We start from the raw sequence: 69,033 nt of genomic DNA, 5'->3' as shown, positions 1-69,033 counted from the left end.
GATTTTTTTTTCAATTGTACACAAAAACATCAAAACATTCCCTAATTAAAGAATCTCCCTTGAATCAAAACTTCAATCATCGTCTGTGATTTTACCATCATTAAGTCTCCGATACAATGCCGCCTCCTTCTGGCAGACTTCCTCAGCCTTGGCCAGGTTGTATTTCCCAGCTTTTCGGCGGAAAAAGTGAAGAAGGCGACATCCCCAGAACTTTGGTCTCCTGCCTCTTCTCTCCCTATCTCATCGGCAGCAGCACCAGGCGTCTCATCGTGAGGATGAGGATGGCGTTCCGGCCTGACGGGGAGTATTTGAGCAGCACACAGGGGTCGGGTTCGTGTGCACGCTCCCCTTTAAACGCTTTCTTTAGTTTTGAAAACAGTCCCATTACAACAGGTTGTTTTTTTCCACTCAGCGAAACACTACACTAAAACTTCAACCAACAAAATGAGTTCTAAAATTCGAATCCTTTAAATAGTAGGGCGACACGTTCTAAAAGTTCGGTGACGTCACTAAAGTCACGCGCTGATTTTTTCTTTTTTTAAATAATAAATATATAATATTATATAATAATAATAAATATTATATAATAATAAAATAATACCACTACTAACAAAGAATATACATTCAGATTTGCCTGGAGTTAACAAAAAAAAAAAAAAAAAAAAAAACCATAAAACAATGAGTGTACATCTTAAGACACAAAGGATGAATACAGTTTTATGCACAGATTATAGTTTCCATATATTTGTCCAAATAAATTTTAACTGAGGTTTAGAGCCAGTAAACTTTTGTTTATGAATATGAAATTTAGCTAACAGAAACCACAAATGAATTCTCTAATATTTCCCTGTATTTTCTTTTGAGTAGTCATATGTTCCAAAGAAAGCATCTCTTAAACAAAAATAAAAGTCACTCACAAAATAAGATTGGATGAATGCTAAAAAATGTGATGAAAATGTTTCTGTGTAGGTGCACAGCCAAAACAAACGAATGAAGTCTTCTTCAGATGAATCACAAAAACTGCGCTTCACTTCAATATCGGACTTATATTTCTTAAGAAAGATCTAAGTAGGGTAACATTTGTGAATCAGCTTAAATGTTATTTCCTTTATTTTATTGGTAAGCAGATATTTATGAGGCAGAGTGCATACTTTCTCCCAAGGTGTATTCTCCACTTTAATTTTCCAGTATGGAATTACATAAGGGATTGTTGCTATCTCTTTCTGGAAGAGAGCTCAGATTTTCTAGTTATATTTTTGTTGGTCTACAGAGAAGCACACTTTCCCGATCATCGTGTCAGTTAAAGACAGAGAGTTAGCGCATGGCCAGGGGGACGTGGTACCTATAGCAACAGAAAGGATACACCAGAAGGAATGGCATTGAAAACTACAGCATATTCATTGGCAGACACAGGAATATTATATTTCCGTAAGAAATCGGAATAGTTATAAAGTCTGCCTTGTGAGTTAAAGAGGTGTCCAACTTAAAAGAGAAAGTTATTTTATGTCGTTTCAAGCGTTAACTCTCCTTTAGAGTTAACTAAGCCACACCCCAGTTTACGTACAAAACGTCTTGATTGAACCGACCACATGCGGACAGACGCCATTTTACCTCTGTGCGAAGTGTGGTGGTAAGTCTGATATTTTAACTTCTTAATACATATTAATGAGAGAAATCATACAAGTTAATTCAAGTATTTATCATTTTTAACCAGAGAGGCTTATCTTGTTCGATCAAAAATAACTTTATTAATGATTAACTATCATTACACAGCCAGCGAGCTCTAACGTGATTTTTGTGACTTACCATATCATTCCACTGTACAAGTTAAATTATGTAAAACCTTTATTATGATTCGATTCGTGTTTCGTGGCGTCTCGCATATGGCTATTGCTTTTAAATTTACTGTAACGTTAGTCATAAGCGCGTTCAGGAATATTATTTCGATGCACATCCTCGGCTAATTCTACCACTGAAATTGATTATCATCAGACTAAAAAAAAAAAAAAAAATACAATTTTAATTCAAGATTCCGCTTGGATTCCCTTCACCGTGCTTCTGTGAGACTAGGCCTTTAAGCACAAATTATGTTAATAAAAGGCTGTCCTCGTTATGTAACGTTCTTCATGGAAGGAAGGGTTTGCAGGCTTGCACGCTACGTCCATGTGCAGCCCAATTTAAAAATAATAAAAAAATATAATAAATAGAATTATTGTAAAAATAATTCCACCATGGCTGTGTAATTGTAGTAATTATTTGTAGATTAATATTTTAGGTCTCTAGTAATTGTTTGTAGACTAATATTTTAGGGCTCTGTATCCTGAAGTAAATTTCAGTTTGTTTTTCTGTTTCAGTTCTAAGCAAATTACTTTCTTTCGACTTACAAAACAGAAGTATGGTTTGGGAATTATCACCTTGTTTCTGTCACTCGGAGATCCCCAAGGAGGAGTGGATATGTAAGTCATTATCTGTGATCAGAACTTGCACTATTGTTCTTTTGTCTTTTTTTTTTTTTTTTTTTTTTTTTTTTTATGTTTTACTAAGATGTTGTCATTTTCAAGGGAGGTAAAGTTTTGAATTTTTTTCTGAATTTCATTTTGTCAGGGACATTTTTATGATGGCCAAAAACACTGGATTCTTGTCGTGGCGCCTCAAGACCGTACAAAGGGGACAAAACCTGCAGATAAGGATGATCCAAAAACAGGAAAGGGAGGCCCTCTGCTTGACAGACAGCTGTGCTACTATGAAGATCAGCTGGATAATGACCAAAGTCTAGAGGCCATCTCTTTGATGAATCATACAAGTGAAAGTGAGGTCATCATGCAGAAGATGAGGGCAACGCTTGAATACAGACAGCGCCTTGTCCATGATCCAGAGAGGTCCACCACTGTTCTTTCAGTTTTCCTTGATTTCTGGATACTAAAGGATTGGTATGAACTTTCTTCTTTACATATTTAAAGCGAAACAATATGCTATATATTGAATGTTCTGTGGTCATTTCTTGACATGTTTTCTTCTGCTGTAGATTCTTCAAGACTTCACGCTCCTCTTTGGGTCTGAAACTGCTTCCAGACTTTTGGAAAGGTGGCCAACAGCTTTCAAAGCAATCATCTTCCAATCTGAACAGAGAAGGCAGTGAAGCCCAGGATTCTCCAGGTAGAGTTGTACAGAAGTAACTTTACTTTTAGTAAGGCTTTGCAGTTAAAATATACCAGACTTGTTGTATTGTAAACATTTAACATGTGTTCTGTGTTTTTCAGAATGGGACAGTGACATATCTTCCTTCCTTCCTTCCTTCCTTCTACTCCTGCATCTTTTATGACCCCAGGCTTCAGGAAGAAAGAAAACCCAAAAGATCAGTATCTCTCAGGCTGTTGACCAAGATGGCGCCGCGAATGGCAGCCTCAGTGCTTAGCTCTCAAGTGCTCGTATTGTTTTTGTTAGTTTTTCCTGTTTTTGTTTATCAAACCCCATCGTTTTTACCAGGAGGAACTGCTGAACATTCGCAGACCACTCCACAAAACATTTCACGGTTTTGATTATTCCGACGTTTTGTTGAACATCGTAGTTCAGCCGCAGCGACGGGAAAGCGGGCCGTCGCGCTTGTGAAACTCAGACAACGCGGACTCGACGCGCCGTTGCCCAGCTTTCACCTGGCGAACCTCCGCTCTCTACCCAACAAAATGGACAAACTTCTTCTGCTTACCCAGACTAATAGGGATTTGAATAGAACTCTGCTGCTCTGTGTTTCACGGAAACCTGGCTAAACGCTGCGATTCCAGACAACGCATTAAGTCTGCCGGGCTTTCAGCTGTTTAGAGCGGATCGCGTCGCCGAATTAACGGGAAATCGCGCGACGGAACGTGCTTTACATCAAGGAAAGGTAGTGTACAGATGTAACTGTGTTAAAGAAGATGTGCTGCGCCGATGTAGAAGCGCTCTTCATTAACTGCAAGCCTTTCTACTCGCCGCGGGAGTTTTGCTCGTTTATTCTGGTGTGTGTTTACATCCCTCCGCAAGCGCACGTGAGCCTGGCTTTACAAAAACTCGTCGATCTGATCACAGAGACTGGGCAACAACACCCGGACTCTGTTTGAATCCTTCTCGGGGACTTTAAAAAAGCCAACCTCTCACGCGAACTGCCAAAATTCAGACAGCACGTTACCTGTCCAACCAGCTAAACCTGTACTTGGGACTGTAAAAAGATGGACTAACGAAGCAGAGTGGGATTTACAAACCTGCTTCTCTCTCACTGATTGGACTGTCTTTGAAGCTGCTGCCACAGATCTGGACGAGCTCACAGAAACGGTAACATCATATATCAGTTTCTGTGAGGACATACTGTATGCATTCCTACCAGGACTTATTTAACATACAACAATGACAAACCATGGTTCACTGCTCAACTCAGTCAGCTCCGTCAAGCCAAAGAAGATGCTCATGGGATTGGGGACAGAGCCTTGTATAAGCAGGCCAAGTACACACTAGAGAAGGAGATCAGAGCGGCGAAGAGGAATTATTTGGAAAAGCTTCTCGCACTCAGTTCTCCTCTAGTGACACCGCTTCTGTGTGGAGAGGTCTGAAAGACATCACCAATTACAAGGCACCATCCCCCAGCACTGTGGCAAATCAACAACTGGCAGACGACCTGAACGAAGTTCTACTGCAGGTTTGAAAAGGAACCATTCTCACCTCCTGTAATCTCCCTCTCCCCCACACCTGCCCTTCAACTCAGCTAAGATGACGTGTGCCAGGTCTTCAGGAAGAGCAAAAGAAGGCAGGCACCAGGCCCAGACGGTGTGACTCCAGCCTGTCTGAAAACCTGTGCTGACCAACTGGCCCCCATCTTCACTCAGATCTTCAACAGATCATTGGAGCTGTGTGTAGTACCTTCATGCTTCAAACGCTCCACCATCATCCCCATCCCAAAGAAACCCAAAATTAATGGACTTAATGATTTCAGACCCGTGGCTCTGACGTCTGTGGTCATGAAATCATTTGGAAAAACTGGTTTTGGGTTATCTGAAGGACTTTACAGGACCCTTACTGGACCCCCTGCAGTTTGCCTACAGAGCAAACAGGTCAGTGGACGTACTTGGCAATAAAGTGATTCTGATTCTGATCTTGTGGTATTTCACAAAGTTGGTAACTGCACTGGTGACACTTGGTGACGAGGGCTATATACAGTATACTTCAAATTGATCAGGTAAACTCTGAAATGGATCAATTGATAAATGATCTCAAGCTAAACTTAAATTAATAGCCTGCATATACTTTTCTTCCCGGATTGTCTCCTGTTCTTTACTATGTTCAATTTATTTATATATATATTTATGATGATAAATATTGCTGTAGCTATGTCGTTATTGATCTTTTTTTTTTTTTTTTTTCCCACCTCATTCAGGCATGCCGGAGTATACAGGAACACCTTGAGATGGAAGAGAATCGTCAGCCATACATTCTTGCCTCAGGGAGCAGCAAAGAAATCATCAGCAAGTTCTTCATTGTGGTGGATAAAAAGGTCATCCCTTGTCAGGCATCTTCACTAGCCGCAATTGATGAACTCTTCCAAGGTCCATTTTGTTTTCAGCGTCAGTTATGATTTTGAATGAGGAATGTATTTGTTGGCATCATGTATGGAATCAGAGTTTGTCAAACATCTCCATGCCTTCAATGTTGTTGCACAAGAGAACAGTCTTGTACTCAAAAAAACTGAAGAGTTGTATTTCTACAAGCCATTTGATTTACAAATGTCCTATGGCAACGACAGTCTATTGTACATAGTTTTGGACTGTTATATTTAAGGCACTGACTTGATGGCTTAATGTTTTGTGGTGGAATAAAGTTTTAAAGGGAGTTAAATAGTGATGTTTATTTCAGTAAATGTATTATTTTCTGATAGTGTAATGGATAGAGACCATTAACAAGAGGAGAAAAAAAAAAGGCAACATCCTTTAGTGTTTCATTTTGTTACTAAAAGGTGTACTATCAGCACCAGGATGGTGTAATCTATGACTCGATAAGGTTGAGGAGACCGTAGTTTCCATTTTTCCATAGTGTTAGTCCAACACCGGAAGAGTGTCGAATTTTGACACTCCCAGTGTTTGCTACAAAGCTGCACTCAACTCTACAACAGTGTTGTTATTTTCATTGCTGTTAATATTTTACTCTCTCGGTGTTCATTGTAACACTGTGTTGGTGTTGTAAGAAGCAACACTTTTAAAAGTGTTGAGTTAACACTTTGTGGGTGGTTCCTTATGTACACTTTGAAAGTGTTGAACACTATTGGTGTTGATTTCCGGATTTCAAAATTTACTGTGCAAAATATTCAGATTCCATAAATAATATCGGTGTGGAGAAAACGCTTGTATATGAGGGGCAAGAACATCCGTTTATGAAAATGAGAAAGTTTGATAGGGATCTTTGAAACATTACAATTGCAAAGCAGTAGAAAATTCAGGCCACCAACTTTAGAGAAAATATAGTCGGGGATAATATTCCAGAGTGAAGAGGGACCTTTGAGAAACATTTTGTTGTTTAATGTAGTAAAGTCCCACTTACCCCTGTTTTGCTGGATTCATTAATACTGATTTCCTAACATAATGTGTTTTATTTTTCCAAACCAAGTTGTTTAACATGCTATCAACCCTTTTTAATGTTCCTTCCTTCCCCTGCGAAGATCTGAACTGGAGTTTTCTCATCGCGCCAACCGACAGGTAAGCTCTTTTAAGTAATGTAATGAAACACAATTTGAATATTTTGTGTGACTGAATGTGCTAATGTGACTGCATGTGTTGTATTTTGATGCAGTTGGTGTATGTAGTTTTGTTGGTTTATTTGGGAAATGCCGATTATTTTTATTGGTGTTATGGGTTTATATGCTATATTAGAAAATAAGCTAAATTACCTTGTAATTTACAATTGTAAATTGGTTACCTTGTATGACCAATTCTGATTAGAAAAACAGAGGTGACCATGCAACCTATTGCAACAGAATTTCACAGAATACTTAACATTTCACACTTTAATCTGTGTAATACTCTCTCACATTTTACAGACTATGCTGGTTAAGGTGAAACTTGGAGATGCTGTGTTTTGTAAGATCAAGACTATTGCTGTGAAAGATGACAATGTACTGTTATGTGGAATACTGATGGAAACCCTCTGTTTTGAGAACCATTTCCATGCATTTACAGTCAGACTGCATCCAGACAGAGTTTTAAAAGTAGTGAATGTTAATGAGCTGTTCTTTTCAGGTGAAATATGGCACAACAGATTCTGTACTGCATATAGTGCCCTATTATCATTTTATGCAGATGTGATGTTTTTTAAGATGTCATGTATGTGTTGAAGCCTGACAGTGTTTTAATAAATGTTTAGTTAATGAAGCAGTTTTCTTTTCTTTTTTTTTTCTATTAAGAAAACGATGTAAGCGCTGACTTTGTCAATATTTCACTCTCTGGTTAAAGTGCACTGTAGTTAATTTTTAACTACTTAATGAATGGGATATCTTGTAGTGTTAAATTGCAGTAACACTACTAAGTGTTGAGCAGTGTTAATTTTTTACTCCAATCGCAGTTAATTTTACTCTGAAAATCGGACACTTTTAAGGGTCATTTTATCACCAAATCTGAGTGGGACCAAATACACTCGGGTCCAGTGTTGAATTTAACTCTTAAAGAGTTGTTTTAACACCAAAATCTCTTATTGATGAGGCTCTTTGCAACCATGAGTTAAACTTCTTTTGAGTTTTCGCTATTAAAGTGTCAATTGAATTTACTTCCTGTTATTTTATCTTCATTAATTAGAATTCCTAAGTATGTAACTTGATCTTTCACTGGGATGTTGCGATAGAGCCCCCATTTTGTTGCTGTTCAGTACTGCTTCTACTTGCTTCGCTATCCTTGCGTATTGTATTCGTTCTGATGTTTGTCACTTGCCAGCGTGAGTATTGTTTTTTGGTTCCCTTCCCCCCCCACACTGTAAATCATCAAGCGTTATGTGTTATGATGGACAGGTAAGGACGTCACGTGTATATAGTTCCTGTTTATTTCAGTTCAGTTTGTCCGATCTCGTTATATTCAGTTTGTTTGTAGAAGATTAAAACTGTTAATGTCACATTCTCGTCGAGTGCTCCTTCCTTGAAACACACCGTGACACAGGTCTATTAATGGGGAAAAAACTTTGGATGTAGTCAAGCTGTAAAAACTGTGCTCATTTATGGCTGGGACGTGGTGCTTCTGTTAATCGTGGTAATGTCACTACTGAGCAGCAACTACATGACATTTTGATGTGATGTTTTCTGTGTTTCTATTCAATTTTTGTCATTTTTATTATGCCTACATTTAATCATGTTTGGCTCCTGTTCCAAAGATGCAGCACTGGTGATTTAACTGTGACCTTAAGCAGGGATTTCATATACGGAAAGAAAACCTTTGGAATCACCTGAATTACCAATATAAATATATAAAACTCTTTGAGCATTTCAAAATAAATATATAGTTGGCATCACAAAGGAATACATACATTTTCAGCTTTATAATCAAGTCAGTTGTACTGAAATTTGTGGAAGTGGCTAATGTCGTAATGTGTGTACAATGTATGTGTTGTCAACCGACATGGCATACACAGTTTTGATTCAATTCAACTCCAATCCAAAATTCTGTCAAGCTAACATGGGATGTGTTTTTGTGTGAAGTGTACATGAGTTATGTCATTTTGACATTTCTGAATATTTCTGTACAGTCTACACTGATTGTTTGTGTCATGGATGACTGTAGTGCTGAATAAATGTATTTTCTTTTGATTTTATTCATTTTTATTTATTTTTTTGCATTTGGTAATATAACACATTGAATACATGTCTTAATACAACTACAAATATCTTAATACTTAACATCGAAATAAAACGATTATAATATCATACTTATATCTACTTGCTCTATTCTTATACTTCTATACATTTTTTTTTTTTTTTCAGATTTTTTTTTTTATTTTTTCAGGTTTTTTTTTTTAGAATATATTATACTTATGTAACTGTTACTATATCATACTTTATCTCAGATAATATTTTAAAACAATTGTCTTAACACATATTTATCTAACACAAATTCTAAATATAAATGATGCCACTTCAAGGTGCCAGGCACTTCTTACTCCACGACCTGAAACAAAAACATAAATCAGTGTTATTTTATCTTAATACATGACATTTGGAGCAAATATGAAAAAAAAACAACATTTAGCAAATTCTAATCTTGGTACCATAAACCAGTCATGGAGCTGCATATCCTCCAGAAGAAGTCTCTGCTGGGGATCCGGCTGCAGACAATCACAAATCATCTGGCAGCATTCTGGTCAAAAAGTTGAGAGATGATTATGAACTTGTATGTTCCACTTTTTTATATCACGTTTCTAAATAGCATACTTTCATATTTGGTCATCTTTGATGAAGATCTTACCTTTTGACAGATCAGTTTCGGACCACGTATTCTTGCTGATCTCTTGCAGGTCTTCGTCGTCTGGATAATAACCACACACCATGACGAACAGCAGGATCCCTAAAGACCAAACCGTCGCCGGCTTTGCATGGTAGCTGCCGTTGATACTGAACTCCGGTGGACAGAATATTTCTGTACCTGGAAGAAAGGGGTTTGGATATTTAATGCATTTCTACAGCTAGGTGTGTTTCCGGGAGCTAAACGACCTGCTAGCAAATCGTAAAACTTACCACTGAAGGTCACATAGTCAGTGTCCTTCATGAGCTCGCCGCATCCAAAGTCGATCAACTTAACCTCCAATGTGTCTGGGTTCACCAGGAGGTTTTCCAGTTTTATGTCTCTATGGAAGACCCGCACGCAGCAAATGTTAGCGGCCTGAAGGACCTGCCACATAAAATGTTGTGCTTGCCCCTCTCTGAGCCTTTGACGGACCTTCACGAAACTAAACAGGCTCATGCTAGGCATGGGTCGCTCCAAGACCATGACATAGTAGTCCGGGTTGTCCTGCCAATCCAGGAGTTTGATTATGTATGGACGCAGCTGGGGTCCTCATTGGCCAAGAGTGTAAGGCCAATCTCCAAGGGAGGCGACTGGGATGGCCAGGCTAAAAGAAAGCATGATGTTTAGTTGAAGGTGGTTTCTTAGATTTCACATGATATAAGACGCTAGAAACCGAAAACAACGACTGAGAAGCAACATTATAGAGAGCACAAGCTATTCACAATTCTGATATATGGCATATCTGGAGTCTTTTCGGCAATCTTCACAGCCACCTGTTCAAACAAAGCTAGAACAGTCAATTATCTGGTGCACAGAGATCATTCCAGTCACCAATACCAAACAAGTATGGAAGGTTTCATAGGTAAAAAAAGAAAAAAATCAAACCTTAAGGCCATCCGTGCAGCGAGTCGCTGCATACACACAGCCACCGCCTCCTTTACCCAGCTGGGGCCCAAATTCGTATTGCCAGAATACGTGATCTATTTATAAGACAAACAAATGCAGTTAGCAAAAAATACGCATTCTATCATTTCTACTAATATTCATATATTTAATATTCGTACTGTCGTCTTGCTCCTCCACTTCATTGTCTTCAGTGCAATTATCCTGCAGACAAATCTGATCTAAAGAGGGAACACGAGTAATATGAATAAAATATTGCACACTCAAATTACAGTATACCTTTTAATTACATTACATGAATGTGTTTCTGAATCAAGATTTTTACTGTCAGGCTTGGCAATGAGGCCTACTAAATCCCTTCACCGGGAAAGTGAGAATGGGGTTATAATGTCAGTAAACTTACCCTTGGCCAGCTCTTCCACTTTGTCCTCTTCATTCAAACTAGCTGGAATGTTGACATCCAGTTGTTGGGGACGTCCGGCTCCAGCAGTTTCTCTATAGCAGGGAGGACTTCAGAGACTGGAGGGTCTTGATGATCATGGATCTCGACAACAACACATCCCTGTTGTAGAAAGTCTGACCTACAGATGGAATATTAATCACGAAGTGGAAAAAATGCTCAGTAACAATTATGGACGATTTAGACAGTGCTATCTTAAGTATGTGAACAAGTGATTTTTTTTTTTCAATTGTACACAAAAACATCAAAACATTCCCTAATTAAAGAATCTCCCTTGAATCAAAACTTCAATCATCGTCTGTGATTTTACCATCATTAAGTCTCCGATACAATGCCGCCTCCTTCTGGCAGACTTCCTCAGCCTTGGCCAGGTTGTATTTCCCAGCTTTTCGGCGGAAAAAGTGAAGAAGGCGACATCCCCAGAACTTTGGTCTCCCTGCCTCTTCTCTCCCTATCTCATCGGCAGCAGCACCAGGCGTCTCATCGTGAGGATGAGGATGGCGTTCCGGCCTGACGGGGGAGTATTTGAGCAGCACACAGGGGTCGGGTTCGTGTGCACGCCCCTTTAAACGCTTTCTTTAGTTTTGAAAACAGTCCCATTACAACAGGTTGTTTTTTCCACTCAGCGAAACACTACACTAAAACTTCAACCAACAAAATGAGTTCTAAAATTCGAATCCTTTAAATAGTAGGGCGACACGTTCTAAAAGTTCGGTGACGTCACTGAAGTCACGCGCTGATTTTTTTATTTTTTTAAAATAATAAATATATAATATTATATAATAATAATAAATATTATATAATAATAAAATAATACCACTACTAACAAAAGAATATACATTCAGATTTGATTTGCCTAAAAAAAAAAAAAAAAAACATAAAACAATGAGTGTACATCTTAAGACACAAAGGATGAATACAGTTTTATACACAGATTATAGTTTCCATATATTTGTCCAAATAAATTTTAACTGAGGTTTAGAGCCAGTAAACTTTTGTTTATGAATATGAAATTTAGCTAACAGAAACCACAAATGAATTCTCTAATATTTCCCTGTATTTTCTTTTGAGTAGTCATATGTTCCAAAGAAAGCATCTCTTAAACAAAAATAAAAGTCACTCACAAAATAAGATTGGATGAATGCTAAAAAATGTGATGAAAATGTTTCTGTGTAGGTGCACAGCCAAAACAAACGAATGAAGTCTTCTTCAGATGAATCACAAAACTGCGCTTCACTTCAATATCGGACTTATATTTCTTAAGAAAGATCTAAGTAGGGTAACATTTGTGAATCAGCTTAAATGTTATTTCCTTTATTTTATTGGTAAGCAGATATTTATGAGGCAGAGTGCATACTTTCTCCCAAGGTGTATTCTCCACTTTAATTTTCCAGTATGGAATTACATAAGGGATTGTTGCTATCTCTTTCTGGAAGAGAGCTCAGATTTTCTAGTTATATTTTTGTTGGTCTACAGAGAAGCACACTTTCCCGATCATCGTGTCAGTTAAAGACAGAGAGTTAGCGCATGGCCAGGGGGACGTGGTACCTATAGCAACAGAAAGGATACACCAGAAGGAATGGCATTGAAAACTACAGCATATTCATTGGCAGACACAGGAATATTATATTTCTGTAAGAAATCGGAATAGTTATAAAGTCTGCCTTGTGAGTTAAAGAGGTGTCCAACTTAGAAGAGATTGTTAAAGCTGTTGTTAAAGATTCATTCTTATACAAAATATTCAGATTCCATAAATAATATCGGTGTGGAGAAAAAGCTTGTATATGAGGGACAAGAGCATCTTTTTATGAAAATGAGAAAGTTTGATGGGCATCTTTGAAACATTACAATTACAAAGCAGTAGAAAATTCAGGCCACCAACTTTAGAGAAAATATAGTCTGGGATAATATTCCAGAGTGAAGAGGGACCTTTGAGAAACATTTTGTTGTTTAATGTAGTAAAGTCCAAAAAATTCTATATACCCCAGTACCCCTAGACGAGAAACCCAAAAGAAACCCTACCATGGTTCAATTGCATCTGTTGCATTGCTTCTGTTTTTGTTCATTTATTGCATACAGTACTAAAGAGTGTTGCCAGATTGGAATGGTTTAATTTACATTTTTTGTTTTTGATTGAATTGTGAAAACGTGCTTGGCTGATTTGCATACATTTAGGCATTCATCCAAACATTTAATCTAAGAATTTGCATTTGTATAACTAAAATAGCTTCTCGTTCAGTCAAACCAGCCAGAACATCGATTGACTTGCATTTACTGATGTTCAGGGGAGGTACCATTTTGTAATTTCATGTTTGCTCATATTTTGGGTGACAGTAGCTAATGTAAACAACGCCAAAGTGGGGATATATAGGAAATTATCATGAAATAGGTTTCCTATTTCCCTAGACCAAACCACCACATATTTTGGGAAGTGCAATGTAGTAACCTGCTTGGTTTTTTTTCTCCCTCGTCTTCTTCGAAGTACTTTAACATTATTTAAGCCTGTTCTACTCGATGTTTGTTTGCAGTTCGCTCAGTCAGCAACCAATCAGATGAGGGCAGTCAAATCCCGCGCGGCGCTCTACCTGTGACTGACTGGCTGCCTGCAAATAATTAACAACGCACGTGTAAATTCTCGGTAAACTACCCTGGGTTTATAAAAGTTATTTGTGAAGAGATATATAGTTTTAAAGCCGCGATAGTTTGATTTCAAATTCGAACAGAACTAAGAACGCTTGGGAATACTTTTCCCGCGCTGCTAGCTTACACGTAAGCGCGCACATAGCCTAACGTTTTATAATTTTCTTCAGCTTAGCCAGTAAATCAATATAGAAATATAATTCTTTAAATTTCCGTTTCCTTCCGTAACAGCCGCCATGTCTGCATCTACATTCACCCTGCTGTGTAATTCGCATAAATGCCGCGCAAAGCTGAGTGGCTTCGCGTGGGTCACGGCATGCTCTCACATCTTCTGTGATCAACACGGTTCAGAGGAGTTCAGTCGCACTCCTGCCATCTGCCCCGCCTGCTCTTCCATGCTCTCGGGCAAACTGGACGTTTTAGGACCGAGCTGGCACCATCAGAGCAATACAAGGCCATGGTGCTGGTCGGACTACAGCCTGAAACAGTTTTGGAAGTCAGTCATAAAGCGCTAGAGTTTTGGACATACCAGGTCTGATGCCTTCAGAAACTTCAGACGTTGGGATTAATGCACCTCCTTTCAGATTTTGACTTTTGTTTGTTTTATTTTAGGTAAACCAGGAGAGGATGCTGATGGAGTACAATCTGTCGAGGGCTGGAGGACAGGTTCTTCAGATGGAGAAGTGTATGATCCAGCAGAGCCAGAGCAAAGATCTGGAGTTAAATGCATTAAGAGGAGAGATTGCCTCACTGAAAAAGGTCCCAAAATGCCATCAAACCAGTGCCCACTCTCTGTGTTCATTTAGAAGAACAGTCAATATGACTAAAAATGTAAAATTTTTAACTAAATATGTTAACTATATCCGTTTCAAGTGGATGCCTTAAATTGATCCAGTGACTATAGACTTATATTATTATAAAAATGTATTTAAAGTAAATTCTGTTCTTTTTATCTCTAAGTTCATAAAAAAACAACAACTTAAAATGTATAACGGTTTGCACACAATATTAGCACATCAATGATAATAAAAGCAACCATTTGTTATTACATTACAAACTCCGTCATTACAGGAATAAATGTTTTTAAATATATAAAAAAACTAATTGTTTGAATGTTAATAGTGTTTCATAGTAAAAAAACGTTTTGTGGTTACACGTTTGAGTGATAAAGTTTAAGATCACAGTACTTTATATATAGAAGCATGAGAGGGATGCTTTTTTTTTTTTTTTGCATCATTTTCAACTTTGACATTCTCCAGGTGCTGGAGGAATATAAGCGCAAGTACGGTGAGGTCCTGGAACGACTGAATGAACGGAATAGGCAATATCAGAAGATGCAGGGACTGCTCGATTCACTACGGATGCACACGCTGGGAACGGGAGAGAAAGATCCCATTTCCCACCCTTTCACTACAGGTCAGGCGAGAAAAAAAAAAAGCAATGTGTAGAAACAAGTATAATGGTTCCTTATTTAAACTAATTAATGTAATTGTGTTTTACCCTGCATAAGTAAAATCGGGTCAAGAGTTCTTTATCCCACTGAGACCAAAATGGTTCAGATGTGATCAGCTGTTGTAAAGCACGGAATATGAAAAATCTTTGCATTATTTCAATCAGGTTTACTCAATCAGCGCTCACCGTCAAGCAGTCCTTCGTTCCTGCCACCAGAAGGTGACAGGTTCTTCTCACTGGGACCAGAAAACACAAAAACTTTCTTTCAGTTCAGCACTCCCATCCGAGACAGAGCCCAGCCGTCTATCAAGAAAAACTAAAAGTGACACGAGTTTCACCAGGAATTCTGATTTCAGTTCTAACTGACATATATTGTTGTTTCTGTGTAGTTCTTTATGTTCTTAGTTATTGATAAAGCTGTTACACATTCTATAAATATTCACAACTTGTTTCCACTAATGTCAATGACCTTAAAAAAAAACTCAATTAAAATATGTAAAAAAAAAACTGTACGTAAATTGTTTATTACCTGCAGGAAATGACAAACTAATCAGAGCAAGGCTGGGATTTATTTATTTTTTTATTTTCACAACCTAAAAATTAAACGGACTGCAGCACAAACTTTACAATGGTACCCATCAACAAACAAGAGGAAAATTGTAAAAGGGAAATGATTTGAAAAAAATATGTACAAAGGTGTTTTCCTGTCCTCACAAACAGGAACAGAACAAACTATATACAAAAATGGAAAAACACTACCATCAATGATCTCAATGTCCTCTCTCTGGGGTTTCATTCACTTTGTGGTTTGTACGTAACGAAGGCTGCACTTTGGCTTTTCATCACTTGTCTTTTGCCATTGACTATAAGGAGCAAGGGAGAGTCCACACGTATACTTCGGAAGTCATATGACTGTATAGAGAAAAGCAAAGAAGAAACATTGTAAAAACGTGGTATTTTTTTGCACCTATTGTAATGTAAAAAAAAAAATCCAATTGGTTTTTCATAACTGTTGGCACAGATAACAGCTGAAAGCATGTTGATATTTGCTCGATTGTGTAAATATGTACACTGCTGTTCAAAAGTTTGGGGTCAAAATGTAAATATATTTTTACAGAATTTACTTGATCGAAAAAAAACATTCTTTTCACCCAAAAATCTTGAAACAAGATTAAAAAATAAATAAACTGGCATGTTGTGATAAAATAATAGGCAGCACAAGAGCTGTCAAAATTGATAAGTGGCTCTTCAGCACCAAATCAGCATATGAGTATGATTTCTAAAAGATGTGACACTGAAAACTGGAGTAATGATGCTGAAAATTCAGCTTTGCGTCACAGGAATGAATACAATTTTAAAACATTAAAAAAAGGTTTACTTAAAGTCATAGTTATATTTTACAGCATTTATTTTACTGTATTTTTGATCAAATAAATGCAACCTTGGTGAGCATAAGTGATTATATTTTTAAAATCTTAATAAATTTGGAATGTTAAGCAGAAGTGCGAAAGTATAATGAAAAGCTTTGTTTACAAACCTTATCTTTATGTGTCACGCTGTGCCGTTTAACCTGTGGTTCAGGAATGACTACAGTATCCCCTATTAAAACACCCCAGCTGTCTGCTGTATTATACACCATGACTAAACAACAGGTCTCGTCACTGTCCACCATGCCAAATGTGCTGAAAGATAAATAAAACAACACAATCAGCAACCATTTACTATATCCAGTAACCTAGTTTGTTAGTACGTATTTGTAGAGGTTCTTAATGCGGCTGAGGCATTTAACTCACAAAGCCATACGGCCCTCTGAGGCCAGGCTGAAGACCACTTTTCCTAGCGCTGCCACCTCACCGTTGTGGCCGTGAGTGAGAGAGGATAAGCTACGGGGTTCAAGGCTCCCCGTGCGGCCCGAGGGAGACCGGAACTGAGGGGAGGAGCATGGGCCCAAAGCAGAAGTACTGAGTGAGGATAGCATGTTACGAAGACGCCGTGCTTTTACTTTGCCCTGAAACACAGAGAAAGTGGGGTGAATGTGATTTCTTATAGACCTCCAGAATGTTGTTTAGACTGCGCGCTAACGCCATCTTCTGGAAACAATCCAAAACAACAACCAAACAACCTTTTCAATAAGCTTTTACACCATGAAGTAAACTAAACAATGCTCTGTGCTACTAAACTTCACATTTGGGGGTATACATATACATATACATATACATATACATATATATATATATATATATATATATATATATATATATATATATATATATATATATATATATATATATATATATATATATATATCACACACACTAAAGTTGTTAAAACCTCAGCTCCCATAAAATGACCTAAAAATGTCTAGTTTCTCTCACCTTATTCTCTATTAACATTGTAACCTGGTCTAGGTAATTGAGCAGCTGTTTTTCTCTCTCCCGAGCATCTTCCCAGCCAGGATCCAGAGCTGCAGCACGGCTGTATCCATCCAGAGCTGAACTGTACATCTCCTCATACTGGAACAACTGGTAAAAGAAAGGAGATTTTTTTTATGCCTGCTTGACACAGTGTAAGCGCAACAGCAGGCTGTTGACCAGTTTAGAATATACATGTAACAAAGTGGATAAGATGCTGGTTTTACTGCGACACATTTGCTGGTGCTCACACACCAGTTTGAAAAAAATGTGTGAGAAAGGAACTGAAAGAATTGTTACCGTAGCTCTGTTGAAGTGGAGGTCAGGATTCGTTGTGGACGCTTTGTCGATTTTCTCCTGTAAATATCCACAGATAAAATTATAAGGTAAAAAGAAGACCAGCTTTGGCAAACGAATATTTAACATACAGAGGCTTGGATGACACTCGAGTCCCGAGGAGATACTTACAGCCTGTGCATAGGCACTGAGGGCCTGTTGAGAGAGCTGTGGGTTTTGTCCACTGGTAAAAAACATGGAGATATATGCGTTCCCTAAAATATCTGTTGGGCCAAAAGTAAACGAGCATGAAATAATTTATTTACGTTTATTCTCAATACACCAACATTGTCAAAACTGACTGACATTCTAAGGTAATAAATATTGAAGAATTGTATAAATAATTTGAAATTCCAGTTGACTGCCATTGTGTGGAGAGAAAAAAAAAACAACGAGAACCAAAATGATCTTCTCTTATGTTCCATGGAACAAACAATAGGTCTGGACAGACACGAGAGCAATTAAATAAAGACATATTTTCAACTTTTTGAAGCACTAGCCCTTTAAGATAGCGGAATGAACCCCATTTTGGCCCGAACACATTTCACAGGATGTCCCACTGGGAACACACCTAACGTGTTATTTTCTGAAATATCTGTGTAATACACTCACACCACGAAGTCCCATCAGTGACATCGAGTTGCACAGCCTGCCTGGCCAGCTCCACGCTCTCCAGAATGCGTTTGCTCTGCTCCTGCGTGCCTTCTTCGGGTGGTAGCTGTCGTAGCACCATAGACAGGCTTCTCAGAGACACTTTATTCTTACTCTGGATGAAAATAAGACGACAGTGATTCGTCTCTGAGCAGTACCATATCATTAGAGGCAGATATCCTAAAAGACAGGGGTCTCATTTGCAATTATTTGGATGGATTATTGCTTCTATGTTATGTGTATTATTTGTTTGCTGAACTTTTGTCTAAACATTCTGCCTAATTCATAATTTAAATCACTCTTCAGCCAACATAATGCTCTTTTAAATAAAGCTCTCACTTGAGCCTGTGTCTTCCTCTTAACCAGTTCAAACACAATAAACATCTTTTGTACAGAAAGAGAAACCTTTAACACACAGAAACCTAGCAGCTTGAGCTCTACTGTATATGATGAAATATACTTCATCTATAAAATAAATGTTCATTTTAACATTATTGCAGGCCAATTATAATATTGATTATACCGCGGTTACGCGCATTTAATGAATGAGACACATTGTTCCTGGCTATAATAAAAACTCACCTGCTGTAGAGCACCTGTGAAGCAGGTCTTGGCCGCAGTCAGGTCTCCTTTCTTCCAGTACTGCTCTCCCAGTGTGTTCCAGCCCTCAACCAAACCTGGTTCCAGTTTAACAGCCCGGGACAGACACTCCTCTGCAGTCTGACTGAAGTCCGGAGCCACGTTCAGACACCGGCCTCGTTGCAGCAAGAACTGGGCGCTGTGTTTGTACAAATCTGTTGAAAGTATAATATAATGATAATAATAATATAATACCAATACTCTCAATGGTCCTAAGATGATAGTAAAGGATTCTGGTGTATGTAAATCAAATTGTCAGAACATATTTTATTAAACGCTAACATTTCTATGCCGTAATAACGAAGAAATCCCAACCTTCTTTTTCTTCCAGTCTCTTGAGTGTCTTTGCCATCTCTTGAGCAACATCATTCTGTTTCCTACCAGCATCTTCAACACTGTGCGTCTCAAAGTAACGGTCTCTGAAGGAGTACAGATCATTCACCAGCTCCTGCGAAAGAAATGTTCTATTATTAAACAACTGCACCTTTGAAGTCCCTCAAAAACCCCAAAAGACTGCACGTGTTAAAGCCAGAGTTATAAAAATAAATGATTTAATCATTTCATCACAAAAAAAAGATCTTAGGCAGAATGACAGCCCCAGTCGGGACGTGTTTGCTTTGCATCCTTTTTAATAACATGAAAGCAAATGGTGACTGAGGTCTCTTTTTGCATTTGCATGAAAAAGAAAGTAAAATAGATTCTACTTCACTGCTGCCTTCGCTTACAAAATTTCAGCAGTATCCTAACTGCTGCGAAAACAATTATAGCTATAAGAATAAAGCTGTGCCATAATAGTATCTGTTAACAAACATGAGATTAAAAATTATGAAAGCCTCTTATACTGTTTAAAGAAGAATATTTATTATAGTTTTACAGTACATTAAGTGTCTCTTGCATAACGAAAAGCACATTAGGATAACACGATCAGAATACAGTTCGCAGAGTTTCATCAATGATATTTAGACGCTGCTTGTCCTAAAACCTGCCTTTCCTCCGTTGTTACAGTGCAGTGTATCAGTTGTTATAGTGACAGGCGCTGCAGCAGATATGTTCTGTACATTATACACCATCGACATCGTCCGGATGCTGCAATACCTATTTATTTAAACCTCACCAAAAGGCGGAGGGAAACGAAACAGTGAGTTCAAACCTTTAACACTTGCAAGTCATCTTTGTCTGTTGTTTTCTGCTCCCCATCATTATCAAGCCCGGCCATCTTTAACATGTAAAGCAGGACCCGAGCAAGCGTGATAAACACAGTCCAGAGTGTTCGGGCGCCTCCTACTGGTCAGGAGACGACCCGGGATTTTTTTTTTCAAATCTGTCATCTATTTTATAGCATTATTTATACCCTGAATTATGTTTACACGTAATACAAAACAAAACACAGCAAAGCACCTCTTTGGAAAAAGTCACTAAGAAAAGTGTTTTTTACTATTCTTTTATTTGATATAAAAACCACCTCGAAGCAACAAATGAATAAACATAAAATAGTAAGCTAGCTATAAACGAGCAAAAATAAATATGCAAACTACAGATTAGATAGATAGATAGATAGATAGATAGATAGATAGATAGATAGATAGATAGATAGATAGATAGATAGATAGATAGAAAAAGGTTTTTCGAAGAAGCTAGAAACAGAGAATGAAATGGGAAGTAAAAGTGCGCATGCGCATACGATCACACGCAGTCATGAGACTCTTGAAACGCCGGTTATAATGTTTCGATGATCTTGTAGCGACAATGGTGTTTTTATCTCTTTTTCTCGGTTTACTGCTCATGACAGTCTCTGAAAACGATGCAGCCGAGAGGATTGAAGCCCTCGTCATTCCTCACAGTCATATGGATGTTGGCTGGGTGTACACCGTCCAGGTAAAACGCAGACGCTTAATAATGTTTCGCGAGCGGAACTGTCATCGACAGCGCTGTCGTACTTCTCTGTTGTAGGAGAGCATGCATGCGTACGCCAGCAATGTCTACAGCAGTGTAGTTGAAGAGCTGTCACGAGTCAAAGGCCGGAAATTCATCGCAGTTGAACAGGAGTTTTTCCGACTCTGGTGGGTGAATGTGGCAACAGATTGGCACAAGAAACAGGTAAGGGCTTACGGATATCATATTAGCTGTTATGTAATAAAGGTAAATAAGTTAAATTATTGTTTAAGCCAGATATTTTCAAACTGGTGCTTGGAAAAAAATGTAAAATGTCTAAAAAGCTAAATATGTAAATAGATTTAAAAAAGACTCAAATAAATAAAATAATTACAATACTGTACTAAGTAGTGAAAAATAATTTCCAAATTATATTTTGCACATTTTTACAATTTTATGTATATATATATATATATATATATATATATATATATATATATATATGTATATGTATATATATGTATATGTGTATATGTATATGTGTATATGTATATGTGTATATGTATATGTGTGTGTGTGTATATTATAGCTGCTTTTTCAGTTTCTGGGAAGTATGATCATGCTTGAGGTTTATGGCCTTCAATGATCAAAAATAAGCAGGTTTAAGGTGACTTGTTTTTCTATATGTCAGGTAAGACAGCTGCTAAATGAGGGTCGTCTGGAGTTCATAATCGGGGGTCAGGTGATGCATGATGAAGCGGTGACAGATGTAGATGATGCCATTCTTCAGCTCACAGGTGCGTGAGCATGAAACACTCCTTAGAAATAAAACCTGGTGCTGAAAGATCTAGTGCTATTTACACATTACTAGTGTTACATATGTTGATCTTCTTATCTCCCGCTCTCTCTCTCTCTTCTTTTGGCTTGTAGAGGGACACGGCTTCTTGTATGAGACCTTTGGTGTTCGGCCACGTTTCGGATGGCATGTTGATCCATTTGGTGCATCAGCCACCACCCCGGTCCTCTTTGCGCTTGCAGGGTTTGATGCTCACCTCATCTCACGCATCGACTACGACCTTAAAGATGACATGCAGAAAAACAAGGTTGTGCTTTTGCATCATTGGTTTGGTATAACATATCACAATGCAGCTGTGCATGAACTAAATACAGTATGGTTGGTATGTGTAATAATATAACATCTGCATTTGTAGAAATTGCAGTTTGTGTGGAGGGGTTCACCATCTTTAAAGGAAAAACAAGAGATATTCACACACACAATGGACCAGTTCAGTTACTGCACCCCATCGTATCTCCCCTTCTCTAACAGGTGATACCCAGTAACTTTATTTTTATTATTGTTATTATTTTGTAACACTTCAATTGTGATTTTTGTTTAGCATGAAAATCAAGTAAGTTTTAATTTAATTTTAATATATATGTATATATATATATATATATATATATATATATATATATATATATTGTGTGTGTATATATATATATATATATATATATATATATATATATATATATATATATATATATAAATTAACTAGATTTTAGCATAAATAAAGTTAATAATATTTCATATCCTTTTTTATTGCAATTTTGAGTAAAAAAAGTAGTCTTGGTAAGCATAAGTATTTTTTTTTCTTTATAAAAAATTCTTACCATCCCCAAACTTTTGTTTTATATAAAATAATGTGTAAACTTGATGTTATATTGATGGTAATTGTGCCCAGGTCTGGGTTTTACTGGAATGGAGTCGCCTTGTTTCCGGACCCTCCTAAAGATGGCGTATACCCCAACATGAGTCTGCCAGTGACCAAAGAAACTTTAGAGCTTTACGCACAGACCATGGTGGAAAACATCAAGCAAAGAGCCCAGTGGTTCAGAACCAGTCATGTTCTCTGGCCTTGGGTCAGTTCAGCTCAATCGTACCCCAGGCTAAACCTTTTATAAGTATTTCTTTTATACATTCACTAACTCATACAGTATTACAAGGGTGTGTTGTATTTACAGGGTTGTGACAAGCAGTTCTTCAATGCTTCAGTGCAGTTTACAAACATGGATGCTTTAATGAACTACATTAACGCACACAGTGACAAGTATGGAGTTACAGTTCAATATGCCACGCTACAGGATTACTTCCAGACAGTGCACCAAACAAATCTGTCCTGGGATGTGAGAGGAAACCAAGACTTCCTTCCTTACTCAACAGGTTTATTATTTGGCTATTATAGCTATTTCTATAGTTTTTATGTGTTTTTACCAATTTTTAATACTACACTTTGTGTTTTATTACCATGCGTTAAATTGCAGAAGAATAGTTAACACTGCTGTGTGAGTGTTTGTAATATAAGATATTTTTCTCTCCTCTGGCCAGTGTAAGAAATTTCTTAATATTTTTCCCGCTCTTTTAGAAATGCTATCAAGGATTCTGAGAAATGTCAATAAGGTCCATCAGTGTGTCTCTGCATTTCTGAAAAACAAATGGTCCTGAAAGGTCTTTTTCTTTATTTTCCAGAACCGTTTCAGGCATGGACGGGGTTCTATGGGTCCAGGAATGTTCTGAAAGGAGTAGCTCGACGAGCGAGCTCCCTCCTGTATGCAGCAGAGTCTCTCTTCACTAGATATCGTATCAGCTTCCCAGAAGGTCCAGTTCAGAGAGAATGGGCTCTAGACAAACTCAAGACCCTACGTTGGGCTGTCTCAGAGGTGCCTGGTTTTAAACCTCTATTTATGTCGCTGCCATTTCCTTTTGAGCAACTTTAGGCAGCATGGAATTTACAGTTAAATTAGATCCAATGATGAAAAATGTTATTCATAATTTATTTATTTTTTCTCATTAGTTTTCTCTTATTATTCAAACCCATAGGTCCAAATTAAACTTAACCCTGCTAAAACATGTTATTGTATATGTCTAGAAATTGACAGGTCCTGATCTCATCTGATTTGCTCCAGGTTCAGCACCATGATGGCATCACAGGGACAGAGTCCCCTAAAGTTGCTGATATGTACATGGAACATCTCATGCAAGGCATGATGGGAGCTGAGGAGCTCTTGGCAGCCATATTCTTGCTTCCACAAACCGTTTCCAATGACATCAATCACACACCTCAAACCAGATCTACTACAGTAAAGACCAGTATGTTTTTTTATATATATGGCTTATGCTTTTAGCCTCTTGGTTCTTGTTTTTCATTTTTAGAAATCTTTTTAAAGTAATTGATAATATAGACAATATTGGAAATCCAAGTGCATTTCTTTACATTTTCAGTGTAATTGTTAGCATTAGTAGTTGATTAAAGGCTAGATTGTCTAATAAAGGTTTTGTTGTTGTTGCAGACTCCGTAAATGTTCTGGAACAGCATGTCATCGTGTACAACCCACTTGCCTGGAACGTTTCAACATATATTAATATTTCTGTGGCATATGCAATGGCAGTTGTGCTTGACGATGACGGAAAAGCAGTACCTTCTCAGGTTACAAAACATTTCTTCTGTCTTGACATGCAGTTATCCGTCGTTTCAGTTAATAACAGACTCAATAATTAACTGCAGATCCAACAATCGATGGAGTCTTCCACCGCCTACGATCTGTTTTTCGTTGTTGAGCTAGGCGGACTTCAGTACAGAAAGTACATTGTGCAGTTCCCACAACTCCCCTGTGACACTGGATCTGTCTGCGGGGCGGCTCATGCGGCCAGAGTAGTGAGGTTTGAAAAGAAGAATGTGAGTCAGTGGAAGAGGACTGGTAGGAAGTTGTTACCGGTGCTGAACGAGTGCTACAAACTGATGTTTGACCAAGAGACAAACCTTCTGCACAGCATCACAGATCGGCAAGTTCTCCTCCATCGTGCATCAGATTGCCACAGATATACCCAGTGGAACTTTTCAGTTGATCTAGTCTGTACTTTGCAGGCGTGAAAAGATGAGAGTTAGAGTACAGCAGGATTTCTGGGAGTATGAAGCCAATGGGGATGTCCACTCTGGGCCGATCTCAGACAACTACATCTTTACTGCTAACGGCTCAGCTATTCCTGCTTACAAATCTGTGGCCATGGAGATTGTACCGGGGAAGGTAGTCTCAGAGATACGCCAGTATTTCTACAGGTAAAAGAAAAAGGCTTTCTTGATATGCTGAATCTATGGTTCTAGGGTTGTTGTTAGCTTTAAAATAAATGTTAGCAATTTAGAATACATGCTTTTTTCAAGCTGGTGCTATGCCTGTTTCATTGCGACCAATTACATTTTCTCCATAAATTTAGCAATAGTTCCCATTTCTGAAAGTGTGAGCGTTCTCTCTGCAGAGAGGAAGAAGACGAAAAGCACACCTACTCTGTGGTCACCAGAGTGCCGCTAGGGTTCAAGGGTCGGCTGGCGTGCTTCAGACTAGAGCAGAGTTATAAAGTGGGTCCCCTAGAGATGAACAGAGAGACCGTGTTCAGAACCCGCACGAGTCTGAAGAATAACAGAACACTTTTTACTGATAACAATGGCTATCAGATGATGAAAAGGACACATAAGACCTTTGTGAACAACACAGTCGCCCGCGTAAGGTTGCTTTAAACTTAATATTCATAAATCATACGTTTCGGTTATTACGAGATATGCTTATTTACATGCACAGAATTACTACCCAATGGTGCGGGCGGCCTACATAGAAGATGATTCCAGCAGAGTTGTGTTTCTCAGTGAAAGAGCTCATGGAGTGGCCAGTCTAAGTCAGGGGCAACTAGAAGTAAGGGCTTGTGTTTGCCTCTCACACACACTTGGCACTGTTGTGTCAATCTCTAAGGCCGTACTTGGCTGTTTTGTAATGATTTGTATTCTGTGCGGGCATCAGGTGATGCTTCATAGACGGCTTTGGAACAACCAAGAGTGGAATCTGGGATATAATCTTACTCTTAATGACTCGTCTGTGGTACGGCCAGTTCTCTGGATGATGCTGGGCTCCCCGTCTGCATTGTCCTCTCTGTACCAACAGGAGGCACTGGAGCTGCAGCACAGACCTGTGGTTATGCCCATTGATCAACCCCGTGAGTTTGCAGACACCAGACTGTCATCTCCATCTCAGCTCCTCTAAAAAGTTTATTACATTCAGTGATGCATCTAATATGTAACAAAAGGCAACTCAATAATAGGAGACTTACTGTAGCACACCCTTCAGTTACCTTTAATCCAAATGCTTGCCAGTACTAATGTACAACTTCTGACAAACAGGTGCAGTTTAAAAATGTTGTTAGTTAAAAATAGAAATGACCTCCATTGGCCCAGTACCAAGGTTATAACAGTAAACTAAACTGCAGTCATAAAATGGTATATTACCTGCAATATAATACATTAGAAAAGACTCTTTCTTTTTTCATTTTTTGTCTCATTTTTTATTTTATTTCATATGGTCTGCTAAAAGTAATAAATGAAATTCTAATAACATGACAAACTTTTTATGAAAATTAAATGTAAAGAAAATATAAAAATGCTAACTATTTCATAATATTGAAAGAAATAAATACTGAAATAACACTGCCAAGGGCATCTTTCCTTAAAATGTGCAAGCCCTTTTTTTAAACGTACATATGCACTCTTCATCCAGATGACATAGATTTATAGTATTTTGTTTCTACTAAGTACACCTACTATTTTACCTGTTTCTACATTTTCTACATGTTTTGCCTTCATGTATTATTAATTTTATTAGATTTGTCATTATTACCTCTTTTGTCTGAGAAACATAGACAAACATACATCTTATATGTGTAATTAAAAATAAGAAAACTATTAACAAAATTGTCAGTTGAGCAAAATGCGAAAAATGTATTTTATTTATTTTTTTTTAACATTTGTCCGTTTTGTAAGCCAGCAGAGACGAAGAAATATAAACTTTTCCCTTACACAGAAAAGCAGTGGAACCCGAGGGGCTTTGTTCAGCCGGTTGTGCTTCCCCAGAACCTCCACATGCAGACCCTCAGTATCCCTGGCTGGAGCTACAGTCCTGATCACACCCAGCACCTCCACAGCCTCAACTCAGGCAGGCCACAATATACTTTACACAAGACTGGCAAAACAATTATGTGAATCAGACTCAGGGTGAAGTATAAATTCCGCTTATAACCAGAAGCTATATTCAAAATGTACATATAATTTTTCAAGGTGGAGAGACAAACTCTGAGATGGACTTTGACCGTATTCTTTTGAGAATCACACACCTGTATGAAGAGGGAGAAGACCCAGTCCTGTCGCAACCCACTGTTATTAACCTGAAGGTACCTGAAGTTTTTATTGATAGAATGTTTATTAAACATAACAACTTAACAGTAATTTCGTTAACAGGAGGTTATGAGAGGCATAGGTGAAGTAACCCAGGTTCAGGAGCGTTCCCTCACAGGAACGTGGATTAAATCAGAACTCAAGAGGTGGAGCTGGAAAACAAACGAAAGTGTACTGAAAGGGGGTGAGATTTTATCCTTGTTTGGTAACTACAATGTTTGATCTGACAAGTAATTAAATGAAATTAAATAGATGTAATAAAAATGTGTTGTTGTTTTTCTCTTTACAGAACAAACTGATTTTTTTAGCAGCACAACCCAGGACTTCAATGTGACCATTTATCCGAAGGAGATCAGAACCTTTTTCATTTACTTTAAATAGACTGATTTGCAGAATCCAATTTTATCTTCTGTGAAGATTCTTTATTATGATTATTTCTAAATTGCCAGTGATTATTTTAAGATGTGTACAAGCTGAATCACCTTTTGATGATAAGGAGATTATTAAAGATTGTGTTAAGCATTGCACATTTTGTGAAGTGTATAGACTCAGTTGTGTTCTATGCTTATTTTGAAAGTACATGTATAATCTGGACATCAGGTCAGCGGGTGAATGTGAGCTTTATTTGTTGAAGTTCAATGCAAACACTTTAATATCACCACTGATACATTAATAGCATTGCTGTTCATTTTTTCCCCATTGGCTTAAAGCAATATTCCACATCAAAATAATGCACACCCCTTTTATGTTAAGTGTCATACAATTTTACAACATTGTTCCAAGCTGTTTTTTGGTCTACGTTGTACAATAGAAGTCAGTGGGTTCCAATTTAGTTGGGTTCCCAGCATTCTTCATTCTTCCACCGATGAAAGAAATGGGTTTGGAATGTCGTAAAGGCGAGTAAAAAAAGACTTATGTTTATTCAATTATAATAACCTTTCATTTAAGTATTGACAATGTCCATACACCAGTGAATTCAGTACATGAATCGGAAAACATACAGTATAAGTTTTATGTGTTGTATTGTAAAGCTGATTAAAATATTAATTCATATTGCAAATATACATTATTCCTGTTAATTCAGAAATAGGTATACATTCTGCATCTTTTTTAGGACTAAAGATTAGATGTTTTAATGCTCTCAAAATACTTGAATAAAACTATATCAGTGATAAGCTTGACTATGGTATAATGTATTAGTATCTCATAATGTGTTCTAAGATCGAGTTATATTAGTATTAGCCTTAAGGTGCACACACTCTCCCTTTCATTGCGTATCCGTGGGTGGCGCCATAACGACGACGGGCTAAAAAATAGAAACCGTTTACATTCGAGAACTGTGCTTGGTCAATACTGCTCGCCAGCATCAAAGGATCTATAAAATGAACATTGCTTACCACATTAGATCCGGAAGAACAGCAAGGAATCGCCTTGCAGCAGTATGCAGCTATTGTGAGGGAGAGGACAATCTGAGTCACCTCTGTGAGCTCATCTAAGAAACACAGTACAGCATATCCCTTCTGTAAAAAAAGAGGTTAAACAATCCATAAATATACACTGATCAGACACAACATTAAAACCATACAATAATCTATAATTCTCCCTTGTGGTGCTAAACCAGTTCTGATTCATTGGTGTCTGCCAAAAAGACATTGGCATGGATTGGATTTGTTGGTTAAGTACATCCCATAAATGCTCAATTGGAAAACACCTTGAACTCTTTGTGTTTCACAAACCATTCCTAAACAGTTTTTGCGGGGTGTCAGGATGCCATATCCAGCTGAAATAGCCACTGCCTCAAGGAAACACTACTGAAAGGGTCTGCAACAATCTTTAGGTAGATGGTACTTATCCCAAGGTTTCCCAGAATATTACTCATAGCATTCCAAAACATCTGCCAACTTCTCTGCTGCCATCTCTTTCCCAAGCAAACAATATACCAGGCAATATACCTAGCCATCCAACTGATCTAAACATAATTTATCAAACAAGATTTATCATTGCTTCATGTCACAGTTCAGGTGTTCACATTGTAGGCACTTTTTGACAGTGGACAGGCACCATTTTTCATTACATGAAATTGAAGAACTGACTGCTCACTACTGTGTGCATAATATAGGCAGCTATGAAAATAAATCAGCATTTTTAATCCTTTTGATCTTTCATTAAAAAAAAAATATCACAAAATTCAAACTAAAGCAATGAAGAGCCATCTTAGTCATTTTCTACAGGACTGGGATGGCCATGGCAAAAATTACCCATTTTTGTGTTGATTTTGGATTGTTTTGGATTATTGTCCCAATGGAAAATCCAACCATGGTCCATCAAAACATTTCTAACAGAGGCAGTCAGCTTTAGATCTTTTATCTGTTGATATTTGTTAGAATCCATAATACCATGCATCAGAAGGAGATGTCCAGGACCTCCTGTAGAAAAACAGACCAACAACATTAAAGATCCAACAGTATACTTTTATCCCTGTTTGTACTAAACCCATCTGGTGGGTTTGCTGCCAAAAATCTCTTTTTTAGTTTCATTTGACATCACATTTGACAGATCTGTAACATCTTTAGTTGATATTTACCAAGGGTGCCAATATTAATGGAGGTGCCAATATCAATGTATATACCTATATATACAGTCTAGTGATTTGCATGTTAACAGCGTACAATGACATTAATAACATAAAATGTTCTATTTAAAATAGTTTGCTTACCTCCAATTGTATACATGTGTTTCCATGTTTCATCTTGATGTGATGCCAGAAGCAAACGGTGTATAAATATGGCTCAGTTAATGTTCCCAGAAGACAGAAGATATATGCCATACATGTGACCACCTGCATTCCCAAACAAGCCTTAAGCTGTTGAAGAATAAAACGACAAAATCACACTCAGGAATACTTATTTCTAAGCGCGTCTTTAGTGATAAATTCAGAGTAGGAAATACGCTCAATACATTCTGCATATAGTGCATGACTAGCACAAAGATGGTACATGCTTTTAATAATAATTCATCGTTTTTCGATCACAGATGATTACTTAAAATCTTACTGTTGGCAAGTGAAGCTTCTGTGCTGCTATGGCCAAACTGCCAGAAATAATGCCCTGTTTAAAGGAAACATAGTAAATAAATCATACTGAAGGATGGTTTAAAGTAAAAATTAAAAATTAAAAAAGCTGAAATGCTGTAACGTTTACTATAAGAAATTATCACCTTTAAATATAAAATAAATAAATATTATATACTAATTAAATATATATCTCTATATATATATATATATATATATATATATATATATATATATATATATATATATATAATGTTAACCAGTGAAGCAATTACCAAATTGTACAGTTTAAGCATATTCAAAATTGTCACTTACAACAGATGAAAACGCCAGCATTACGCTATTACTCGATTCAGCTAGTACTAAATAAAACGGCAATCTGCAAACAGCGAAGAAGCAAAGCAAAACAAAACAAAATCCCTCAGCCCTAGATGCGTTTGAGACTATTGCGTTCCCCTTGAACATCAACTTCAGGTGTACCCCTAAAATCTTGGGTTCTGCCTCGAGGTACTTGTGTTTAAGATGTGGGTTCCTCCGGAAAGAAACTTTCAGTAAGGTCCCCGCCTCGGCCGGGTCGCTCGCGCTCTGGGCCGCCGCGGCAACCGCCGGAACATCGCCGCAAACCTCTTGTCTTCTCGGTTTCAGCTTCGTCTGTGCGTTTGAAACATCGTCAGAAGTTCTGCACCGGTTCCTACTCGGTCAGTACAAACACCAGTTGATAAAATGCACATTATTTGTGAGATTCCTTAGCGAGCATTTCCTTCTGCTGGCCTTCAGTGCACGCGTTCAAAACAAGCGCTATTGTATGGCGGCCAAAATCCCCTGAAAAGGGTCCGTTACGAGGTTTTTCGGAAAGCGCACGCCCTTTTCCCATCTGGAGCAGTCTTTCGAGATCACATTACATCTGGAAAGGCTGAACTCGAAAACACAGGCGTCTTTTGCAGTGTGTTTATCCTCTATTTTTTACATTACGTACAGAAAATATTATATAAGGTTATTGAACGAGAATTTAACACATTTAAGGTGTACATATTGATAGTGTGAATCAGATGAGGCAAAGAAGGCGTAGCTGTTTTTAATTTGTCTTTATTTTTGACAAATGTCAAATGTTTTTCTTTACTCTATGTCCACTGCTGCGCTGGTTTCACATTTCCTGCCAGTCCTACCATACTAGTTTGCTGACTTTTGTTCTACACTAAACTTCAAAATCTAAATAAATTTCACAACACGTGACAGCACTTCATTTTTTTTAACATATAGGCAAGATCAGCGATTCGTAACTTGCAAAATGAGGTTGAAAGTGGCTGCATGCACAGATGACCTTTGTCAGTCCCACTGTCACACAATGTGGCTTCTAGCAACAAGCATGTTCACATATGTAAGCAATTCTTCAGAATAAATAATAAGATGATAAATGGCTTAAAAATGTGTTTACTGATACATTTCACATTTATTTATTGATAGGTGAAATCAATTAAAAAGTGACTTCTAAAATCCTTTGCTATTGTGCTTTTGCATCGTTTGTAACACCGACATAAAATAGTGCTTCTCTTATCAGGAGTCATGCAAAACAAAAAGGTAATTTATTTAATGCAGGTGAACTGCTTTCCAAGTAACACAACAGCACTGTGCAAGGTGAAACTAAGCAGAACCTAATTTAAACATGTCCCCATGATAATGCCGTGTTTACTATGTGTTCTCTTTAATGCTGCATATTAAATGTAAAACAATCGCTGACTTTTGAACATTTTTTTTTTTTTTTTTATTTGTAACCAAAATTACACATTGCTCCTAATATTCAGTGCATAAATGCAGCTTCAGATCACAATAAGGTACATTAAAACTCAGGTAAACTTCATGTAAAAAAAAAAGAAAAAAATGCACAACAGAACGAATACTAGGATGCAACTGCATTTAAAATCCTTTCTATTATTAATTACACAATGTAAGCAACTGAATACCCTTTTATAGGTTTTAAGGCCCCTTAGGAAAGAATGAAGCACTGTACATTTCAGATTAACAACGGCTTATCAGCCTATATCACAGAAAATGCATTAGACGTGAAGGGCACTTAGAAAAGCGCACTTACAATTAAGACGGATCAACAGTATCTTTCTGTAATGTCAGTATTAGGTTAGGTTCTTTGGTCATTAGTATACGAATGCAAGCCAAATAAGGCATGTAATAATCCAGTTGTTTGTCTGATTCTATTATGATCTTATAGTGATCTAGAAATTGTGATGGCAACTTTGCGTTAGGATGTGGCATATTGTCCCTGCATAGTAACAATGTTAGGACAGATCCTAGGCCATCCATGTTTATCATACATAAGTAACATTCACTTAAAACATGCATAACAGCATTAAGATTCCTGTAAACTGGAATTGCTGGTGTTCTCGTAGATCCCCACTTATATGCCTCTATAGTGTCTGGTACCCATCGGTCCTCCGTTTTCTGCTGATGAGGTAAGCGACGACTACAATGATGATGAGGATGATGAGGATTATGCCCACGGCGATGGGAACGCGGTAGTCAGGTTGATCCGCCTTGCATAGATCAGCTGTTGCACAAAACAGAGCACAATGAATTTGATGAAGATTGAAGGTTTTCACGATGCAAAGGACAATTTTTAATATGGCACGATAGAGACAGCATGGTGGATGTAGTCCAGAGACTGCAAATGTGGCATAAGCTGTACAGTGTTTTCCACCCTTAAATTGCAATATATTATTAGAATGTATTACAATACTTTTTAAAATAGGTGGTCGGTATCAACTGCTCATTTTCGGGTTGTGTTGAAAATAATATATATATATATATATATATATATATATATATATATATATATATATATTTATTTTTTACATAGCTTTTAAAGCTAACAAATCGTGTCCAATATTAAATAATAATAAATAAAGAGTTCAATTAAAAAAATAGCAGACTTTAATTTAAAAAGTAAAAATAAAACATGCTGAGAATAAGTGAGAAGGTTTGAGAATAACTTTAGTTAATAGGTGGCCTTTGGACTTTATAACAGGCAGGTATCTCCTTAGTACCATTTGTTATACAGCTGGTCTAACCAGCTTTTTTGCATTGCCATGGCACCTTTGCTACGATCTTTGTAAACAAGCTTTATGAAGTATCTAGGACATAAGGTAAACAGTGCATGGGCTGTTACTGTTGTTTACAAGGATGGATTGGTTTAAGATAATGAAGCGTCATCACTTTATACTTACGCGGTCCGAATACGTTGTTTTTAATTTCTAAGGCCTGAATTCTGAACTGGGTCAGATCCAGACTCACACCGTTCCCCATGTCCACTGTCTCATCCTTACAGGAGTAAGAGTGACCCACATCCACAGAAAACAACTGAAGAGACCTGTTCAGCCCTGTGAAATTGCTTAACACTTTGACAAAAAGAAAAATAATTAGATCAGTGTTGGCATGGATGCGCACAAAATGATTAACCATTAACCAAGTCTCCTGCTGTTTTTAATTCCACGAATGTAATTGTGATAAAAATAATTCACATAATTCATTTACACAGATAAAACAAAAAACCTTGTTGAAAAATCCTGCAAATGTCATAAAGTTATTGTTTTTGAATTAAAAATGAAAGGATGATATTTACTGTAAGTAAAAATCTAACTAATACTTCCTTATTCTTTCTTGGCAGAACGTCACATTTATTGTTGCTAAACTGGTTGAGCTGCATGGCCTAGTGTTTGTTTTATTGATGCTTGGCTTTTTATGTCATTTTAAAAAGATTATGAAGCAGGAAATTTGTCTTGCTCAGTAGATTTCAGTAGATATTTCAATTAACCAATAAGTTAATAAGGATACAGAACTCATTGCAGTTAAAATATCAATAGAAAAAAATCTCAGGAATAAACTGCAGAAATCTAAAGATATGCTTTGTTGTGGGTGTTTTACAAGGAAAATGGCACTTGTACATGACAGCATATTTACCGTTTGGCGTGAAAGCGTAAGTTAAATCGTATTGAACATAATCGACATAGACCTTTTTCGTTGACTCATTCTAGAAAAGCAAAAAAAAAAAACGTTTATTACAACGATGACCCAAAAATACATGAACACAACTGAAAAAGAACCATAATGCATCACACAATTTTTTAAAACAAATACATATGTGAAAATATAATAAAATAAAAAAAAATCAATAAGTCACAACAAGGTATTCAACAAAATAATGAACAAATCTGTTACCTAATGAGGAATAGACATTATCTATATAACTGCGCCATACTGATATGTGCATCGAAATCATTCTGCGAACACCTGCTGCCTCGCTGTGAGCCAGTCGGTTAATTCGTTGCTGGGAGCTTTATATCCGACAGAAATTAAATAATGCAGTCTTTTATACTTCCTCCTAAAGTGCTTCAGAGTTCCGTTTTTCAGACCACACAAATTCAGGTTGTATTGAAAGATGCATGTCTTTTTCCACTAGCCGGATGCACACTTACTGCAATGCTAAAACTATTTTCTAGATTTTAAAAAGTGTAAATTGTTGCTACTTGCCACACGTGAAACACATAATTGATAAAGATTTTGATGACGTTTCTTCGTACATGAAAAGACTGTCTAGAATAAACTATTTTTTTAAAATCCATAAAGAGACTTACTTTCTTAAATCTGAAGGTAATATCACCTTCGTCAAAATGGAGAAAGATGGACACATCCGGTAAACATTCTCCGGTGGCATGAGTTTTGCTCGGCTGAACAATGTACGTGCCATTAACCTAGAGAAACAAAAATACTTATAATATGTATACGAAACATGGAAAAATAACAGATGTGAAACGTATTAGTGATTTAGATAGAAGCTGAATCGCATTTGAATGAAGAGCAACACAAAACATCTCACCTGGCTGTTGCTTACACGGATCGCGATTGCCGTGTCAAGCATAATGCATATGCCTTTATCATCGCTAACATTGTATTTCCCCATTGTCAGGTTGGTGGCTGATGTTGGCGAAGGTACCGGTGTAGTAGTAGGTGCAGAGGTCGTCGTGTTCGGGTTGTGGGTCGTCGTGTTCGGGTTGTGGGTCGTCGTGTTCGGGTTGTGGGTCGTCGTGTTCGGGTTGTGAGTCGTCGTGTTCAGACTGGGAGTAGTTGTGTTCAGACTGGGAGTAGTTGTGTTCAGACTGGGAGTAGTTGTGTTTATACTGGGAGCAGATGTTGGGGTTGCACTGGCGGACGCATAAACTGAACTACAATCACCTGAGGTGAGAGCTGAGGAGAAAGATGCAGACAAGAGAATGTAAGAAAACGTGCATCCAAGTGGGAGCTAAATCTGACAAAAACTCAATTAGAAAAAAAGCATTGTTTTTATTATTACGGTTGATAATAACAGGTGAAGAAGAAAGAAAATAGACATCGTGCAGAGAGAGTCTAGCTGTTCTGCACATGGAGCGCTATTTACATACATTCACTTCCTCCCTCGCGCGCCGTCACAAGTGTGCAAGCGTCAAAATTTCCCAACAGGGAAATGTGACAATTCACATCAGCCGATTTCACGTGATGTCTGATCGTTAGGTTAGCCGCATAAAAGAAATGCAAGCGCTGACAATGTGACTGACGCTCTCCTTGGTTTAGAGAAAGTCTCGCAGGTTGCCAGTTCGCCGGGGGGAAAAAGGCGCACTTGTGAACTGCACTTGTCCGTTTTGAACACGAATAGGAGTATGAGTAAATTAAAAAAAAGTTATATAGGCTATAATAGTAGCTTTCTGAAAGATACTACATTTCACTGAACTCTGAGGAACCTGAAAGAATATTTATATGTTAATGTGTCCATAAAAGTGTAATAGAACTGACTGATTTCAGCAATAAGGAAGTGGTTGTGTTCCTGTAGCCTATGTTACTGTAACGTTAAATCTAATCCTCCTTATACGAAATTGATCTTAAGCTTTGTTTTACTGGCGTTGTCTTTACCAGCGTTTTGTCTTAATTGCTTTCTATTTAAGTCACGCATAAAATCGAAACTACGGTATTTCCCGAAAGGTATGGCCAACGATGCATCTCTTTCCGGACTTTATTATTTAATAAAATCGTTCTTGCGAGTAAAACCTCGGGTCAAATTTTAAATATCACATTTCATAGCCTACAATTATGTTGGAACGCAACCATTTCCTTATTGCCGAAATCAGTCCGTTTTATATTGGCTTGCACCTTTTTTGAGGGACGTAATAGGCTATCATCCTTTACTAATCTTTTAAGTTTTAAGAGGTCCGTGCAATTTCCCACGATACGTAAAAGTACACCACGGTATTTAATGAGTGGCGCACATACGGCAAATGCATATTTCGAATCAAAGCAGCGCAGTTAAATAATTACTTTACCTGTTGCAGCAATGACGAACGCGATCGATAATAATCCGTATTTCATTTTCGCATTTATTCTGATGTGCCCGACACACACACAAAAAAAAACTCGCTGGAGCTGTAGAGCTGCGGAGGTATCTGTCGCTGAAACGCACTGCACTTATTCGCCTGAAACGAAACCACTGATAAAGCGACGGAAGGTCAACCTTTCCTCACTGGCTTTGAGCGTTTGTCCAATCACGACTCTGGTGAGGCACTCGGCGTCCCAGAAATTCAATACAGTGACCGAGTTAAGGTTTTTAGAAAGCGAAAATTAACAGATGCTAGTATTTTGTCACCGCCACTGTTGGATTTCTTAGTGGAACTGCTTTTAGGAGATATTTTAATCGCGGTAACCATTTTGAAACAGATGGCTATGCATTGATAATCTTGTTTACGAGATGTCATACTCAGATTAGCCGTTGTATTGCTGTTTCCTCCATTCGTTAAAACGTTTACATGTCATGCGATATGAAATGAAGAAACATTCCCAAAAGGTTTTATTTCTCACAGAAGGGCTACTTGGACCGCCATGTTGAAATCAAACCTTTACCTCGTTTTAATGGACGTTATGCAGAATAAAAGACTGCAAATAGCGCATCTTCTGCAATGTCAAAAGATTGCATTTATGTGTCCTACAGGTATATGACAACAGCCACAATCAGCCAGCGCAAGCTTAACCAAAAAAGATGGGTCATGTGCTAATTTCACACCTCCTCTCTTCGTCATACTTTTCTACAAAGACAGAAAGCCTTAAAATAAAGATAGAAAAAAGAAGACAACGAATGGCATCGGTTCATTTTTATTTGCTTTGAAAATATAAATGCAGTTGTTAAAAACCCCTTATAAATTAATCTAAGCAGGAAGTTGTTGTTATTTTGCTTATCTATCATGTGACAAATGCAGGAAGTGAAAATTTGACTCACCAGGCATGACACTTTACTGAAGTAGAGACTGTTTAAGCATGTCTTAATACACACCCAAACGTCAGAGTTTTCACAAATGCAATTAGATCTTTGTCTCTTAAAACGGGCCTACGAATATATGACTTTTTTTTTACGAAAATGCATTGAAATCACGTAACATGAAAGCACACGCTTGCTGAGATTTGTTTTGTCATAACCTCTGGATCTCATGACTCCCAGGGTAAGGCGGGGAAGTTCTGGTAAATTCATAGTATGTGGAAAAACGAGCACTGGAAATGCTGATCGTAATGCGTCGCTTTTCTCTTCTTAGACTTGAAGATAGAAGTCACATACTTTCGCATTTCCAGCGTACAAATAATATTATCTCTTGAGTCCTTCAATACAAGGTGAATGTAAAAGATCTTAAAGTACTTTATTCCCATTCAGACTGAATTTCTGAGTCAGTTCTTGCTTCTTTCTTAATCTTCCTCATCTTCACTACTGCTGGATTCCCCAAACAGGTCTTTTCCGCTAGCTGTGATGGACTTTGTGTGTTCTTCTTGTTTGCTGACGGTCATGGAGATTAGAGTAGAGATGTCACTAAAGCCCAAGAGCAGTGTGCTGTTGTCAGGTCCATGCAGAGAGATAGTCTGGATCTTGGAGTCAGGAGTAAAGACAGACAACATCGTACCATTGTCCAGGTCCCACATGCTCACTGCTTCTGTTTAACAGATAGATCAAAAGATGCATCCCGTATAAATAAATCTCATTTTAGTATCCCACAAAAATTATTAATCATACTGTGAAAATGCAAAGTCCCTATTCTAAGACATCCACCGTAACATCCCATGCTAAAGATTACAGAAGTTTGAATCTTATTCTTGACCTAGATTAAACAGATATCATCTGGAACATGTCAACACAAGTATGAGCAAAGGTCTGCAGTACCTGATAATAAAATAGCCTTGGATTGTCCTTCAGTGATAAAGAGCAAGCTGGACCAGTTAAGATTTAAACTTCCGTAGCCAGAGATGGTTTTATGTTTCCTTCGGAACGGCTCCCATACTTTTAACCTGGGTTTTAGATAAGTGCAACAATGCTCTTAATATGCTCTCTATATACAAATGTATATATATATATATATATATATATATATATATATATATATATATATATATATATATATATATATATATATATATATAGTCTGCAATGATTTAGTTTTGACTGTCATTTTATTCAAATTAAAAACATTTTAAATTGAAATATTTATTTATTATGAGATAAAAGACAGCCTTAGTGAACATGAGACTTAAATGAGAAATAAAATAAATAAATAAGTAAATAAATAATAATTTAAAAATAATATATATATATATATATATATACACACACACACACACACATATATATATATATATATATATATATATATATATATATATATATATATATGTGTGTGTGTGTGTGTGTGTGTGTGTGTGTGTGTGTATGTTTATATATATATAAACTTATAATTATTAACTTATATATTTACTTATAAAATATTTGTTACGCATACTTGTTGAATCCTGCAATGCCGAAAACCACTCTGCAGGCATCATCGCTTATAGCTATGCAGCAGATTCCAGGTTCATTTTTCAATCTCTTCCGCACCTTTACATATATAAGAAACATTCATCTTACTGAATACATAAAGAAAAGAAATTACATTTTAAAGCAAATACTTTTTGAATGTAAAGATTTAACTGTTGGGCCTGAGGTGAGCAATGTACCCACTTCTTTTTGATTAAATATAACATGACTGAAAAAAACTCAAAACATTTAAACAGATTTGCATACTTTTCCCTGCTGTGTATCCCAAACGGTGAGGTATGGAGCATGTTGGGCTTCGCTGTAGTTGGAAACCACCAAGTACCCCCCAGAGTGAGTGATCGCGGCAGTACGAAGGCTCAGATGGGACCAGCGGTCCTCCAGGGTGTGCAGATGCTCTTCAGAAACCACACTGAAGACGTTGAGATGATGGGCAAAATATGAGCAGATGACCACCTAAGTGATACACAGAGACAAGTGAGAGAGAGATCAAGAGATACAGGTTGAAGCAGTGCACTTAAGTTCATTTCACAACCATGTATATGGATTATTATTTAAGAATTCAGTTTTGTTTATTGGTCAACTTCCTTTGTACCTGCTCATCACCACTGAGAAGATACTGGTCTATAGAGTTGAACTTCTCTCTGTCGAGGCGCTGCTGTTCATCTTTTTCTCTCTTCACTTCACGGTCTTGTCTCCTTCTTTTTGCCGTTTGGGTTTCTGTGCGCCTGTCCCATGGCATTACTAGGCCTGTGTAACAAGTTTAGATGTTTGTTGTTGTTTTTTTGATATATGCTATAAAAATCTATGTGGGACTGAGACGTTGTATAAATGAAATGGTAAAGTCGACTATCAAGTACATATTAATACCTGTCTTTTCTTTTGAGGACATAATTTGGGAATCTCTGTCCATGCTGGAGAGTAGGGTTTCTTTGTAAGACGTCTTGATACGCCCTTTAATGTAGCCAGAGTCCAGATCCCACAATATCAGATGGTCCCTAAATCGTGCCACATCCATGCAACCTCACAAATGTTACTCAAACTAGACTAAGCAATACAGTAATTTTCTGTTTCTGCCGAAAGAGGAAGTGAGTTCTTACCGTGTTTCTGAAAGGCCCAGCAGTATTTCACCATCTAAGAGCCGATAGTCTTGTCGAGGACAGGGCACGATGAACAGTCCAGACTGTTTCTTAACGTAGCTCTTTTTAAGAAGGTCGTACACCAGCAATGTCTACAAAAAAAGTTTCAGACCAGCATAAATATCGGTCCCTTTTAATACCTTCAGTCTGTGTGGTGAACAGAAGTACCTGGTAGACAGATGTAGGCGTATCGGTGAAATTGGCGGCGCCGTGGTCGGACAGAATATAGACTTTCAGGTCTCGTACAAGAGCAATGTCTGAAGAGGAGAACAGGCCGTGCTCCACCTGCACAGGACGACCCTTAAATCGTGTCCGTGCCACATTCCAGATTCTCACAGTCCCGGGACGGGTGCTTTGACACACTACGTACCTGATTCAGAGAGAATGTTTACAGCTTTCCACAAAAAAAGCTTTGTTTGTGCACATTGACAGACATATTTTCTACGCGAAAAACAATAAATTTAGATTCATGTACTTGAATTGCATAATGACACAGTTATCTATTATAGTTACATAGTTACAAAACGGCTTTAAACAGTCCTAAAACATCTCGTGCAGACTTGCTGTTATAAACTGCACAGAGTGGCCATATGTATGCCAGTTGTTCAGTGGACTTTGTACCTTGGATATCTCTGCATGGTTACAATCTCAGATGTCCCGTCGCTGTGTACTTTGTGCACGTTATATGTGAGTGTTTGGTCGTTTATTCTGGATGCCAGGTTCCACATGCGCAAGCATCGCTCCCCGGGACAGAAACCCACACAGTACCGCAGATCAGAACACACACCTGCAATATAGTGAAGAAGAACCACGTTGAGACATACTTACAAATACTGCTACTGAGTAAAAAAATAAAAATAAATTAATTAATTAATATAAATATAAATATATAAATTAATATATATATATATATATGTATATGTATATATATATGTATATGTATATATATATATATATGTATATATATATATGTATATATATATATATATATATATATATATATATATATATATATATATATATATATATATATATATATATATATATATATATATATATATATATATATATATATATATATATATATATATATATATATATATGTATATATATATATATATATATGTATATGTATATATATATATATATATATATATATATATATATATATATATATATGTATGTATATGTATATATATATATAGATAGGTTATTTAGATTTTAGATGTTATTTAAATGATAATGAATTTTCATCTCATAGGTGTTCTTTTTCAAGTTTGTTTGTCTCATATTTTTTGTCGATCAATAAAAAAACTTTTACTGCATGCCTGGGTCAGGGTTATTACAGTTATTTAAAACTAAAACCATAAAAAAGTACATTCGTCAATATATTAAAATACAAATAGCTGTCATACAATATTTCTTTTAATTTAACTTGAAGTACTAAACAAAAACGAATATATATATAAATTACTGGATCAACGTAGATGTTTATAACGACACTATGGTAGTATATCAACAATATTAAAATAACGCTGGTTATTTTAATTATATATTTTTTCAATATTTATTTATCTGTATAAAATACAACGAATGCTACCATTATGTATAAATGGGACTGGACTCAAACAACGTTGTGTTTGTTTTGATATAAGAGACATAATGGTGTTGAGTGCTGCAGACAATAATCTTTAACAGGTTTATTGACAAACCGTGAGCCAGCAGGCCAGGAAACCGTGCCATGTGTTTATGATCTTCAGTCTCTAGGTTCCAGATAACAATTTCTGTAGTGGTGCTGTGAGGGGTGGGACAAAAGGCCACAATGTGGGACCCTCCCCCTGCAATGGTGACCTGGGAAACGTAGTCCTGACTGCAACCCAAGATAGAGCGCAGGTACTGGAAAGATGCTGTGCTGAACAGTTCAATGTGAATGATTTCACCGTGTCTTTTATAGGGGTATCTGCAAAAACCAAAGAATCATATATAATAGATTATAAAAGCTCAGTGTTGCATCATGGTACGTTTCACTTTTGGGTGAATTACTCTTTAACACTACCTGCAGAAGAGCAGTAAATACTGAGAGCTGATCTCTACAGCTTGTATAGATGCTGCAGGGTGCTGAGCTTTCAATGTGACTGACACAACTCCGCTTTTAGCATTGAATATTGCTGCTTCTCCTCCATCCCTGCGAATGAGAAGCAAGACAGATACAAGAAATTGCATTAAAGCAAAGCTTCACATGTAAGGTTTTTAAAAATATTTTTTACCAGTCGTAAAGTAGTTTTTTAATAGGCATCTTCCAAACTCTTTTATTTTTTTAAAAGATGTTAATGTTAATGTTAATGCTTAACAAATATGCATTAATTTGTTTTAAAATGACAGTAAAGACATTTCTAATTTTAAAAGAATTAAATATATATATATATTCCTCAAAATAAAGACTGGAGTAATGATGCTGAAAATTAAGCTTTTATAAATTATTCTATAAATTAATTAATAAATTATATATATATATATATATATATATATATATATATATATATATATATATATATATATAATTAAATTATAAATTTATATATATATATATATATATATATATATATATACAAACCGATTCCAAAAAGTTGGGACACTATACAAATCGTGAATAAAAACTGAATGCAATGATGTGTAGGTGCCAACTTCTAATATTTTATTCAGAATAGAACATAAATCACGAAACAAAAGTTTAAACTGAGAAAATGTACCATTTTAAGGGAAAAATATATTGATTCAGAATTTCATGGTGTCAACAAATCCCAAAAAGTTGGGACAAGTAGCAATGAGAGGCTGGAAAAAGTAAATTTAAGCATAACGAGGAGCTGGAAGACCAATTAACACTAATTAGGTCAATTGGCAACATGATTGGGTATAAAAAGAGCTTCTCAGAGTGGCAGTGTCTCTCAGAAGCCAAGATGGGTAGAGGATCACCAATTCCCACAATGTTGCGCAGAAAGATAGTGGAGCAATATCAGAAAGGTGTTACCCAGCGAAAAATTGCAAAGACTTTGCATCTATCATCATCAACTGTGCATAACATCATCCAAAGATTCAGAGAATCTGGAACAATCTCTGTGAGAAAGGGTCAAGGCCGTAAAACCATACTGGATGCCCGTGATCTCCGGGCCCTTAAACGACACTGCACCACAAACAGGAATGCTACTGTAAAGGAAATCACAGAATGGGCTCAGGAATACTTCCAGAAACCATTGTCAGTGAACACAATCCACCGTGCCATCCGCCGTTGCCAGCTGAAACTCTACAGTGCAAAGAAGAAGCCATTTCTAAGCAAGATCCACAAGCTCAGGCGTTTACACTGGGCCAGGGATCATTTAAAATGGAGTGTGGCGAAATGGAAGACTGTTCTGTGGTCAGACGAGTCACGATTCGAAGTTCTTTTTGGAAATCTGGGACGCCATGTCATCCGGACTAAAGAGGACAAGGACAACCCAAGTTGTTATCAACGCTCGGTTCAGAAGCCTGCATCTCTGATGGTATGGGGTTGCATGAGTGCGTGTGGCATGGGCAGCTTGCATGTCTGGAAAGGCACCATCAATGCAGAAAAATATATTCAGGTTCTAGAACAACATATGCTCCCATCCAGACATCATCTTTTTCAGGGAAGACCCTGCATTTTTCAACAAGATAATGCCAGACCACATTCTGCATCAATCACAGCATCATGGCTGCGTAGGAGAAGGATCCGGTACTGAAATGACCAGTCTGCAGTCCAGATCTTTCACCTATAGAGAACATTTGGCGCATCATAAAGAGGAAGGTGCGACAAAGAAGGCCCAAGACGATTGAACAGTTAGAGGCCTGTATTAGACAAGAATGGGAGAGCATTCCTATTTCTAAACTTGAGAAACTGGTCTCCTCTGTCCTCAGACGTCTGTTGAGTGTTGTAAAAAGAAGGGAGATGCCACACAGTGGTGAAAATGTCCTTGTCCCAACTTTTTGGGATTTGTTGACACCATGAAATTCTGAATCAACATATTTTTCCCTTAAAATGGTACATTTTCTCAGTTTAAACTTTTGTTCCGTGAGTTATGTTCTATTCTGAATAAAATATTAGAAGTTGGCACCTACACATCATTGCATTCAGTTTTTATTCATGATTTGTATAGTGTCCCAACTTTTTGGAATCTGTTTGTATATATATATATATATATATATATATATATATATATAGGGCAACTTGTAGAGAAAAAAGAAGGGTAATAATAGCAGTAGATTTTCATAATAATATATTTAATAGAATATTGAAATAAAATTTCTTTCCCTATTCATTTGTGATGTCTCCTAAAAATACATAATAAACATGCTTTTAGTCCTGCGTCCTCATTTGAAATCATGAAATCAGCATCCTGTTTTGTAACAGAAAGCCTGATCTGAAATACTGAAAACATTTTCCTGAGATGTTGATTTATGAAACACAATTTAAAAAAAAAAAATGTAAATAATAATTACAAAATATTATCATATTTCCACAAGAGTGTCACTAAATAAATTTTAAACATTTTTGGGAGTGATCATGATAAAATATCCAATTGTTTGGTATCTGAAAAACCCTGAACGTGCTCCTTACAGGACATCCAGACTTAAAACTGTGACATGCAGAGTCTCAAAGAAATTCACTGAAATATAATGCCCACATACCTTTTTATCTTATCAACCCCAAACTTTTTAACAGCAGTGTACTGTATATCTTTATGCATGTGACTTGAGTAACAGTGCTGCACTTCAATTACTCACAGGTTGCAAGTTGCAAGTCCTTTAATCATCCTCTGTTACACTATGGTATATTGTGCCACAAAAAACAAGTTTGAATATAAATGATCAAGGACGATGTTAAAAATACATTCCAGGTGCTCTTTCTTAACACTGGGATCTTTAGGAGGACATGCAAAGCAGCAGGTGCTACATGCAAATGTAAACAGCACAAAGACACACTTTCCAACGTAATTCTCTTATCCTACTTCTTTGGATGTTTAATAATAGCGTCTATCCTTCTCAAAGACGTTGCTGATGGGTAAATGTGGGCATTTTGTTGAAACGCATTCGTTAGGTATCCGTGGCCTGGAAAGCTGCTGAAGTATTTAAAAAAAAAACATCTGCAGCTTAGTTTCAGGAGACAGGGGAGGAAGTTTGGGGTTCTGACAGTACATTTCCACAGTACAATGAACTCTTTTATCACAAAGTATTTGATTCCTCATGACAGAGACTAGAGAGGACATGGGAAATCATTAGGGAAAGAGATAAAAAAAAAAGGGAACTGTCACATAACAAGGGCCATATTCTGACTGTTATTCCTCATATGAATGGCTCATGTTTCCATAGCTCTTATAACTACTGTTATTTTAATAACAAGCTCAGACAGTTTCACATTACTAGTCACCCCAATTGCGTGTATGTGCATGCACGTGATGCTTCCAGCTTAATCACATTAAGCGCGGAGGTTCGTTTCTCCTGTCAATCATCTATCCCGATTAATCCATGCTTTTTAATCATTTAATTAAATACGAGAAAGACGAACAGCTTCTGGGAAAACTTTACTCTTAAATAATATATTGTGCGACCAGACAATGTAAATCAGTCTGAGAACAGCGGCATTGTTTTCACACGCGCCTGGAAATGGGATACGCGTTGCATTGTTACGGAAGAGCGCATTTGTTATTTAAGAACGAAATACTGCGCTGATTAATCGGTCTAAATGGGCACGTGTGCTGTAATGTACTAATAACCTGTAGGCCAAGAGAACGTAGTCTTTGAAAGAGTGGCGAGACACTAAGATGGACTGATCTTTGTGGACGGGCTCGAAGTCCAGGGTGAGGTTTACACAGCGCAGCATTGAACAAGACGCCACAAGATCAAACACCTAAGAGCAGAATAAAAGAGAAACAGAGGAAGTTAGAACCAAACTGATCACTGGTCATATTTCTTTATAATGTCAATGGCTGTTAATTGGTTTAGTTACCATACAAGCTGTAAATGGTTGAACATCGCATTATATGTAATTTTACAGTAGTATACTATTGAACTGATGTTTATTAGTTAGCAAGTTAAAATCTCTTAAAATTACTTTAGAAATTATTGTGAAAAGGATAAGAGTGCAATGTATATAGTTTATAGTTTTTGTTATTAGTAATGCACCTTAAAGCATTTTTGTTACATTTTATGTTATTTAGTCAATGTTTTTTGAATAGTTTACATAGTATGTATTTAGTAGTACTGTCAAATAATTAATCACGATTAATCGCATCCAAAATACATTTTTAATATATGTATATTTAATATATTATATATGTACAATCATAATATATGTGTATATAATACTGTGTATATTTATTATGTATATATAAATCCACACATACAGTATATATTTAAAACATTTACATGTATATATTTATTTTCTTATATATTAATATATTTTATAAACAAGATATTTAAAAAATATATGTATGTGTATTTATATTTACATAAATGTACACACTCATATGTTATGTAAGCAATGTTTATTTTGAATGCGATTGATTGTCTGACAGCATTAATATTTATGTGCATACTCATAATTTATATTAGTGCTGTCAAATGATTAATCTCAATTAATTGCCTCATATATATATATATATATATATATATATATATATATGATAAGTGTGTAATATGTACATTTATCATGTAAATATATGTACATACATATGCATGTATAAATTATATATATGCATGTATAAAACAATATGTAGTTTATATATTAAATGAATATACTAGATTAGTCGTTTAACAGCACAAATTTATATGTACAACTTATTCAAAAATATGCTTTTTTTATTGTAAATGTAACAAGGTCTTTTTTTTACAGTACATATAGGAAGAATGATCTGCCTGAGGCTTCACCTTAACCAGGTGACTTCCGTCATAAAAAACCACCAGCAACAGACCATCGCAGGCAGTTGTGACGACAGGAACATCCAGAGAATCCTTCTCCATGTACAGCACCTTCCCAGAATCCACCTCTCTCACCTGGAGACAGTGGCCCATCTGTAGCACAAGCACACTGTCATCCAGACAGAGGGTGAGCGAGTCAGAGGCCCAGTCCACTGCAGGTCCTCGAGCCCTCGGTAAGGACCTCACGGGTCTCGTTTGCTCATCCAGAAGCCACAGATTTAGCATTCCATCACAGGAGCAGGAAATGATGCAATGCCGACCATGAGCCAGAGCTGTCACAGCACTCATATGACCTAGTTAAATATGAGTCAGGATGTTAAGGAGATCGTTTGGCCAATACATGATAAAGAATCCTATTTTAGTAGGTTAGTACTTTGGTCATAAATCACTTCAAGTCATAGCGCTGTTCACTCGTGAGGTCAGTCTGTAGGCCAAATCGAAAGTCTAATTCACTATACGTTCCCTTTGGAGTTTTCTATGAGGTTTTTTTTAGAAAGACTGCATGCTTTCAATATTTTGTAAAATAAGGTGTGGTCAAAAAAAACTTAAACAGACTTCTTGTTCTGCAACATACAGTAAATTCCACACCATCAATCCTCAAACATGAATTTTGAAACCCCTGCTACCAAGACAGCTGTATTCTCCATGTGACAGATCATTCGCATAAACCACATGAACTCACTTCCTTCTTCTGCTTGCAGGAAGTCAGCAAAAATGTTAGCACTATGCATAAAATCTGTTTTAGGAATCCATGCATTTGACAATGCCAGTAAATATATTAATAAATAAAAATAAAATAGGTTAAATAAGTTAGCATAAGTAACTGTATGTGTTGTTTTCATTTCTGTTTAGCTTTATTTATTTTATTTTATTTTTTTCAGCTTTAGATTTAATAATTTTATTACTTTTAGTACTGTAATCATTTTAGTAAACATTTTATTTGATTAGTTGCCATGGCTACATTTTAATTTCTTAATTTTAAAATGATCTTCTAAAATATATATCATATTTAATTTCAGCTTTATTCGAAGTACTGAGCTAATTTAATAGTTTTAGGTAACATTAACAACACTGTTTTTGTTGTTACCTAAAAGCCAAACTATTACCCACTTTTTGTGTAAAGTACCAGGATGTGAGTTCATGTGCTTGTCAAATGAACTATAATTAATCAGACAACCGCTGTAGTATTCAGCCGGTAACTTATCTTTTTTATTTTTAAACTGTGCTGTCAATTCAAAATGTAATCACGAGCTATGATTTTATGTTTGTATTTTATGCGTCTTCACGTAATGTTGACCCATAATGAGTGACACGTAATGTTACTCACAAATCTGAAACCATCTTTCTTAAAACCCCCTAGGAAATTTCCAAATAAACCCAAGGCTTCAAGGCTGCAATCTGACCAGTGCTACTGAGAACAATGTGTGATGTATGACTTCACATGCCACTTAAAATTCATTATTTACCATTCTAAGAATCAGAAGGTGGACACACATTAAGCCAAAATCATTGACTCAATGATAATGTCGGGAAACTGAGCTCTCCGGTAGAATTCGAATTGAAATTGAACATGTGTACCTGACAGGAGTGTGTGTACAAGTCCGCCTGGAGGAAACAGGCAGGTGTAGGAGGGCACAAGAACGGGTAGAGAAGAGCTCTTGCACTGTGCCATCAGATCATGCAGAAAAGTGTACTGTCTTGGGTCACCTGAAAAAAGACAACACAACACACAACTCATGACTTCACATTTGATATATATATATATATATATATATATATATATATATATATATATATATATATATATATATATATATATATATATATATATATATATATGTGTGTGTGTGTGTGTGTGTGTGTGTGTGTGTGTGTGAGAGTGTGTGTGTTTGCATATGTACCTAAAGCAACAGGTTTATCTTGGGAAATTATCCGCTCCAAACGGCCCAACAGTTGAGAGGCCAGCTGGCATGGATCATTTAATAGCACAGAGTGAGAAAGACACAAAACCTGACCCAACACCTTGACATCCAGAAGCTCTCTGTAGCAAACACACACACACAATAAAAGCACAAACACACAGGATACACTGTTTCAGCATTTTCTGATACTTCATATAAATTTAATGTAGGAAAGATGATAAAAGATATTTACAAGAACTTTTGATTATCACCAACTTCCATTGTGTAAAAGAATAAATAATCTTTTTAAACTCCTCATAAGAAATAAAGTTTTACAGGTTTAAAATGAGGGTGAGTAAATAGTGACAGAATTTATTTTGAGGTGAACAATTTCTGAAATACCTATAATGTCAAAAAAGTATTTTTAAATGTATTTATTTATGTATATTTATACTGTGCATACATATTTTCTTTCATAAATACATTTAAAATTCTTTTTTTGATATTATGGGGATTATATGGGGATATAAATGTTTTTATAATAAAGTCAATAAAAAGTCAATAATAATGATTAATGTAAATATAATTTAAAGTCAATAATGATGATGGGAGTTACAAACTTTAAACAAAAAAAAAAAAAAAAATTATATATAAATATATATATATATATATATATATATATATATATATATATATATATATATATATATATATATATATATATATATATATATATATATATATATATGTATATATATATATATATATATATATATATATATATATATATATATATATATATATATATATATATATATATATATATATATATATATGTGTGTACATTATTTCTAAGTTTTAGGCAAGTTTATCTCCATAAAAATCAAACAGCTATTCCTGCAAAAACAAACTTGTTTGCCGAGCCCGTATTCATACTTCTCTGGTATGATGGCAGCTTTAAGGTCCTCCTCAACATGAAAGATGGACAGACCCCACAGTTTATGCAGCAGGAACTCATAGTTAAACAGACACTGTGTGAGTAAAGGAATAATCTGCTCGGAGTGGATGTAATGATACGGCAAACAGTGCAGCCTCGCAAATTAAATTCATAGCACCTCCTTCCCTTCTCCTTCCTCATCCAGGCTAGTGGCTGAAAAACCTGGCTATTTGGGACATTCCCATTAAAGTAATCTGCAAAGTCCGCATGTACAGCTTTTACTGAGTCTCCTGTTGGTGCGTATCGCTGCAGGGCGACGTGGGTGAACTCCGCATGAGTCCAGCGCAGCACCCAAGTGCCGTCACTTTCCCCTTCTTTGACGTAACCCTTCAGACCGTGCAGCAGTCGCGCCACAAACGCATAAGGCACTGGAGAGTATTCAGAAACGGGAATCGTCTGATGATGCAAAGCCGCCATCTCACGTGTGACATGATCATCACGCCCCAGAAGCACCAAGAGCTCCTCCTCAGTCACACCAGAACAGGACAGTGATACGAGCAAAGCCGTACGACGTACCAAACACGGCCCATGCTCTCGCTCCAAACTAACAAGGATGCTCACGAAGAGTTTATTCGGATCCATAGGGGTGTTGAGACTCTCTTTCGGTGTGAAGGAACTCCATTTCCTGGTCTCAGCATAGACTAGATTGAGGTAGAGAGGGGACGGACAGGATAGACAGGATTGGAATAAAAGGTTCCACTGGTTTTCAGTCAGCTGGCGAAAATCTGATGCTAGTCTTGACACCAGTCCTGATGTGACGTCCTCACGGTTAAGGGCTGGCAGGGACAGGACCGTGACTTTAATTTGGGACTGAAAAAGATGAAAAAACAACCCCTTAAAAAACAATTATTGCTCTAATCACTATCTTCACTATATTTGTATTTTTTTAACATTGTAAAATGAAACTAAATAATATTTTAAATAAAAATATTTTATTAGAAAATATTATTTTATTTTTTTTTTATTTGTGGAGGGTCATGTGACACTTGAGACTAGAGCAATGATGCTGAAAATTCAGGTTTGCCAATACAGGAATAAATTACATTTTAAAACATAATGAAAGAAAAAATTGTTATTTTAAACTGTATGAGATATTTCACAGGTTTACTGTATTTTTCTTTTAAAAATGCAGCATTAGTAAGCATGAATAAAATCTTAATGACCATCATTGATCCCCAGATCATTATCTTTACTATTATACATTATCTTTTCAATAAAAATAAGAGAAAATAACATATTTAAAAGAATATTCAATTCAATTCAATGTTGGTGTATCACAGTATATAAGTGCACCAGATAGGGCCTTATTCAGAACTATACAACCAATCAAAATGTGGGATTTAGTGTTTTTTGTTTGTCTTAGTTTTTGAAAGAATTTAAAAGTTTTATTCATCAAGGACCCATTAAATTGATAGTGACAGCAAAGACATTAATTATGTTACAAAAGACAATACTAGTGTTACAAAAAAATGTATTTATTGACAAAGCCATTTTACAAAAGATTTTTTTTAATAATTGCTGTTCCTTTTCACTTTCTATTTCTCAAAGAATCCTAAAAACCATATATTACAGTTTTCAAAAATAAAATATTATGCAGCAAAACAATTTTAACAACAAATGTTTTTGAGTGCCAAATTGGCCAATCAGAATGATTTGTAGAGGATCATGTGACACTTAAGACTAGAGTAATGATGCTAAAAATTCCGGTTTGCCGGAATGAATTACATTTTAAAACATAATGAAAGAGAAAACCGTTATTTTAAACTTTTTGAAATATTTCACAAGTTTACTGTATTTTTTTTTTAAATGCAGCATTAGTGAGCTTAAAACACTTTGTAAAAAAAATCGTAATAAACATAAAGTTTTGAATAGCAGTATAAATCCTCTAACTGCTTACCTGTAGAATACGAGCACATTTAGACTGCGTGCTAGCAGACAGGACAGTGAAGACGTTTGGCAGTAAAGCGTCACTAAGCCAGGAAAGGTCAGCCTCATGTTCCTCGCTCAGATTATCCAGACCATCCAGCAGCAGGGTCAAGGGACGGTCTTCTGTCACCAGGCCCAACAATGAGCACAGCTCACTAGACAACTCTGATAGTGACTGTGAGGAAAAAACATACTGTATTTCATAGTGCAACACTATCTGTGAGACAGTCAAGTAATCTCACAATATCGTGTATCCAATGCGGTGTAAAAGACCTTATGAATATTTGATTGGTCTTTAAAGTGTTTATGTACCTCAGACATCTCTGTTTTGAGGTTATAGATGTTATTAACTGCAGACACAGGGTCTGGAGGAGAAGACGTACGTTTCTGCTGTCGGACGTCAGGCCTACAAAACACATCAGCACTTTGGCATTCCTGAGAATTAAACACAAAATTACAGAGTAAGCACCAAAAATTCTGAATGGTCATGTGACACTGAAGACTAGAGGTTTTGCATCGTAGAAATATATTAGAAAATATATTGTAAATTACCATTTTTTTTAAATTAAATAAACGCAAGAGATTTCTTTAAAATGTATTTATGTTTCCTTTGTTAGCCTACCCAGGTATCCAGCTAGGTATGAGTTGTGCCAGTTTGGCAAGTATCGTGCTCTTTCCAGAGCCCGGTTCCCCCAGTAATAGCAAGGCATTCTGGGAAGACGCAGATGCTTCGAGTGCATGCTTCATTTCCATCAGAAAGTCCTGCCTGAATGCATAGCCCTGTGCTCTAACAAGGAAACAGAAAGAACCTTTATAATCAATTCAAACCAGTCAAATAAAAAGAGTCGGTGACTCACAGTGTTTTCCCAAATCTGACATGACGGTGAATCTCTTCTTCCACTCGGAGTCTGGAAACCTCCTTCCTCTGCATGTCGAAGGAGCCTTTAGCCTGACGTACCTGCATTAGTCTGAAGCAACATTTTGAGGAGAACTTGACAGACAGTGATGAAGTGAGATGAAGAACAGTAGGGCGAATGTGTCGTCTTACTTGTTGAGGATGCAGTGACCGTGCGCTGGACGTGTGAGCAGAGCCGTTCCACATAAAACTGATGAGATCTGTTGTGTTTGGCACTCAGACCCTTCCTTCCCCAGCTGACGTTTGTCTCATGGATGTTAGTGTGTCTCAGCTTAAAAACAATTCAAATGCAAGATTTAATGAATCCTTTCAACAATACTCAATGCGCACTGAGATTTACATAAGGCCGAACGATTATGCAGTACAACCATGATATTATCTCTGAGAGGATAATGTCATTTATTCCTGAGATGCAAAGCTGAATTCTCATTCTAATAGGCTGGTTTGGTGCTCAAGACACATTTATTATAATCAATGCTGAAAACTCTTTCTGCCTAATATTTTTGTAGAAACTGTGATAATTATTCTTTGATGAATAGGAAAATCAAAAACAGCATTTACTGTATTTGAAATAGAGTTTTTCTAACACTATAAAAGCATTTCATTTAATTGTTCATAATATTGTTTATACAATATATATATAATGCATTTAGCATCATTTTGATCCGTTACCTCATCTTTGATTAATAGAAGTATTCAATGATTTAAGATTTAGATTAAATGTTATTTAGATATTTGAACAGTACCGTGGTTAGCTAGAGATATCTAGAAAAAGAGATTCCGACCTTGAGGTGAATGTTGCGTATAAAGCGCTGCTGAGCTTGATGCAACGTTTGATTGATTTCAGATCTTCCTTTGTGCAAGTCTATAAACTGTGGTGCGTATTCATTTTTCAGATTGTACAGCAGGTCAGTGATGATCCTCTTATAGCAGTGACTGTACTCCTCTGGAGGCTGCTTTCCTCCAAGACCCTGTTCCACTTCCCAGTCCAACACTAAAACATACACATTTGGGCTTTGTGATTTAACAAGGCGTCCAAGTAAGTCAAGTGCTCATATATTCTACGTCTGTGATTGACACAAGCTTCTTTGCGACTGAAAAACCCATGCCTGTTTTAAGCAGATGGCAGGTGGCTTCTTCTCCGATGGCCTCGGGGCCAGATCTCCACAGGACGTTCCACAGCTTCACACAGGAAGAGCGCCACGCCTTCCTTCCCAGTTTCCTGCGATGCCCATCCCGACTGAGGTAGTCAGGGTGATGTGTGCTAATACGAAACAAACAAAAAAAGCCTCTGAATGAAAAACAAAAGACACTTAATTTCTTGCAATATTGCCAAATTGTTTGCACAGGCACTGGACAACGACGATGAAAATGTGTTGTTTACTTTTCGACACACCGTTTTTCCTCTTTAATACTGTAAAGCTGCGTTGACAAAATCTGTATGAAGCTCTTTATAAATTAGTGCTGTGTTGTATTACAAATAATCACATTCAAAATAACAAGTTTTGTTTACATAATATGTGTGTGTGTCCTGGGTATATTTATTATACACATACATGTATGTGTATATTTAAGAAAAATGTTACTTTATATATTAAATATATTACAAATTACAAAATTTCTTTAAATATACAGTAAATATATATGTATGTAAAAATACATGTAAAAATATATGTATATATATATATATATATATATATATATATATATATATATATATATATATATATATATATATATATATATATATATATATATATATATATATATATATATACACAGAACACACACTTTTGTTATGTAAACAAAAACTGAAAACTATCTTATTTTATGTTTTACAGAAGAATGTAGGTTATACAGAAATGACATGAGATCAATATTTGCGTGAACCATTTCTTTAAGAAGCCAAAGGAACGCGTTCCAGCTAGACTCCAAATCTAACGACTCTAAAACCTAACAGCTGCAACCATTCAAGTTGTATTGTGTCTGCCATGGAAATCACTACATCTACTCTGCCATGGAGACCGAACAAAGAGAGCTGAATATGAAAAGCTCAGTAACAATGGCATCAATTATCTATTATTTTCAACTCGTCTAACAAGTAGTTGACGGATACTGATACGCTCGGTAGCTTGTGCCGTTCACATTCAGTTTTACTGTTTTGCTTAGACGCAGTCCTCCTATCCCTCACAGCCTAGCTTTCATTCGCGTCAAAACTTAAACGTGGCACTTTCCTCAGTAGGGTGTATTCTGAAAGTAGAAAGTTTTAAAAAATGCTTTTTAAATGATATGCATATTTACGTTAGTGTGCACTTACCTAACCGTAAGTAAACGGTAAACGGCGGGAATTGTGTTTTTATCCAGCTTATACCATGTCTGCAAGAGAGTCAAGTCCTGGTCGTAGTCCATCCAGCTCCTGGCCAGCTGTATCTCGTCTCCTTCTGACGTGGAAGTGCTGGAGATGGAGTTCTCGCTCAAGGCGGCAGAGCTTTGCGAAGGCTCCTTCTCCAGGGTAAAACTCCCGCTGTCGCCGGTGTCAATACTGAGCTGGGACTCGTCTGCCATGTCTGACTGCCTCCTGGACAGCTTCTTCTTGCTTCTCTCCACAAATTTTAAAATAGCTTCAAAATCTGCTTGGGCAACGGTATTCGGCAGTGACCGTATCTCGTGCTTTTGTCCGGTGAACACCTAGGGAAAAGTGGCTTAAATATTGATAAAAACACTAAAATCTTTTGCTCACGAGTAAACAGACTGTGCGCAATTAAACCTACAATAAAAGTTGGCCCCTCAGTCTCCTGACAACATCTAAGTGTCTCGATGTGCATCTCTGCCAAATCGTGACTGTCCGAAACAGGATCTCCGGCTCCTGAACGCAGGTCTATCATCCTGAAATCATATCCTCTCTGCTTGCAGTGTAGATACAGCCGGGGATACACACTCTCCATCAGTGCACTGCGCTCTGGGACTGTATCTACACACACAACATAGGTCATGTACAGCTCAATTTAAAATTTGATATATGTTTGTAAGATTTTATTCTTTTTAATGTGTTATTACACCAGGAAACATTAAATTCATCAAAAGTGACAGAAATGTATTATTTGTAGACGATGTGACTAAAGGCTCAAAATTCATTCATCACAGGAATAAATTAACTTTTAAAATTCAAACAGCTATTTTATATAGTAATGATATTTCCCAATATTAAAAACAATGAAAAATTGGTCGAGCATAAATGCCTTTAAAAACATTTACTTTGAAAAAAATGAAAAGAAAATGAAACTTTTGAATGATGTGTGTGTGTGTGTGTGTGTGTGTGTGTGTGTGTGTGTGTGTGTGTGTGTGTGTGTGTGTGTGTGTGTGTGTGTTGTGTGTGTGTGTGTGTTTGTGTGTGGTGTGTGTGTGTGTGTGTGTGTGTGTGTGTGTGTGTGTGTGTGTGTGTGTGTGTGTGTGTGTGTGTGTGTTTGTGTGTGTGTGTGTGTGTGTGTGTGTGTTTGTGTGTATGTGTGTTGTGTGTGTGTGTGTGTGTGTGTGTGTGTGTGTGTGTGTGTGTGTGTGTGTGTGTGTGTGTGTGTGTGTGTGTGTGTGTGTGTGTGTGTGTGTGTGTGTGTGTGTGTGTGTGTGTGTTGTGTGTGTGTGTGTGTGTGTGTGTGTGTGTGTGTGTGTGTGTGTGTGTGTGTGTGTGTTTGTGTGTATGTGTGTGTTGGTGTTGCTGAGAGAACCTATATCCACCTTACCTTTATATCCACCACACAGATAGATCATGAATCTCCTATGTTTAAAATGTAATGATGAAATATTATCATCATGTAGGGTGTTTGGAGTAGAATGATGCTGCGGTTTTGGATCTCTTGCATCTGATCTTTGTTTGTAATCGACATCTGCAGCTTTAAACGGTCCCTCAGACAGAGAGCCCTGGCCCTCCGGGGCCTCGTCCGTACATGAAGATGCATTTTGAACATTTACTGTTGCTTCTTTTTTTTCCTTGTAGTGTTCTTTTTCTTCCTTCACTTTTTCGTCTAGTGGCACAAGGCTCTGCAGGAGGTCAGGAGGACCGTTTGACGAAACCTGGTCCTTTAACACCAAAGAGGAGTTCATTAATGTATGAGGAATCACATCATGACTGCGTAAGAAATGCTTAAAACATTGAACATGTCATCATTCTAACCTTGAACGCAGTAGTTTTTGTTTGCTGAAACACAGCAGCTTCTTTCTCCTCAAGAGACAAATTCTGAGTGGTTCTCTTCAAATGACGCTGATGCAAATGATACTGGAACAGAGGAAAAGTAGCAAAATATTGGAGCTTTGGAGCTTTATCAAATTTAGATGATTCTTTCAAAAGATAATTAATTTGCTTTCTGACCATTTTGGGTATTTTTTATATTTTAATTTTAGTTTATCTATCTATCTATCTATCTATCTATCTATCTATCTATCTATCTATCTCTATCTATCTATCTATCTATCTATCTTTTAACTTTTTATTATTTAGTTTATCAAAACTTATAGTTTATGTATATCAATATTTGTTTTATTTACTAATTAGCTCTTTCTATAATTGCAATTAATAATTTTTCTTTATTTTAATACTTTACTGAGATTTATTTTCAGTCTTTATTTCATTACTTTTTACAAATGCAACAATTAAAGTGCTATAAACATGATTTAAGCCTAAATAAGCAATAAGTTATCATTATTTATTCCTTTAATTATAACTGCAATTTATTATTTTTCTTTGTTTTATTCTTTTCTATTTCAAAAATATTTTAATAGTGCATACATGCATTTTCTATTGCATTTATTTTAATATTTGTTTTATTTATTTATTAATACAAACATTTATTAGATATCATTATTATATGATTTCATTGTTTATTCTTTATTTTATTACTTTATCCAATATATATCCTATAAAGAGCAATAAGCATTATGTAAACCTGATAATCCTAAGCATTTTAAGACAATATCTTGGGAACACATAGTCAGAACCCAAGATTAGGTTAAAATAGATTCTGAAACATGAATTAATTTTCCAAACTTACTTTAAGGTGAGCAGCGATTTCCAGCTCTGTTTCCACACTCACTCTAGATAAAGGAACGCTCTGGTGGCCTAAAATGTTTTTCTATCACATAATTAAGGAAATCACACAATTTTAAGCACACACATCTTACAACATACAAATATGAGATCAGCTTGAACTGAACGAAATGTGAAATCTGTCATTCCACACCTTCTTCCTGACGGCTCTGTCCGGGGGCCCGTGGTCCCTCAGGCCCTGAGAGAAGAAGAAGAGCTCCTGGAGCCTTTGGGCCGTGGCTTGGCCTCTGGTACGGTGATCCTGAACAAGTCATGCATCTTAAATGAGGGAGCAACAAAGTATGGCACACAAACAGCTCAAATGATTGAGCTTCCCCAAGTAACACAATGAGCATAATTAGCGACACTAAATTAACAGATTGTGTTACGGCCGATGCAAAGTCTTCCACCGCTAAAGAAAGAAACTGTCACGACCCTAGGCTTGTTAATTAAAAAAGCACAGACATTAATCAATGAAAATGCTCACCAGTAGGCCTGCTGCTGACTTTGCGGGAATCCCATTAGAAATGGGAGGGAGGCTGACAGCTTCATTCTCCTGTTCAATTGTAACACGTGCTTATCAAATGCGAATATATACGATTATGAGAGCTGACTTTGTCTATTTATTTAAATAATTGCACTTTTTAATCAAAGGGTTAGCCAGCATGCACATAAATAATCCATTTTAAATTTACACAGACGCAATCTGTATTGTTTTCTGTGTTGATGAAATAAAATACGCTTTATAATGATAAAATATATTCAACTGAACACGCAGTCTTACCGATTTCTGCTTGTTTCTTTTCGGTACAAGTCCATTTTTGTAATATTTCCACATGACACAAGAGTCCTGACAGCAGGTTTCAAACCCTGGGGAAGACTGCTAATAAGTTGCATCCATGTTGCAGTGTTTAATGTGTCTTCTTTAAAGTCCGCTCATAAGGGATATCAATCCTGAATCCACTATCGCCTGAGGAGTTGTGAGCTCATTGAGCTGTATTATTCAGTGACTCTCAGCCACCGCTAGATGGCGTCCTGTGTGTGTTATCATCACCCGCTGCCATGGGAACCAATGGCAACTCAAACTGCTGTCAAAATTGTTTTCTATCTTTTCCTTTCAGAACTTGACTTTCTATATTTTTATCTTCATGTATTTTATTTTTCTAAACATTTTTATTTTAAGTAAGTTTTTTTTTTATTTATTTAGTCTATATTGTAATCATTTTATATAATTGCAGTATTCTTTATATTTGTATTTCATTCAACTTTATCTTTCATATTTTTCTTATTTTATATTTCTAAAATATTTGTACTTTTCTTCTTTATCTTTATACATCCAGCATACGTTATATAATTCTGTCATATCTTTATTCATACATTTTATTTTCTGTTATAGGTTATGTTAATATTTTGTGTGTGTGTAATTTCATTTATTATTAATAGTAACTTATCTCATTTTTAATATACATAAAAATGTATACATTTACTTTCTTCAAATATAATTCATATATATACACTTCATATTTCTACTATATATTTTAAAATACGTTTTATATTTCACTTTCTACTTGTTCTGTTTATTCTTTAATTAGAATTATGTATTTCTTTATTTCATTTTTTGTCTATTTCTTATTTCATTCTTGATTCGGTAATTGTTTTGAACACTATGGTCTGGTTTCACAGGCGGGGGTTAGATTAAGCCAGGACTGCACTTTAGTTAAATCTAAATGTTTAAGCAGGCTATTTTTAAAAATTGATAGAAATCGACGCCATTGCGCGCTGGCTTATTTTCAGACATGTCGGTGCGATTTGCTTTTAGTTAGGACTGCTCAAACATGCATTTTAGCCTGGGGCTAGTTTTCAAACTGGGCATTTATTGTCAATTCCATTTAGTTTATTTTCTCTCTTTCTGTGCTGTACTCAATATCCCATAATGCTTTGCGGGTTTGTTATTGTGTCGCGCGAACATGGCAGCGCTGTCAGGCAGCTCCTCCGAGTGCTGCACACTCAAAAAGACCCTAAACAGGTTGATATCAAACACGTCCTCCTCCCCGAGAGCGCGAACCCGCTCGGAGCCGCTGTACGTGATCTCTCTGGAGCGCTACGGTAGAGACGCGGACTTCGCGCTCCGTTTCCCGGACAGCATTTCCATGTCAGAGAGTCTGTTCGACGCCACTATCACGGACGGAGACTGTAAGGTCCGCGTATCCCTGGACCCCGTCGTGAACAGACTCATCAGCGCCAACACGCTCCACTGCGGCTCCGTCATACGGCACGTGGAGCTCAGCCGCGGGGAAGACGGCGCGTCTTTTCACGTGTGCAGCCTGGAGGTGGACCGACTCTCCGGTGGCGACGCCGCGCTGAGGGCGCTCTCTTCCGTCAACGTGAGGGCCATCCCGTGGATGGGAGCAAAGCCGAGCGCGGGTCCGCTCAGAGCGCGCAGAAGTTCCTATCTGCCGCTGTGGAATAATCAGGACTTCTGTGGAGAGGCGTGGCGGGACACGGCTCCCTCTGAACCCGACGCGGAGGACTCCGAAGAGGAGATAGAGGGTGTGTAAGATGAGGCAGCGTTTAAGGGAGTCACTCACTTATAAGCACACAACGTGGGGCCCATAGCTTCTCTACAATAAGACAATATATATATATATATATATATATATATATATATATATATATATATATATATATATATATATATATATATATAAGAAATTGAACATATGATTGAAAAACTGAACATGTGACCCTGGAGCACAAAACCTGTCATAAAGGTTTTATTTTTATTGAGAAATACATGATCATTACTTAAAATTCGAATTATTTTTGGCCTAAAAGTAAAACTATTTTGAATGAATGACAATGAATAATATTGGCTATTGCTAATTGCTGGTTTTGTGGTCCAGGGTCACATATTTGAATATTTTAAACAGGTTTTAAATATTTTCAACTGAATATTTTAAACAGAATAAGTGTAGATAAGTGGCGTAAAAAAAAACACTCATTGTGCAAACCGACCATCAGACATAAGGTGATAATTTACTCTGATGTAAATAAAAAATAATAATAATTCAGTGATGATTTACTCAACCCCAACTTGCATGGCTTGCTTTTTTTGTCTGTGCGTGCCTGTGATTCGTTCACGCTTTGTTTCTGATGCCAGATATTGGGTCCACGGTTTCCGTCGCAGAAGTACGCAGACATTACTTGAGTGGATCTCGGCGATACCGGGGCGCTCTGTGTGTTCGGATCCTTCACAAATCCAGGCTGATGTATTACGGGAGAGCAGATCAGAAATGTGAATGTCCTTATAAGGTCCGAGACAAAGACATCCGCTTCGCTACAGATATGTTAACAGTAGGAATTTGGTCACATATAATAAAATAAATGTTGTTTTAACACTTTTTGGAAGGATTTTTTTTTGATTGAGAAGATTTTGTTGGTTGATATTTGACAGTTATTGATTAATATTGTGGCCGCTTCAACTCTTCAGCTTTAACTGTTTATCTCATCTGAATGTCAGTCTAAAATATTAAATTTTATTTATGGATCACAAGATTGGTGTGCATTTGTTTGCCTCAGGCAGAGCTGCAGGTCGGTGACGGCTCATCCAGCGCTTGTGTTGTGCTGTGGAACACAGTCTGCCTGGAATGGTACAGAATCCTTCATCCGGGTCAAGTTGTAAGATTATGTCGCTACCGAGTCAAAGAGAGTTACAGCAGCCGCACGGGACAGGATTCAGAGCCACACATTGGTAGGAAGAACAATAAACTCGTCTAATATATGAATTACGACACACTACCATTCACAAGTTTTGTGTCGGCCAGTTAAAGTTTTTGGTTTTTAAACAAAATAATGTTTTATTTAATTTTATGCTCCCGTTGATGCTACATTTATATGCTCAAAAATACAGTTAAATAGTAATATTGTTAAAGTTTTACAGTTTAAATTAACAGTTTTATATATATTCAAATGTAATTTATTAAATTTTTCGTTAATGTTTCAAAAAAGTCTTTTAAAAAACTTTACTGACCCCAATCTTTTGAATGGGAGTATATAAAATAGAGCTCACAAACAATTAATCGCATCCAAAATAATTTTTGTTGACCTAATATGTATGCATTATGTATAATTAAAAACAAATGTATATATTTAAGAATAATATGTTTTTATATATTAAATAAATTTATAGTATATAGTATATAAATGTATATGCATGTAAATATTCTTAAAATATATACTTTATGTATGTGTTTTTTTAATGTAATAAATACAGTAAAGTGGATCAAAACCAAAACGTGTTCTTGTCTTTGGACAACATTGATGAATTTTTTTTGACCCATTTCAAATGTTGACTACTGTATACTTGGTGCACATACATATGTGAACAAAAACTTTTATTTTGGATGCGATGAATCATTTGATAGCAGTAGATACAGATGTTTGTTTTCTTTCTTTGTACCTTCTGTTCATCCTTCAGAGATAAGTCTTAACTCCAGGAACCCCACTGCTCAAATAACTATCATCCCCAAGAACCAGATTTCTCCAGACTGGATTTTACCAGACCTGCCTCACTCCTTCATCTCTGGGTATGTGGACAAAATCAGAATCCCAGTATCATCGACTTGAATTGAAAAAGCAAAGAAATGTACTAAGTGATTGTGCTTTACAGGCAGGAGCTTCCAAGTTCTCCACAAGGCCACATCTGTGACGTCATTGGAGTTGCCATCTTTGTGGGTCGTCCGGAACGTGTCAGGAGGAAAGGTGAGTTGTTCGGTATGCACAGAAAGATGCTCAGTATGTATCTTTAGCCAAAAGACCGAAAACCTTTCCCCTTATAGACGGGCAAAGGTCGGAAATTGAGGAGTATCGTTGGCTTCAACTGGCAGACAGAACATCAAACAAGCCAATCATGATCAAACTTTTCTCCACGTCGCAGCCTGATATTCAAAGCCGCATCTATCCAAGTAAGTAGTTTTTTTTCCACTTTCTCTGTATCATTATTATAGACAAACTATCAAATTTGATTATTTCTTTCTGTTCAGTGGCGCTGCTTGTCTGCACTAGACTAAAGCTGATCAGGAGCGCAGTTGATAGAGCTACAACTTTTGAATATCTTACCAATTCATCGCTGACCCAGGTTTACTGCACAGGTAAAAAAAAAAAAAAACCCACACAATTCAACACATTTAACTAGATGTGTGTAATATACACTTGACCGAAGCTATAACTTTTATTCAGCTAGGAAGCGTTTAAATTGTTTAAAAAGTGACAGTAAAGACATTTCTGATGGAAAAAATATTAAACAAACCAGTTTTATGCCAAAATGGTAATAAGAAATGTTTATTGAGGTGCAATTTAACATATTAGAATGATTTTCAAATGATCATGTGACACTACTGGAGTAAATATGCTGAGAATTCGGCTTTGATCACAGGAATACATTTTATTTTAAAATATTATAAAATAGAAAACAAGTATTTTCAGTTGTATTCATATTTTACTACATTACTGCTTATACTGTGCTTATACTGTACTTTTGATCAAATAAATACAGCCTTAGCTTAAAAAAAAAAAAAAAAATCTGTATTTAAGAAAATTAATTCTTTTCAAACAAAAAACAGGCACAGGGTCTCACCCCGTGATGCCATACAGAGGGATTCGGCCCGTTCGGCAGTTTCTCCACTGGCTGAAGCAGGTGGATGAGAGCAGTCTGCTAGAAAGAGCTGTGATCGGAGGATATTTCAGCTACCCACCGCTTCCTGTTTCATTACATAACTTCATGGAAAACAGACAAGGTGAAAAGCAGAAAACAATTTGAGAATGTTTTCAAGTTTTGCCTGTGTTTATCTAAAGAAAAAAATAATAAATATATATATGAATGATATGAATGGACTAAGCATGGACTGTATTGTTTAGTGTGATGAAATTATTTCGGTAGTCAGATATGTTGCTGTACCGTTTCAGCTCTTGATGCAACTCTTCCTGTGACTCATTTTAGTGTGTACTTGCAGGAGAAGCTGGTCTCATCAGTGGAGGAGAGATGAAGTTAGAATGTGAGAAGTTAAATTATAGAGAGAAACGGCGGTTTGCTATTCAGTGTGTCATTACTGCAGCCTGCTACCATCATAGAGAGGTACATACAGTGCACAGACAAACAACAACATAATAAATGACCCCAAACTGAACGCTAGTGTGATTCTTTTTGCTACATCTCTATTTTATTTCCTTCTATAGGACAGTGGGCGAACACAGTATTCAGATCTTCCATCAGCTCCACTCAGTCCTAGAGTACGACGGCAAAGAGAGGGGTGTGTGTTATAAGTATGGATAAATTTGTCCAAAAATAATCAAACAATGTCTTGTAACCTGCAACAAAAGTGTAAATGAGATTGGATAACTACCGTGGAGCTTGTTTCACTTCAGTCACTGAGTCACTGAGCAGCTAAAGCCCTCCTTTTCATTTTCTGAGGAGGAGGAGATGATCTTTATTACATTTTTGTTTTCGTCCTTCAAGTTCATTTATAACTGTTTTTAACACAGGTCTGAGCCTCACAGGACACCTGTTAAGCGGAAACTTTTCAGCAGTACTACTCCTAGGAAGAGGTAAAAATGATTGGTTTCTGCCCGAAAGAGAAAGAAGTGCTGTTATTGAGTGGAAAATAATAATAATACTCTCTTTAGGCTGGCTCTGCCTCTGCAACCTCTGGCAACGGAGGATGATGCGGAAAGAGGTAAGTGCCATAAAAATCAGGCATAAACAATCAATATTGCCAAAACGTCAAAAGCTAATTTGATGTGAATGTCCAGAGAAAGATTATTGCATCCCTGTGCCCTTCAGATTTTTCCCTGTTCGATGGCGCCATGGAGTTTCTAGTCGGAGAACAGGAAGATGACAGTAATGATGAAGATGAAGACGAAGAATTCTTGACGCCGCCCACTAGTCCCATGACCTCCCGCGTAGGGCTGACACGTGTTGCCATTGAAACATTGCCGCGGGTCTTTTGTTATGAGCGGCGACACGTCCAGGCTGTTGCCGTGGGGCTGCAGGTTAACAACTTTCACAAGCTCCTCCCACAGAGAGAGCTGGAGTCATTTAGCCCGCCTCCTGCTACACTGGCTACTTCACTCTGACAATGAGAGGTGCGCATTTAAAACTCACACATGGATTTTTTTTGTGTGTGTGTGTGTGTGTGTGTGTAAAGTCAGAGTGTTATTCGCAGTGTGATCAAATATTTTTTTATGTCTCTATTCTAGCTCTATCAGACGGAGTGATGCTTGATGTTCTTTTTCTGCCTGCTTCCCCGGGAAACTTGCACTGGATGCCCCTCCTCCTTTCACACAATAACTCCTGGGAGTCTATTCTATCACACGGAGGCTTTTCACCACATACCCTGCCCCCAAGCCCTGGTAAATAAATATGGCAAATGTGCTTTATTCATAACGACCTTCAGTGCATTGACATAAATTAGAGCTGGAGTTTTATTCTGCAAGCGTGTTTAAATTAAGCCTATGGTAATGCTACTTTTATGTGAGAATTACTACCACTAAAACTTTATTTCCTATATTTTCTATATTTTCTCTTTCTTCTCCAGCTGACTTGATCGCAACTGCAAACCAGTTGACCAATCAAAGACTGATGTGTGTGTTGGATGCATGTGCATTAGGAGGAGAGAAGATGGAGCTGGTACTAAATCGTGCATTTCCCTTACGATGACAGAGACCTTTTGAGGATTGAAGGACACACAGTTCATACAGCTTTTTTTAAACCTTTAATTTGCGTGAATATTTATACAAATTATTTATTTATGCATTTTTATCAGTAAAACATTATTTTATCATTGAGCATGATTCCATGGTAATACAATTTTACCACACAATTTCACTCAGATTCATTGAAGGATTGGTCCAGGATCCTCAGAGGTTCAAGATTTTGTCATTTTCATAAACAATTTTGCCTTTGATTATCACATATCTGATGAGCTCCTGATGGCCTCCGAACTGGTACACCAGATGTTCCCACCTGTAACAGAAGGGAAGAGAACTAAAGTCCCATCAAGCACCAGTGATAATCCAAACCTGTATATCTCAATCTCAATTACTAACTTTACATGAGTGTTGTTTTATCACCATGTTAATATTTATATTTAAATGTTATTTTTATATTTTCTGTTTTTAGTTTACATCATTTTACTGTTACGTCAATTTTTTAGTTTTTTTTTTACATAGTAGTGCTTAAAGTTGAACTAAACACAAATGTTGACTTGGCAACTAGCTGAAATTAAATAAGTTTAAGGGTGTCTTCACACCAGAAAGTCCGCTAGTTCAGTTGCTTTGGACCAAATACATTTTTTTTTTGTTTGGTATGGTTAGTTTTTCATACTCCCTGCTTTGCGAGTTAACCAGAAACTGTAAACAAAGCCTGCGCTTAAGGTCATCCATTCATTGGTTCATCTATTCAGCTGGTTGTTTGGAAGTGGATCAAGACCACCTACGCCACTATTTTTATGCCTTGTATAAACAACTTTATTCAGCAGTTGCCCTCACAAATTTCTAGGTACTGCATCGATATGATCTAACCGTGGTGCGCTGATGATCACAAGGTCTCCCTGTTTCCCGATTTCAAGTGACCCGTGCGTATGTGACCGGTTGAGAGCGTAGGCTGCATTTATAGTACTTGCGGCCAAAGCTTCCGGCATAGACATCTTCATCAGCACACAAGCCAAGTGCATCACCATAGGCTAATAAACAGACAACATAGAATGAAATGAAGAGCTCACATTAAATATCTGCTGATAGCTTCTATTGGGAAAAAGTCTTATCACCATTGAGCAGCAGTAGGCATTGGGGTTAAAGTCACTGCCAAGGGCCACTATGACTCCAGCATCAAGCATATCTCTCGCTCGTGGTGGAGAAAGCCTTCAACAGAAATGGAGAATCAAACTCCCTGAATTCTTGAAAGTATTTTATAGACAACATCAACATTGTAGTTATTTACCTTAATATATAGGCAGTGGTGGGCAGGAGGACCGCTGATGTTTTAGCTTTTGCCATTGCAGCAATTCCATCATCTGTCACTTCTTCTAAATGGCTGATGGCTAAAGCGCCGAGCTCTGCCCCAAGCTGTAAGTCAGGCGGACAAGGAACGTGACGATTTCAACGTTCAAGCATGTGTGCGCAAGAGAGTATGCATGCTTACATGTGCCGAGTTCATGGGATGGAGTTCGTCGCCGTGAAAGTTGATGTTGAGGCCCATATCTTTGCCAGCCTTGAGTATGCAACGTGTCGAATTCAGATCAAACACACCTTTCTCGCAAAATGCATCAATGTTGTCCACCTGCAGTTCGCCTGAAGCAATCTGCGTTTTTATCCTGGGCAACTGCACTGCCACAATGTCCTGAGTGGCTTCCTCCATAGTTTTACCTCTGAGGAAATGGATGTTAAACAAATTAAGAGTTGTTTAGATTTAGGGTTGCTCACTAGGCTGCATTTATTTAATTTAAAATACACCCCAAAAAATATATGGTGTTTGTTATAAAGACTGTGTACTTGGGTACTGCATGGGCTCCGCAGTATGTTGCTGATATCCCAATGGGGAGTGAGATTCTGGCTGCATCGATCACCCTCAGCATCTTGAGTTCAGTGTCCAGCTCAAGCCCATATCCGCTCTTACACTCCACCAGCGTGGTTCCAGCTCTCATCATGCGCTCCAGACGGCTCTTTAACCCATCTAACAGTTGGCGTTCGGTTGCCGAGCGAGTATGTGTCACCGTGAAATGGATTCCACCTCCTGCTTCGTGCACTTCCATGTATGTGGCACCGGCCAGCTGTACACACACAACGGCACAATCATAAGGCTTCATTACTTCATTACTATTCAAACTTCTCTGACACATAGACTTATCCATATAGATATAAGATATATTCATGTAATGTAAAATGCGAGAGTAGAAAGGGATGGAATAAAATGGAGAGCAAAACCTTCATGGCAAACTCGTGCACTCTGTCTCCGGCCCATACTGGATGTGTGTGTGCGTCGACCAGGCCTGAAACATTATGTTAAGATTCTTTCAGCTTTTTTTTTATTTTTAAAGGAATCGTCAACAGAAATGCTGGATGTAACATTTACCAGGGATGACACACATGCCAGAAGCATCCAGAATATTGTCAAACTTTGCTCCTTTGAACTGAGACTCAATGATGTCTGCTGGTCCAACAGCTTTAATTAGTCCATCACTACACACACACACACACACACAATGAGGACAGCCCATATACTTACAGTAAACTGCCCTTTTATTCACTTATTTATAATCACTGTAGGCTAGCCAAAATGAACCTAAAATGTTTCCCCCAAATGACATTTTTCTATTTTCTGAGTATAATTTTGTTCCAATATATAATTAATTAAAAGCGAACTGCTTATTTTACTGCTTAACTGATGTAAAACATATACCCCTTGTGTCACAGACAAGGTATAAATCTAGTTTAAGGCTAACATGTACGTCTGAGCTGTTTTAACAAAAAGAAAGTTGCACTGGCTGATCTTAAAATTTGTTTTGTCTCACCATACACACCAGTAATGCTTTTTTTTCTAAGGCACATTTATTAAAAAAAAACTGTAATTGAACAATAGCCTAATCTTCTCGTAGTCTAAGCCCTATCTGTGAAACCAGGCCAAGGTAGCCATGAAAAAATTTATTTACAAAGCGGTTTTCAATGCAATGTAATATTCTACCCAAAGCATGAATTGACTATTTAAAAAAGCTCATTAAAATTGTTAACAAAGACACATTAAACATTACATGTTAGATAACTCATCGCAACAAATAAGCAAAAGTCTTACTGTCCAATCAGCACACTGCCATTCTCAACGACGGCCAGCGTCTGCATCCCATCTCTGGTGAGGTACTTTTCACCATTCCTACAAACTAACACCACTTGCGTTGCATTCTTGATTAAAAGCCTGAAACTGCTCGGAGACATTTTTAGATTAACTTCGACAC

At 37.0% G+C, this 69,033-nt stretch overlaps 9 protein-coding genes and 2 long non-coding RNA genes across 13 annotated transcripts in view; 3 read left to right on the top strand and 8 right to left on the bottom strand.

Moving 5' to 3' along the window:
- Positions 1–9,031: 9,031 nt before the first annotated feature.
- LOC122347893 (serine/threonine-protein kinase pim-1-like) lies at positions 9,032–9,983 on the bottom strand. The gene is made up of 4 exons (XM_043243157.1): positions 9,731–9,983; positions 9,462–9,638; positions 9,265–9,353; positions 9,032–9,164 (listed from the first exon to the last, which is right to left on the bottom strand). The coding sequence occupies exons 1-4, from the start codon at positions 9,981–9,983 to the stop codon at positions 9,153–9,155; spliced, it is 531 nt and encodes a 176-aa protein (XP_043099092.1). The 3' UTR covers positions 9,032–9,152.
- Positions 9,984–10,388: 405 nt separating this feature from the next.
- Positions 10,389–10,872, bottom strand: LOC122348452. The gene is made up of 3 exons (XR_006251327.1): positions 10,807–10,872; positions 10,565–10,624; positions 10,389–10,480 (listed from the first exon to the last, which is right to left on the bottom strand). It is a non-coding gene; the product is annotated as an uncharacterized LOC122348452 (long non-coding RNA).
- Positions 10,873–13,132: 2,260 nt separating this feature from the next.
- On the top strand, positions 13,133–15,434 carry LOC122349348 (E3 ubiquitin-protein ligase CCNB1IP1). The gene is given in 6 exon segments (XM_043245362.1): positions 13,133–13,632; positions 13,735–13,920; positions 13,923–14,035; positions 14,116–14,262; positions 14,763–14,919; positions 15,121–15,434. Coding segments are annotated over 5 exon segments (753 nt in total). The 5' UTR covers positions 13,133–13,632; positions 13,735–13,739; the 3' UTR covers positions 15,276–15,434.
- An 83-nt stretch (positions 15,435–15,517) lies between these two features.
- On the bottom strand, positions 15,518–20,283 carry ttc5 (tetratricopeptide repeat domain 5). The gene is made up of 10 exons (XM_043245361.1): positions 20,143–20,283; positions 19,308–19,440; positions 18,936–19,147; positions 18,315–18,468; positions 17,835–17,926; positions 17,667–17,723; positions 17,331–17,477; positions 16,749–16,963; positions 16,493–16,637; positions 15,518–15,867 (listed from the first exon to the last, which is right to left on the bottom strand). Exons 1-10 carry the CDS (start codon positions 20,215–20,217, stop codon positions 15,748–15,750), a joined length of 1,350 nt encoding a protein of 449 aa, XP_043101296.1. The 5' UTR covers positions 20,218–20,283; the 3' UTR covers positions 15,518–15,747.
- Positions 20,284–20,659: 376 nt separating this feature from the next.
- Positions 20,660–27,668, top strand: man2b2 (mannosidase, alpha, class 2B, member 2). Its single transcript, XM_043245360.1, has 19 exons — positions 20,660–20,867; positions 20,943–21,089; positions 21,556–21,661; positions 21,795–21,967; positions 22,076–22,191; positions 22,607–22,784; positions 22,887–23,085; positions 23,392–23,582; positions 23,829–24,012; positions 24,213–24,349; positions 24,428–24,705; positions 24,788–24,979; positions 25,177–25,420; positions 25,497–25,607; positions 25,713–25,905; positions 26,766–26,897; positions 27,020–27,132; positions 27,200–27,320; positions 27,426–27,668. The coding sequence occupies exons 1-19, from the start codon at positions 20,739–20,741 to the stop codon at positions 27,515–27,517; spliced, it is 3,036 nt and encodes a 1,011-aa protein (XP_043101295.1). The 5' UTR covers positions 20,660–20,738; the 3' UTR covers positions 27,518–27,668.
- Positions 27,669–27,800: 132 nt separating this feature from the next.
- On the bottom strand, positions 27,801–31,004 carry LOC122349349. Of its 2 annotated transcripts, XR_006251445.1 has the most exons (6): positions 30,687–31,004; positions 30,190–30,243; positions 29,853–29,999; positions 29,395–29,562; positions 28,534–28,656; positions 27,801–28,442 (listed from the first exon to the last, which is right to left on the bottom strand). It is a non-coding gene; the product is annotated as an uncharacterized LOC122349349 (long non-coding RNA). The 2 variants fall into 2 exon arrangements; XR_006251444.1 differs by having other exon boundaries at positions 27,801–28,656.
- Positions 31,005–31,621: 617 nt separating this feature from the next.
- cd68 (CD68 molecule) lies at positions 31,622–36,734 on the bottom strand. Its single transcript, XM_043245116.1, has 6 exons — positions 36,566–36,734; positions 35,092–35,459; positions 34,850–34,966; positions 34,176–34,245; positions 33,443–33,613; positions 31,622–32,766 (listed from the first exon to the last, which is right to left on the bottom strand). Exons 1-6 carry the CDS (start codon positions 36,609–36,611, stop codon positions 32,627–32,629), a joined length of 912 nt encoding a protein of 303 aa, XP_043101051.1. The 5' UTR covers positions 36,612–36,734; the 3' UTR covers positions 31,622–32,626.
- A 638-nt stretch (positions 36,735–37,372) lies between these two features.
- Positions 37,373–50,187, bottom strand: si:ch211-212k18.6. Its single transcript, XM_043243511.1, has 16 exons — positions 50,051–50,187; positions 49,115–49,254; positions 48,792–48,920; positions 47,163–47,506; positions 46,010–46,143; positions 42,280–42,408; positions 41,936–42,183; positions 40,845–41,010; positions 40,392–40,593; positions 40,185–40,315; positions 39,955–40,082; positions 39,680–39,834; positions 39,334–39,540; positions 39,053–39,147; positions 38,440–38,564; positions 37,373–38,212 (listed from the first exon to the last, which is right to left on the bottom strand). The coding sequence occupies exons 3-16, from the start codon at positions 48,883–48,885 to the stop codon at positions 37,971–37,973; spliced, it is 2,400 nt and encodes a 799-aa protein (XP_043099446.1). The 5' UTR covers positions 48,886–48,920; positions 49,115–49,254; positions 50,051–50,187; the 3' UTR covers positions 37,373–37,970.
- A 2,905-nt stretch (positions 50,188–53,092) lies between these two features.
- On the bottom strand, positions 53,093–59,194 carry LOC122348220. Of its 2 annotated transcripts, XM_043243512.1 has the most exons (10): positions 58,815–59,194; positions 58,518–58,586; positions 58,185–58,292; positions 57,996–58,076; positions 57,122–57,223; positions 56,691–57,027; positions 55,725–55,924; positions 55,271–55,641; positions 53,739–54,217; positions 53,093–53,224 (listed from the first exon to the last, which is right to left on the bottom strand). In XM_043243512.1, exons 1-9 carry the CDS (start codon positions 58,866–58,868, stop codon positions 53,998–54,000), a joined length of 1,542 nt encoding a protein of 513 aa, XP_043099447.1. In that variant the 5' UTR covers positions 58,869–59,194; the 3' UTR covers positions 53,093–53,224; positions 53,739–53,997. The 2 variants fall into 2 exon arrangements, with proteins under 2 accessions (XP_043099447.1, XP_043099448.1); XM_043243513.1 differs by lacking the exon at positions 58,518–58,586.
- A 464-nt stretch (positions 59,195–59,658) lies between these two features.
- On the top strand, positions 59,659–65,764 carry si:ch73-71d17.2 (RPA-related protein RADX). The gene is given in 16 exon segments (XM_043245371.1): positions 59,659–60,580; positions 61,191–61,342; positions 61,610–61,781; positions 62,508–62,616; positions 62,700–62,791; positions 62,869–62,994; positions 63,073–63,180; positions 63,652–63,825; positions 64,042–64,163; positions 64,265–64,338; positions 64,571–64,633; positions 64,712–64,761; positions 64,869–65,123; positions 65,126–65,170; positions 65,285–65,437; positions 65,623–65,764. Coding segments are annotated over 16 exon segments (2,400 nt in total). The 5' UTR covers positions 59,659–59,997; the 3' UTR covers positions 65,745–65,764.
- An 18-nt stretch (positions 65,765–65,782) lies between these two features.
- The window catches only part of amdhd1 (amidohydrolase domain containing 1), a 3,302-nt gene continuing 51 nt past the window's right edge, over positions 65,783–69,033 (bottom strand). Inside the window, exons 1-9 of the mRNA XM_043245372.1 lie at positions 68,874–69,033; positions 68,157–68,263; positions 68,009–68,073; positions 67,577–67,854; positions 67,227–67,452; positions 67,026–67,150; positions 66,853–66,946; positions 66,608–66,768; positions 65,783–66,050 (exon numbers count right to left, since the gene is read on the bottom strand). The exon at positions 68,874–69,033 is cut by the window's right edge and continues 51 nt beyond it. Coding sequence (XP_043101307.1) covers positions 65,945–66,050; positions 66,608–66,768; positions 66,853–66,946; positions 67,026–67,150; positions 67,227–67,452; positions 67,577–67,854; positions 68,009–68,073; positions 68,157–68,263; positions 68,874–69,013 — 1,302 coding nt within the window. The 5' untranslated portion in view covers positions 69,014–69,033 and the 3' untranslated portion in view covers positions 65,783–65,944. The remainder of the gene's footprint in view (positions 66,051–66,607; positions 66,769–66,852; positions 66,947–67,025; positions 67,151–67,226; positions 67,453–67,576; positions 67,855–68,008; positions 68,074–68,156; positions 68,264–68,873) is intronic.

Source organism: Puntigrus tetrazona, chromosome 7 (assembly GCF_018831695.1).
Source record: "Puntigrus tetrazona isolate hp1 chromosome 7, ASM1883169v1, whole genome shotgun sequence".
NCBI lineage: Eukaryota > Metazoa > Chordata > Actinopteri > Cypriniformes > Cyprinidae > Puntigrus > Puntigrus tetrazona.
The sequence above is the reverse complement of the archived record's forward strand: the minus strand, read 5'-3'. Positions and strand labels throughout refer to the sequence as shown.

Bases quoted from the DNA above. Each gene is read 5' to 3' on its own strand.
- man2b2 (XM_043245360.1), top strand. From the start codon at position 20,739: ATGGTGTTTTTATCTCTTTTTCTCGGTTTACTGCTCATGACAGTCTCT. The intron at 20,868-20,942 runs GTAAAACGCAGA...TCTCTGTTGTAG, and splicing joins GCTGGGTGTACACCGTCCAG to GAGAGCATGCATGCGTACGC. The intron at 21,662-21,794 runs GTGCGTGAGCAT...TTTGGCTTGTAG, and splicing joins TGCCATTCTTCAGCTCACAG to AGGGACACGGCTTCTTGTAT.
- LOC122348220 (XM_043243512.1), bottom strand. From the start codon at position 58,868: ATGTGGAAATATTACAAAAATGGACTTGTACCGAAAAGAAACAAGCAG. The intron at 58,587-58,814 runs GTAAGACTGCGT...ACAATTGAACAG, and splicing joins AAAGAAACAAGCAGAAATCG to GAGAATGAAGCTGTCAGCCT. The intron at 58,077-58,184 runs GTGTGGAATGAC...ATTATGTGATAG, and splicing joins ACAGAGCCGTCAGGAAGAAG to AAAAACATTTTAGGCCACCA.
- si:ch211-212k18.6 (XM_043243511.1), bottom strand. From the start codon at position 48,885: ATGGCACAGTGCAAGAGCTCTTCTCTACCCGTTCTTGTGCCCTCCTAC. The intron at 46,144-47,162 runs GTGAAGCCTCAG...TTCTGCTCTTAG, and splicing joins ACGGAAGTCACCTGGTTAAG to GTGTTTGATCTTGTGGCGTC. The intron at 40,594-40,844 runs GTACAAAGTCCA...TCTCTGAATCAG, and splicing joins ACCATGCAGAGATATCCAAG to GTACGTAGTGTGTCAAAGCA.
- cd68 (XM_043245116.1), bottom strand. From the start codon at position 36,611: ATGAAATACGGATTATTATCGATCGCGTTCGTCATTGCTGCAACAG. The intron at 34,967-35,091 runs GTGAGATGTTTT...TTGTTTCTCTAG, and splicing joins TCCGTGTAAGCAACAGCCAG to GTTAATGGCACGTACATTGT. The intron at 32,767-33,442 runs GTAAGTATAAAG...TTTGTGCAACAG, and splicing joins AAACAACGTATTCGGACCGC to CTGATCTATGCAAGGCGGAT.
- ttc5 (XM_043245361.1), bottom strand. From the start codon at position 20,217: ATGTTAAAGATGGCCGGGCTTGATAATGATGGGGAGCAGAAAACAACA. The intron at 18,469-18,935 runs GTGAGTTTTTAT...ATTTTCATCCAG, and splicing joins TCACAGGTGCTCTACAGCAG to AGTAAGAATAAAGTGTCTCT. The intron at 17,724-17,834 runs GTAAGTATCTCC...GGATATTTACAG, and splicing joins TCAGTGCCTATGCACAGGCT to GAGAAAATCGACAAAGCGTC.
- LOC122347893 (XM_043243157.1), bottom strand. From the start codon at position 9,983: ATGGTCTTGGAGCGACCCATGCCTAGCATGAGCCTGTTTAGTTTCGTG. The intron at 9,639-9,730 runs GTAAGTTTTACG...CCTTTCTTCCAG, and splicing joins TGACTATGTGACCTTCAGTG to GTACAGAAATATTCTGTCCA. The intron at 9,354-9,461 runs GTAAGATCTTCA...CTTTTTGACCAG, and splicing joins CGAAACTGATCTGTCAAAAG to AATGCTGCCAGATGATTTGT.